At 39.3% G+C, this 63744-nt stretch overlaps 1 pseudogene; it reads right to left on the reverse strand.

Annotated features, from left to right (window-relative positions):
- Window positions 1-33527: 33527 nt before the first annotated feature.
- On the reverse strand, window positions 33528-60163 carry LOC119064051 (cytochrome P450 3A12-like; annotated as a pseudogene).
- Window positions 60164-63744: the final 3581 nt, after the last annotated feature.

Raw genomic sequence — 63744 nt, forward strand, 5'->3', positions numbered from 1 at the left:
ACTGAAGAAGCAGCCATGGTCATACAAGTGTCTTACATTGGTACCCTGAAGTGTAGTGATTTTATCCTGTGGATAATGGAAGTTGTTGGAAGGATTTGAGAAATAGACAAGTGGTACAAGATCCACGTTTTACCAGGCTATTTCAGGTGGTCTAGTAGAGGATTTCGTGGATGAGGCCAGTTATGGAAAGACAAAACCCATCAAGAGATTGCATCAACAATTGGGTTAGACAGTGAAGGCTTTGTCCCTCTTTTGCAATATATCCTGAGATGCTTATCTTTTGCTTTATCATAGCATTCCTGTTGTTTTAATGGACTTTCAAGTGGTCTTCTGCAGTTTTCCCACCATTGTCTGATTCCTCTTTCACTCACTGGTTTCATCATCTTCTACTTTCTGCTTTCTTGAAAACCTAAATTATTGATTGCCTTATGTCAGAACTCATTGCAACATCTCTTTTCTACTGATACCATGTGTTCAGTGAATACACAATTTATTAATGAATACAAGGATATGCATGCCATTTTTGGTTCACCACCAGCTTTATAGTCATTTATGGGTCACAGTTTATAGTGTTTTTAAAGTGGAAGTGTGGAGGGAAAGGTGTATCCTATGTGAGGCTAACAACCTGCCAGGTTATTTTAGGAAGCCCCTTGGAATCAAAGCAACCATGCTGCTGACACAATACATAACCATAAATTCTGGCTCCATGCCCAGGATTCATGGTTTAATTGCTTGGAAAATACTCTCCTCATACTTTTGTTTCCACATCTGTAAAGTGTGAATTAAAATAATCCCAACACTGCTTACCTCACAGGGTTGTGATGAGGGTCATCATGAGGGTCATTTAAAAGAGACATAAAAGAACTTCTTAAACTGTGCATTGTGGTAGAGATGTTAGTGATGTGTTAATGGTGAAAGAGGCACACCAACATGGAGCAGAAAGTAAGTAGCCATGAGGAGTTCCTTGTCTTTCCTTTGCTGTAAAGTCTATGGAAGTGCTGCTACTGTGGGGCAAGGGGGACTTTCTACATGGTGCAATATGTGTGGATCAAAAAGACACACTCCTGCCTCATCCCTGCTCTTCTTGATGCACTTGCTAGGGTGCCTCACCTTGTCTGTTGGGCTAGAGTGCTAGTAACAATCCTCTCAGAATGCCTGGGCTCTAGTACTAGTTGTCCCATTAATTCTTGGGCAAGTCTGAGCCTGGTTAAAGTTAAGATCTTGGACTCTAAAATTTGAATCCCAGTTCTGCTAGTAGTTGGTGATGAGACCTGTATAGTCACTTAAACTTTCTTCCCACAGTTGGCTCATCTATAAAATAGAGATCATAATAATACCTGTGTCATAGGATTTTTGGGTGGACTGAATTAGTTAATGCAGCTAAGTACTCAGAATAATAGATATTAGCTATTATTTTTCTAAGATTAGGTCTTGATATCTGTATGTGTGTGTGCATGCTGTGTGCATGTGTGTGGGGGTGTCCCTTTTTCTGCAGTCCCAGTTGTGAAACAGTCTAGAATTAACAGCTGAGGTGTTTAAAGGGCTTTGTGTTTTCACAGATGTATCCTATTTCATCTTCGCTCTCCAACTTGTCCTCAGGTACTCTTGGTTCCTCACTGAGCTAGGAGACTTAGGGACTGTAAATGACAGGGAGAATAAGAGAAGAGGAAGGAGGGCTTAGAAAATGCTAGAGGGACACAGAACCTGAGAGAAGCAGGAAGTGAAGAGGCCTTGTGCTTGGAATAAGGTCCTTTTAGGTCAATTATGGTTCATTTCCCTTACAGACAGACAAGGAATCAAGTGCAGACGCGCCCAAGGTCACACACTTTCAATGCATCAAGTTTTGTTGGCTCTGTTGCCTTCATATCATTCAAAGGAGAAGGTAGTTTAAGGAAAGAATGAAAGGTCTACCATGCCAAATACTATGACTTCATAGCATGTGTCCATATTTATAATTCAATATTTATTTGTGTGGCTAATCATTAGTGTCTACCCAGTTTCCTTTCATGAGGGCAAGGATCCTGACTCCTATATTCAGTCTTGGCACATGGACTGAACACAACAGGCATAGAACCCAATTAACATCGACTGAATCCAATCAACTTCTCCACCAACCATAGGCCCAGCCACACAAATTTAGATACTAACTGGTTACTGTAAATTGTCAAGATCAAATTTTACCCTACTGAGAAGTATGGGAGCTTGAGAGCTGAGTTAGATACATAATCTTCCTTTAATTTTTTGCACATTCAAGATTGTGACCTTTGAAATTGAAACTAATACACAAATCATTTCAAAATAATGCTGCCTCCTCATACTGTAAACAAGTCTGTCAGTGGGTGGATGTCAGGATGGGCTTCCCAGGAGAGGTGCCACTTCGGCTAATGTTATAAAAGAACAGGAATATCAGACTAATTGTACTCCTTGCATTACTGAGCTCCTGACAACCTGTCTTATTATACTGATATCTGAACCTAATTCTTCCTTAAATGTTATTTGAGATTCAACTTTGACCATTTCCTAAGGAGACCAAGAAGGCAGATAAGCCATTCTCTGTTAATGAGGACATAATGTTTCTCATGCTTCTATAATTACTTTAACTTGGTTGTACTATAATTATCTGTTAATTTGTCTCTACATCAACCTGAATGGTGTCTGGGTTTTAGTCATGTTTGTGCCCTAAGCATTTAGAGCAGAGATCTGAAAGTAGGTGACGAGTACATACAAACATAAATGAGTAAACGAGAGACATGGGTTTCATGGCTGTTCTTCTAATGCACAGTGTATTGTTCACACTTCAACGCAATTCTTTTTTTATTTTTTAATTATTTTATTGTCATTCAATTACATTTGTCTGCATTTTCCCCTCATCACTCCCCGCCCCCCTCCAGCAAACCCACCTTCCTCCCTCCCTTGTTTTCACACTCTGCCTTGGTATTGTCGATGTGTCCTTTAAAGTAGTTCTTGATAATCCTTTCCCCCATTGTCTTCTCCCCCTTCTCCTCTAGCTATTGTTAAATTGTTCTTAATTTCAAGGTCTCTGGTTATATTTTGTTTGCTTTTTTCTTGTGTTTATGTTCCAGTTAAGGGTCAAGACAACTCTTAGTATGTAAGTTTTTTCTTGTTATATGTTTCTTTCTGTGGGATGAAGGGGCACGAAGATCATGCCTTCTATTATTTTCCTTTCAGGAACAAGGCCTTTTGTATTGTTTAGGGCAAGGTTCTGGGTACATTTTGGTCCCAAGGAATGACTAGCCTACAGCCGTTGGTATATATTCCAACCTGCTGGGCCAGTCCCTAAGATGAATAGGGCCAGGGAGTGGTCACATTAGGCTTAGTTATGAAATAAAGGCAGCTAAGTGTGACTTAGAGGAAGAATAAAACATATTACTTTCCACAGGAGTTTTGTTTCCAAAAAGAATAATAAAGGCTTTGTGTTTAAGTGAGTGAATTAAGTTGGCAATAGCTAACAGATGAAACCTACTCCTGCCTTGTTTGGATGTACTCTGTGTACCTTTCTGATTTGGAGCATAGAGGGGAGATCCTCACCAACATTACTGTTAGTAGTCATGGCTAGCATTTGTCTTTGTTCCTACTGTGATGGGTTGGAGTCCTTTCTTTTGGAAAATCTATGGGGATGCTGCTGTGGGGGTCACCATGGGGAACCAGAATTTTAACCAATTGCCAATTCAGCCTTAGCTTGGCTCACTGTTTCCCATAGTGACCCTTATTAGGGAATAGCAGAAGTCAAATATTGGCTTTTAGGAGCAGCAGCAGACTTTTCAGTTTCCATTAATTTTAGCTTATTTCTAATATGTTGTTGTGATCCATAGCTTTTACAAAGCCACTTGCAGTTGCTGAGCCTCAGATTTTACACCTATAAACTGGAGATATACTAGCATGACCCTGTTTAACATTGCCAAGAGGTGGGCAGCAAAAGAGGGCAGACTAATTGGAATTGCTGGGACTTTCTATGTGGCTTTTCCTGTGAATCACCTTCTAACTTCTAATGCCTGTCCTTTGTTTGTATTCAAGCTTACAGCCCCTTCTTTGCTCTATAGGGCTCTATTACCTCAGATCTTCCAGAGGTTCTCCACATTCTGGGCAGTTATGTGTCTCTCTCCTTCCACTAAGAGGCTGCTCCTGAGGATGGGGACTGTATGACCTGTGGCACACAGACTGGTGAGGTAACTGCACATAACATTTACTCACCTGGCCCTGAATCAATTCACAGATGAATAAATGTATTCATGCATTACACTTCCCAGTGACAGCTATGGAATTTAACAGATGCCTCCTGGAGAAACCTTAATGCAAAGATGCTAAACTTTTATGGTAGAAATTTCAGGGTGCATGACAAGCCTCCAAGTAAATAGAAAAAAATGGGTGACTACTTGGGGCTTTATGCAGTTTACCAATGAGGCATCCACCTACTGAGTCCAGTTTTATGCAACACTGGAGAATTTCTGGCCAGAAGGACCTAAAGAATTGGCAACAGTTGATTATTACTTTCTGCAGAAAGGCTGATGTGTGAAAGATAGAGAAGGAAGTGCATCAACACAGCTTAAATGACTCCTGTTTCTTTGAGTTTTAAGAATAATCAAGGTTTCATTTTTTATATAATTCATGGTTGCTCATACCAAGGAGACACAGAACATGGGTCTGAGTGATGATAATGAGTTGGTGGAATTTTCAGACCCTCAGTACTTGGATCACTCCCATCAGGAATGTGGTAGAAATGTCCCAGGTGAGACTGACTGCTGTTATAGACCTCCTCCTACCAGCTTCTCGTGGCCCATTAGGAAACCCCCCACTGGTCAAAAAATAAGAAAGCCATCTTCTCTAACCTCTTTTGCCCCAGAAAAACGAAGCTCATGTCATGTTTCTGGAGTCCTGTAGGCTACGCATGTTGCCCAAAGTGATGTTTGCCATGTTAGTGGTGGCTAAGGTGTTTGGGGTTCAGTTGGCCCTCTGGGCTGCTGTTCTCCTCTTCACATTAATTGTTCTTGGGCTTTCAGTCTTTCCAGAGAGAGAGATCCATTCTTTGGTCACGAATCTGTCTAACTGCTTGTCAGGATGCTCTGAGGGGTGGGACAGGAAGCAGGATGAATTGATAAGCTTGGTGTAACCATCAACAACTCGTCCATGTCCTGCCTCACCTTCAAGAACCCCTTGTCAACAAAATTCTAATTGATTAGCCTCTGTGCGCAGCAATGACCAGGGCACAGTCAGACCCTCTTGTTAAATAAATAATCCAGAAAGAGAGAGTGGTCACCAAAGAGCCACATGGAAGGGACACAGAGGGAATCCATCAATATCACTTTTAGCAGCTCAACTCCACCAATCATTCTCAATGCCCACTATGCATAAAGTATTCTGCTAGGTACTAGGGACATAATAGTAACAAATACCCAGACTGTGCCTTTGAGAAGCTCTTATCTGGTAAGGGAACTTGGTGTAGAGACCAACAGTGGTGCTGGATGATAGAGATGATACTGAATCCAGATTCAGATGTCAGCCACCTGATGCCAGTAATTGAGAGCCGAGGAAAGTTGATTTATTCAAGAGCCAGCAGCCTGAAAATACTATGGACTAATGTCACAAAGACCATCTTAACATCTCAGTGCAGGCAAAAGTTTTTATGAGCAAGGGAGGGGAAAGCAGAACAAAGGAAACCAAAAGGAGGTTGGAGGTTGTAAGCTCTCTGTTGAGGGTGCTGTTTGTGAGTCAGCACAGTCTGCTCAATTACCATCTTAGAGCCAGTCAAGTGATGGTCCTGTTTTGGTTGTCCTGGTTTTATGGTCAAAGATGAGCAAATTTCCTGGAGCCAAAATGCTTGAAGGCTAGAATCTGCTTCCCTTCCTCCTAGAATCCTTTAAGCAAACAGCTGTTTATCTGTAGGTACATGTAAATTTACAGGCCAGCATTTACAGAAACAATATTAAAAGAATGGTGGGGTGAGTTAAAAGGACAATAATAAAATTGCTTGCAGAGAATAAAAATTGCCCAGTGGCGATGGAAGATGGTTTGATTTAGGTTGTGGGCACACAATACAATATACACATCTAGTATCATAGAAATGTACACTTGAAAACTGTATGATCCATGTCCTGGCTGGTGTAACTCAGTTGATTGAGCACCAGCCTGCAAAACAAAGGGTCACCAGTTCAATTCCCAGTTAGGGCACATACCTAGGTTTCAGGCCAGGTCTCCACAGGAGGACATGAGAGAGGCAAACACACATTGATGGTTTTCTCCCTCTCTCCCTCCCTTCCCCCTCTCTAAAAATAAATAAATAAAATCTTTAAAACAAGAAAAGTATATGATCCTATTAACCAATGTCACCCCAATAAATTTAATTAAAAAATTTTAATTTAGAGCTCTGGCCTGCGAACCAGAGAATCGTGGTTCGATTCCCAGTCAGGGCACAAGCCCGGGTTGCAGGCCGGTTCCCTGCAGGCCAGTTCCCAGCAGGGGATGTGCAAAGGGCAACCATACATTGATGTTTCTCTCCCTTTCTCCTTCCCTTCCCCTCTAAAGATAAATAAATTAAAATTTTCTTCATTTAAATTATTTTATTGTTGTTTTAATTATTTTTAATATTAAATTTTATTTAGTTACCTTTCAAGTACATTCTCTCAACCCATTTCTCCCATCCCACCCCCCTCCCTGCTCCGTTCTCCCCCTTCTCCTTCCACCCCCCCCAGTCCTCCTGTCTATGTGTTTCATACTAGTTCCTGAAAACCCCCCCTTTTTCCCCTGTCCCCTTCCCTCTCCCCTCTGGCTATTGCTGCCCACTTGTTCTCGTTTCAATGTCTCTGTTTTTATTCTGTTTGCTTTTGTTCTTTATTCTTTAGCTTCCTGTCAAAGGTGAGGTCATATGGTATTTGTCCCTTACCACCTGGCCTATTTCACTCAGCATAATGCTTTCCAGTTCCATCCATGCTGTCACAAAGGGTAGTAGCTCCTTCTTTCTCTCTGCTGCATAAAATTCCATTGTGTAAATGTACCACAATTTTTGGATCCACTCATTTGCTGATGGGCACCTAGGTTGCTTCCAACTCTTGGCTATTGTAAATTTTGCTGCTATGAACATTGAGGTACATAGGTTCTTTTGGATTGGTGTTTCAGGATTCTCGGGGTATAAACCTAGCAGCAGAATTGCTGGGTCAAAAGGCAGATCCATTTTTATTTTTCCGAGGAAATTCCATACTGTTTTCCACAGTGGCTGTACCAGTCTGCATTCCCACCAACAGTGCACTAAGGTCCCCTTTTCCCCACACCCTCTCCAACATTCTTGTTTGTTGCATTGCTATTTTAGCCATCCTGACTGGTGTAAAGTGGTATTCCATCGTGATTTTCATTTGCATCTCTCTGATAGCTAGCGATGCTGAGCATCACTTCATGTGTCTCTGGGCATTCTGTATGTCCTCCTTAGAGAAGTGTCTGTTCAAGTCCTTTTCCCATTTTTTAATTGGTGTGTTTTATATGTCTTCCTGGGGTGGAGTCATATAAGTTCTTTATATATTTTGGAGACCAAACCCTTGTCTGAGGTATCATTGGCAAATATGGTTTCCCATACAGTTGGTTGTCTTTTCATTTTAATGCTGTTTTCTTTAGCCATGCAGAAGCCTTTTAATTTTGATGAGGTCCCATTTGTTTATTCTTTCCTTTATGTTCCTTGCTCTAGGGGACATATCCGTAAAAATGTTGCTGCGTGGAATATCTGAGATTTTCCTGCCAATGTTTTCCTCTAGGACCTTACTGGTGTCACGGCTTATATTTAAGTCTTTTATCCACCTTGAATTTATTTTTGTGTATGGTATAAGTTTGTGCTCAAGTTTAATTTTTTTGCATGTAGCTGTCCAGTTCTCCCAACACCATTTGTTGAAGAGGCTATTTTTACTCCATTTTATGCTACTGCCCCCTTTGTCAAATATTAATTGACCATAGAGGCTTGGGTTGATTTCTGGGCTCTCTGTTCTGTTCCATTGGTCTGTGTGCCTGTTCTTATGCCAGTACAGGCCTGTTTTAATTACAGTGGCCTTGTAATACAGTTTGATATCAGGTATCGTGCTCTCTCCCACTTTGTTCTTCTTTCTCAAAAGTGCTGCTGCTATTAGGGCTCGTTTATGGTTCCATATAAATTTCTGAAATGTTTGTTCTATGTCTGTGAAATACGTCATTGGTACTTTAATAGGGATTGCATTGGATCTGTATATCTCTTTGGGTAGTATGGACATTTTGATGATGTTAATTCTTCCAATCCATGAACACGGTACATGCTTCCATTTGTTTGTGTCTTCCCTGATTTCTCTCTTCAGTGTTGCGTAGCTTTCTGCATACAGGTCTTTTACCTCCTTGGTTAGGTTTATCCCCAGGTATTTTATTTTTCTTTTTGCTATATCAAATGGGATTTTTTTCCCTCATTTCTGCTTCTGCTGTTTCATTGCTTGTATACAAAAATGCCTTTGATTTCTGGATATTAACTTTGTATGCCTGCTGTTTTGCCAAATTCATTAATTAGTTTGCAGCAGTTTTTTGGTAGAGTCTATAGGATTTTCCATGTACACTATCATGTCATCTGCAAACAGTGACAGTTTTGTTTCCTCCTTTCCTATTGGGATGCCTTTTATTTCCTTTTCCTGCCTGATCGCTGTGGCCAAAACTTCCAACACTATATTGAATAGAACTGGTGAAAGTGGACATCCTTGTCTTGTTCCTGATCTTAGTGGAAAAGATTTCAGTTTTTGCCCACCTTGAGTATGATGTTGGCTGCAGGTCTCTCATAAATGGCCTTTATTATGTTGAAGAATGTTCCCTCTATTCCCACTTTGCTGAGTGTTTTTTATCATAAATGGGTGTTGTACCTTATCGAAAGCTTTTTCTGCGTCTATTGATATGATCATGTGGTTTTTGTCTTTGCTTTCGTTTATGTGATGAATTACATGTACTGATTTGCGAATGTTGAACCATCCTTGCATCCCTCAGAATGAATCCCACTTGGTCATGGTGTATTATCTTTTGGATATATTGTTGGATGCAATTTGCCAATATTTTGTTGAGGATTTTAGTCTCTATGTTCATCAGCGATATTGGCCTGAAGTTTTCTTTCTTTGTTGTATCTCTATCTGGTTTTATAATTAGGATGATGCTGGCTTCATAAAAGGAGTTTGGGAGTTCTCCATCCTTTTGGATTTTTTGGAATAGTCTGTGAACAATAGGGGTTAGCTCTTCCTTAAATGCTTTGTAGAATTCTCCTGTGAATCCATCTGGTCCGGGGCTTTTGTGTGATGGGAGTTTTTTGATTACTGCTTCAATTTCTTTTGCTGCTATTGGTCTGTTCAGGCTGTTCTACTTCTTTTTCATTGAGTTTTGGGAGATTATATTTTTCTAGAAATGTGTCCATTTCCCCTAGGTTTTCAAATTTCTTGGCATACAGTTCTTCATAGTAATTTCTTACAATCCTTTCTATTTCTGTGGTAATAGTTGTAATCTCTCCTCTTTCATTTCAGATTGTGTTTATTTGTGTCCATTCCCTTCTTTTCTTGATGAGCCTACTTGAAGTCTTGTCTATTTTGTTTATTTTTTCAAAGAACCAACTCCTGGATTCATTGATCTTTAGAATTGTACTTTTAGTTCCTATGTCATTTAATTCTGCTCTGATCTTAGTTATTTCCTTCCCTCTACTTGCTGTGGGCTGTCTTTGTTGTTGTTCCTCGAGTTCTTGCAGGTGTAGGGTAAGGTTATTTGTTTGAAATGTTTCCGTTTTGTTTAGGTAGGCCTGTATTGCTATGAACTTCCCTCTCAGGACTGCCTTTGCTGTATCCCATAAGTTTTGGATTGTTGTGAGATCATTTTCATTTGTTTCCAGAAAGTTTTTGATTTCTTCCCTAATCTGATTCTTGACCCATTCATTGTTTAATAGCAATACCGTTCAGTCTCCATGATTTTGAGTGTTTTGGGTTTTTTCCTTTAGGGTTGGTTTCCAGTTTCAGTCCCTTATGGTCAGAGAAAATGCTTGGTATGATTTCAATATTCTTGAATTTGTTGAGGCTTGTTTTGTGCCCTACCATGTGGTCTATCTTTGAGAATGTTCCATGTGCATTTGAAAAGAATGTGTATTTAGCTCTTTGGGGGTGAAGAGCTCTGTATATATCAGTTAGGTCCATTTCATCAAGGGTGTTGTTTAATGCCACAATATCTTTGTTGATATTTTGTTTGGAAGATGTGTCCATTTTTGAGAGTGGGGTGTTAAAATCCCCCAGTATAATTGTGTTGCTGTCTATATCTTTCTTGAAGTCCTCTAAGATTTTCCTTATACATTTTGGTGCTCCTATGTTGGGTGCATATATATTTATGATGTGTAATATCTTCTTGGTGGATTCTTCCCTTGAGTATTATGAAGTGACCTTCTGGGTCAACTCTGCCTTATGGCTCTTTTTTTGAAGTTTATTTTGTCTGATATGAGAATTGCTACCCCAGCTTTTTTTTCCTGTCCATTTGCTTGGAAATTTGTTTCCAGCCTTTCACTTTTAGTCTGTGATGGTCTTTTGTCCTGAGTTTGGTCTCTTGTAGGCAGCATATGTGTGGGTCATGCTTTCTTATCCATGACTATTCTGTGTCTTTCGATTGGGGCATTTAATCCATTTACATTTAAGGTTATTATTGATAGGTACTTATTCATTGCCACTTTTCGTACCCGTGTTACTCTCTGTCTGTCTCTTTTCCTTCCTTTCCTTAAAGCAGACCTTTTAGCATTTCTTGCAGAGCTGGCTTGGAGGCAGCAAATTCTTTTAGACTTCTTTTGTCTTGGAAGCTCCTTATTTGGCCTTCCATCTTGACTGAGAGCCTTGCTGGATAAAGTAGCCTTGGTTGTAGGCCTCAATTTTTCATTACCTGGAATATTTCTTGCCAATCCCTTCTTGCTTGGAGTATTTCCAGTGAGAAGTCAGCGGCTAACCTTATTGGGACGCCCTTGTATGTTATTTCTTTTTTCTCCCTTGCTGCCTTTAAGATTCTCTCTTTGTCTTGGAATTTTGCCATTTTAATGATGATGTGTCTTGAAGTGGGCCTCTTTGGGTTCCTCTTGAATGGGACTCTCTGTGATTCCTGGATTTGTGTGACTTTTTCTTTTGTCAAATTAGGGAAATTTTCTCTCTTTACTCTTTCAAATATGTTTTCTATTCCTTGTTCTTCTTCTTCTCCTTCTGGTATTCCTATTATTCGGATATTATTACGTTTCATATTGTCTTGCATTTCTCTTAATCTCTCTTCATTCTTTCTGAGCCTCTTTTCCCTTTCCTGTTCTTTCTGTGAGATGCTTTCTACTTTGTCCTCCAATTCACTAATCCGATCTTCTGTTTCATCCACCCTATTTTTAATGCTTTCCACTGTGTTCTTCAATTCGGAAATTGTATTCTTCATTTCCTCTTGGCCCTTGCTAATAATTTCCATTTCCTGTTTCATGTTGATGTAGTTCACAGTGAGATCATTGTAGCTTCCCTGTAGTTTCTGGTAGCTGATTGTGAGCTCTGTGAACTGCCTGATAACCAGTGCTTTGAACTCAGTATCTGATAGTGGACTTGCCTCTATTTCATCTAACATTCTTTCTGAGGCTTCCTCCTTTCCTTTCATTTGGGGATTGTTTCTCTGTCTTCCCATTGTTTGTGAGACTCTTCTTGTTTGCCTCAGCTTCTTAGATTAATCTGTTCTGACACCCTGGGTTTATGGTATGAACTTTTGTGGTGGAATGCCTGTGAATTTCAATGGTGCAGCCTCTTTTGGTTATCCTGTTGTTCTCTGCTTCCACCTACTCAAATATGCAGCAACTTGTGGCTTCTCTCCTGCTACAATGTGCAATTTGTCTCTCTGACTCTACTATTGGGAGGCCTCTTCTATGGGTCTAGCTCTGGTCTTTTCATATTTTCAAGTTGATTGTGACTCTTGTGGGTAAAAGAAAGAAATGATAAGGAAAGAAATAAAAGGAAGAAAGAAAAAAATGGTAGGAGAATGGGAGAAAGAGCAATAAGTTTAGAAAGAAAAGAAAAAGAAAAAAAAACAGAAAATCCGGGAAAAGAGGACAAAAGTATGGAAAGATGAAACAGTAATAAAGTTTAAAAGAAATAACAGATTACTTTAAAAAAGCAAAAAGATAAAGAAAAGGAATGGAGAAGGAAGAAAGGTAAATAAAAAAAGAAAGAATAAAAATAAAATAAAGTAAAAAAACAAAAAACAAAAAATGCACAAACAAAAATAATCTCTCAAAAGCAACCTCAGAAAAGGAAATGTCACTTGTTGGCTTCAAACTAGCCGAACCGGTTTTTCTGGTTGCAGTTGGCTGAGGGTCGATTGTTGTGATTTTTTCAGCCAGCCCCTCTCAGGATCCAGACACTTGGCGCCTCTCCCCCAGCTCCCTACATTGGGGAACTAGGACTTTCTCCCAGCGCTCCCCTCCCAGGGGTTACTGCCATAGTCTGGTTTGCTGTGTTTGCAGGCACCTGCACCGGCCTAGTTGCCTGGTTCCCTCGGGATTGAGCACAGGCCTGCCCCCGTTCCGTTGGGAAGCCCCAGACCCTCTGCCCAATCCTGGGTTTGCTGCGAAGCTGGGTGTGAAGCAGACCAGGCTGCCGTGTCTACTGGATTCAGAGCCTCAGGCTGCACCTCTGAGTTCTCCTGGGCTGGCAACCACAGAGTCTTTGGTTGGGGCCCTTTGTCCTCAGCACCCTCTCTGTAAACTCTATCAAACAAGTCTCTCCTGGCCCCCCACCTTGCTTGGCCAGAAAGGGAGGGGGTTGAGGGTCTCAGCTCTTTTCCCAGGACCCCTCAGCGCCCCGGGCTTCCAGATAGTCTGAGGGGGGTAGACTGGAAGCTGGGAGCCGATCTGAGGACTGGGCGCCGACCTAGAAACTCTGTGTGCTTGTCATGGCACGCTGCATGGTGTGTATCCCTTCTGCTCCTGTGTTTGTCTGGGTCCCTTGGCCAACCTCTAGCAAAAAAAACCCCTAGGGATGTAGCAGCACCGCGCCGGGTGCTGGACCCAGAACTGTGTGCAAGCTGAAATCTCCTCTGCTCCCCTCTGGTTGGGTCTCTTGGCCGGTCCGGGCCCAAAAATCTTAGGGAGGGAGCTTTCTGGGCGCTGAACGTTGGCCTAGGTGCCCTCAGGCACTTGCCCAGATACACTGCGTGTGGAGCGACTAGTTCCCCAAATTGCACGCAGGCTGAAGTTTCTTCCACACCTCTTTGCCTGGGCCACTTGGCCTGCCCGGCAGAAAAATCCCAGGGAGGGAGCCATCGGGGCACTGAACGCTGTCCCAGGCGCCTTTAGGCACTCTCCCAGACACTGTTCCCACCAGGCGCTGAACCTCCGAGCTATGCACTGACTGAAATCACCTCTGCTCCCCTCTGGTTGGGCCACTTGGCAGGTCCCCGGCCCAAAAATCCTAGGGAGGGAGCTTTCTGGGCGCTGGACGTTGGCCTAGGCGCCCTCGGGCACTTGCCCAGACACACTGCGTGTGGATCGACTAGTTCCCCAAATTGCACACAGGCTGAAGTTTCTTCCACACCTCTTTGCCTGGGCCACTTGGCCTGCCCGGCAGAAAAATCCCAGGGAGGGAGCCGTCCGGGCGCTGAAGGCTGCCCCAGGAGCCGTTTGGCTCTGGCCACAGGGCGCTGGTTCCCCTACCCTGCACCGGCTGTTTCTCCCTGCTCCGTCCCAGAGACTACTGTACCGCTGCTGTCTCTCTACCGTCTGGTTCCTCCGTGACCGATGAGGTTTCTGGTCTCTTATTTTCATATATGCTTGGCAACTGCTGGCTTGCTGGCCTCACCTCCTCCGATCGGATAGGTTTCTGTCTCTTTTGTACTAGGAACTGGTATCTGCTCCGTCCTAGTCCACCGCCATCTTGAAACTCCTAAAATTTTTTAATTTAAATTATTTTATTGTTGTTTGATTATAGTTGTCCATATTTTCTCCCCACCCTTCCCCCCACACCCTCTCAACCCACCTCCTGCAAACCCACCTCCCTCCCTTGCTTCCATTCTCCCCCTTGCTTCCACCCTCCCCCTTGGTTTTGTTCATGTGTACTTTATAGTAGTTCTTGAAAACACTTCTTCCCATTGTCTCCTTCCCTCTCCCCTCTGGCTATTGTTAGATTGTTCTTAATTTCAATGACTCTGGTTGTATTTTGTTTGCTTTGTTCTTTGTTGATTATGTTCCAGTTAAAGGTGAGGTCATACGGTATTTGTCCCGCACCACCTGAATTATTTCACTTAGAATAATGCTTTCCAGTTCAATCCATGCTGTCACAAAGGGTGTAAGCTCCTTCTTTCTCTCTGCTGTGTAAAATTCCATTGTGTAAAAGTACCATAGTTTTTGAACCACTCACTTGCTGATGGGCACTTAGGTTGATTTCAGCACTTGGCTATTGTAAATTGTGCTGCTATGAACATTGGGATGCATAGATAGATTCTTTTGGATTGGTGTTTCAGGTCTCAGGGTATAATCCCAGCAGCAGAATTGCTGGGTCAAAAGGCGGATCCATTTTTAGTTTTCCAAGGAAATTTCATAGTGTTTTCCACAGTGGCTGCACCAGTCTACATTCCCACCAACAGTGCACTAGGTTTCTCTTTTCCCTGCATCCTCTCCAACACTTGTTTGCTGATTTGTTTATGTTGGCCATTCTGACTGTGGTATCTCAATGTGATTTTCACTTGCATCTCTCTGATGGCTAGTGATGCTGAGCATTATTTCATGTATCCCTGGGCCCTCTGTATGTACTCCTTGGAGAAGTGTCTGTTCAAGTCTTTTGCCTATTTTATAATTTTTTTTGTCTTCCTGGAGTGGAGTCATATGAGTTCTTTATATATTTTGGAGATCAAGCCCTTGTCTGAGGTGTCATTGGCAAATATGTTTTCCCATACGGTTTGCTTTCTTTTCATTTTAATGCTGTTTTCTTTAGCCATGCAGAAGCCTTTTAATTTGATGAGGTCCCATTTGTTTATTCTTTCCTTTATGTACCCTGCTTTAGGGGGCATATCTATGAAAATGTTGCTGTGAATGTCTGAGATTTTCCTGCTGATGTTTTCCTTTAGGACTTTTCTGGTGTCATGACCTATATTTAAGTCTTTTATCCACCTCAAATTTATTTTTGTGTATGGTATAAGTTGGTGATTGAGTTCAATTTTTTTGCATGTAGCTGTCCTGATCTCCCAACATCATTTGTTGAACAGGCTATTTTTGCTCCATTTTATGCTTCTTCCCCATTTGTCAAATATTAATTGACCATAGAGACTTGGGTTTATTTCTGGGTTCTCTGTTCTGTTCCATTGATCTATGTGTCTGTCCTTATGCCAGTGGCCTGTTTTGATTACAGTGGCCTTGTAATACAGTTTAATATCAGATATCATGCTCTTTCCTGCTTTGTTTTTCTTTCTCAAAATTGCTGCAGCTATTAGGGGTTGTTTATGGTTCCATATAAATTTCTGAAATGTTTGTTCTATATCTGTGAAATATGTCATGGGTATTTTAATAGTGATTGCATTGGGTCTATAAATCTCTTTGGGTAGTATGGCCATTTTGATGATGTTAATTCTTCCAATCCATTAGCATGGCACATGCTTCCATTTGTTTGTGTCTTCCTTAATTTCTCTCTTCAGTGTTGCATAGCTTTCTGAGTACAGGTCTTTTACCTCCTTGGTTAGCTTTATCCCTAGGTATTTTATTTTTCTTGTTGCTATATCAAATGGGATTTTTCCCCCTGATTTCTGTTTCTGATGTTTCATTGCTGGTGTACAAAAATGCCTTTGATTTCTTATTTTATTTTATTTTTAAAATATTTTATTTATTTATTTATCTTTAGAGGGGAAGGAGAGAGGGAGAGAAACATCAATGTATGGTTGCCTTTCATGCGCCCCCTGCTGGAAACTGGCCTGCAGGGAACCAGCCTGCAACCCAGGCATGTGCGCTGATTGGGAATCAAACCGTGTTCCTCTGGTTCGCAGGCCTGTGCTCAATCCACTGAGCTACACCAGCCAGGGCCGGATTTCTGAGTATTGACTTTGTAACGGGCTGTTTGGCCAAATTTATTTATTTATTTATTTATTTATTTATTTATTTATTTATTTATTTATTTGTTTTTTGGTGGAGTCTATAGGATTTTCTATGTACACTATCATGTCATCTGCAAACAGTGACAGTTTTGTTTCTTCCTTTCCAATTGGGATGTCTTTTATTTATTTTTCTTGTCTGATCACTGTGGCTAAGACTTCCAGCACTATGTTGAATTGGACTGGTGAAAGTGGACATCCTTGTCTTGTTCCTGATCTTAGTGGAAAAGATTTCAGTTTTTACCCACCCCTTGAGTATGATGTTGGCTGTAGGTCTCTCATATATGGCCTTTATTATGTTGAAGAATGCTCCCTCTATTCCCACTTTGCTGAGTGTTTTTTTTATCATAAATGGGTACTGTACCTTATCAAATGCTTTTTCTGAATTTATTGATATGATCATGTGATTTTTGTCTTTGCTTTCATTTATGTGATGTATTACATTTACTGATTTGTGAATATTGTACCATCCTTACATCCCTGGAATGAATCCCACTTGGTCATGGTGTATTATCTTTTAAATGTATTATTGGATGCAGTTTGCCAGTATTTTTAGGATTTTAACGTCTATGTTTATCAGCAATATTGGCCTGAAGTTTTCTTTCTTTGTTGTGTTTTTATCTGGTTTTGGGATTAGGATGATGCTGGCTTCATAAAAAGAGTTTGGGAGTCTTCCATCATTTTGGATTTTTTGGAATAGTCTGTGAAGGATAAGGATTAGCCCTTCCTTAAATGCTTTGTAGAATTCTCCTGTGAAACCATCATGTCCAGGGCTTTGTGTGTCCGGAGTTTTTTGATTACTGCTTCAATTTCATTTGTGCTATTGTTCTGTTCAGGCTATCTGCTTCTTCTTTATTGAGTTTTGGGGTATTATATTTTTCTAGAATTTTGTCCATTTCACCTAGGTTTTAAAATTTCTTGGCATACAGTTCCTTGTAGTAATTTCTTACAATCCTTTGTATGGCTGTGGTATCGGTTTTAATTTCTCCTCTTTTATTTATGATTGTGTTTATTTGGGTACTTGCTCTTTTTTCTTGATGTGTCTGCTTAAAGGCTTGTTGATTTTGTTCCTCTTTTCCTGGATTCATTTATTTTAGAATTGTGCTTTTCATCTCTATGTCATTTAATTATGCTCTGATCTTGGTTATTTCCTTCCCTCTACTTGCTCTGAGTTGCCTTTGTTGTTGTTTTTTGAGTTCTTGTAGGTATAGGGTTAGGTTGTTTATTTGAAATGTTTCCATATTGTTTAGGTAGGCCTGTATTGCCATGAACTTCTCTCTCAGGGACTGCCTTTGCTGTGTCCCATAAGTTTTGAATTGTTGTGAGTTCATTTTTGTTTGTTTCCAGAAAGTTTTTGATTTCTTCCCTAATTTCATTCTTGACCTATTCATTGTTTAATAGCATGATATTCAATCTCTATAATTTTGAGTGTTTTGGGTTTTTTCCCTTGGGGTTGCTTTCTAGTTTCAGTCCCTTGTGGTTGGAGAAAATGCTTGGTATGATGTTAATTTTCTTGAATTTGTTGAGGCTTGTTTTCTGTCCTATCATGTGGTTTATCTTTTAAAATGTTTCACATGCATTTGAAAAGAATGTGTATTTTGATTCTTTGGACTCTATATATATCAGTTAAGAGCTCTCTATATATCAGTTAAGTCTATTTCATCTAGGTCATTGTCCATTGCCACAATATCTTTGTTGATATTTTGTTTGGAAGATGTGTCCATTTTTCAGAGTGGGGTGTTAAAATCACCTACTATAATTATGTTGCCGTCAGTATCTTTCTTGAAGTCCTCCAAGATTTTCTTTATGCATTTGGTGCTCCTATGTTGGGTGAATATATATTTACTATGTTTATGTCTTCTTTGGTTCACAAGCCTACACTCAATCCACTGAGCTACACCAGCCAGGGCTTGTTTATGTCTTTTTGATGGACTCCTCCCTTGAGTATTATGAAGTGACCTTCTGGGTCTTTCTTTATGACCCCTTTTTAAGGTCTATTTTGCTCAATATGAGTATTGCTATCCTGGCTTTCTTTTTTTGTCCATTTGCTTGGAATATTTATTTTCAGCCCTTCACTTTCAGTCTGTGTTGGTCTTTTGTTCTGAGTTTGGTCTTCTGTAAGCAGCATATGTATGGGTCATGTTTTCTTATCCATTCTAGTATTCTGTGTCTTTCAGTTGGGATATTTAATTCATTTACATTTAAGGTTATTATTGATAGGTACTTATTCATTGCCACTTTTTGTACTCATGTTACTCTCTCTTTCACTGTTTTTCTTCTTATTCTTAAAGCAAACCCTTTAGCATCTTCTGCAGAGCTGGTTTGGAGGAGGCATATTCTTTGAGACTTCTTTTGTCTGAGAAGCTCCTTATTTGGCCTTCCATTTTAACTGAGAGTGTTGCTGGATAAAGTAGTCTTGGTTGCAGGCCTCTGGTTTTCATTACCTGGAATATTTCTTGCCATTCCCTTCTGGCTTGGAGCATTTCCATTGAGAAGTCAGTTGCTAGTTTTATCAGGGCTCCCTTGCATGTTACTTTCTGTCTTTAAGATTCTCTCTTTGTCTGGGAATTTTGCCATTTTAATTATGATGTGTCTTGAAGTGGGTGTCTTTGGGTTCCTCTTGATTGGGACTCTCTGTGTTTCCTGGATTTGTGTGACTTTTTCTCTCATCAAATTAGGGAAGTTTTCCATCATCACTTTTTTAAACAGGTTTTCTACCCCTTGCCCTTTTTCTTCTTCTTGAATCCCTATTATATGGATATTATTACATTTCATGTTGTTCTGCATTTCCTTTAATCTCTCTTCATTCTTGAGAATGAAGCCTCTTTTCCTTGCCTCCTTTGTTCTGGGTGTTTTTTTCTACCTTGTCCTCCAGCTTGCTGTTCCAATCCTCTGCATCATCGAGCCTGCTTTTGATTCCTTCTACTGTGTTCTTCAGTTCAGAAATTGTATTCTTCGTTTCCTCTTGGCCCTTGTTGATAGTTTCTATTTCCTGTTTCATGTTGATATAGTTTGCAATGAGTTCATTGTAGTTTCCCTGTAGTTTTTGGTAATTCACTGTGAGTTCATTGAACTTTCTGATAACTACTGCTTTGAACTCAATATCTGATAGTTGACTTGCCTCTATTTCATTTAGCATTCTTTCTGAGGCTTTCTCCTTTTCTTTCATTTGGGAATTGTTTCTCTGTCTTCCCATTGTTTGTGAGACTCTTCTTGTTAGCCTCTGCTTCCTAAATTATCTTTTCTGATTCCCTGGGTTTATGGTGTGAACTTCTATGGCAGAATACCTGTGAGATTTAGTGGTGTAGTTTCCTTGATCTCTCAAGCTCACTGGTCTTGGACTGTCGTTTAAGTTGGCTCCATGTTTGTCTTTGGGTTTCAATTGTTGTTAGGTCTTCTTTGGAGGGTCCTTTTCACCAGCTGGCTAACTGAGGGTCACTCTGTCCACCACCTCTTGTATTCTGTTGTGCAGGTGTGGGCAGGTGTGTTGAAGCTGGTTCTTCCATGTGTACAAGGTTTGGAGGATTCTCTTTTACTCTTATTCAGTTGTTTGTTCTGGGTAATTTCTCCACTATTTAGTTGTATTTCCAGATAGGTCCTGGATTGAGGCTAGTGTGCCTTCTGCTCCTTCCTTCACCTTTTTCTGTTGTTATCTGTTGGTGGTTCCTTTGTTGTTGGGTTTCCTCTTCCAGCAGGTATCCTGATGTTGACAGCTTCCACCTACTCTTTTTTGTGGGCAGTTGGAGGGGGAAGGCAAAATGGTTTAAGACAGCAAGAGAGTATTCTATGATATTTACAGCAGCAGCTGGTAGACAAGAGATAGGAGATCCTTTGGCTATATATAGTGTTAACCGTGATATTCCCCCCAACTAGCCACTTTTTAGAAAGAATGGAAAGAAGCTAAGACTCTTGTTGGGGAGGGAAGGATTGTGAGTTGGATTTAGAAGGCAGTGAGGTCTTAGGAGGTCAGATTCTGAGGTAAAGTGAGAGTAAAGAATAAAAAATAGGTGTAGTGTGTAAGAGAATAGAATTAACCACAACAATAATAGAGTTCAGGAAACTATGAAGGGGGCTAAGATGTGGGAGGGGTGTTGTGTAGTGTTTACAATAGTATGGGACAGCTGTTATTTACAATAATAATGGAGCAAGAATCATATGACAGAATCTATGTGATCTGGATAACCAGAATAGGGAGTATAGGACCTTGAGTAGTGTGCTAATCAAACACAAGTGAAGTGAAGGACAGTAAATTAGCAATACATTTTGAAAGAGAGAACAGGGGAAACCTGCCAAATGATACAATATACCCAGCCAAGCAAAGGAGACTAAACAGAAAGAAGAGGAATTCCAAAATTCTAGTAAAATAAAAGATGTAAGAATAATTGTAAAATGATAATACAAAAATGCAATATCTTACAAGTTCTCTGTAATAGCAAAGTGAAGTCTGTCTCACTGTCTCAGCTTTTGGGATGCTTCCTCTTTAGGTCCAACTCTGGTCTTTTCAGAGTTCCAGGTTTTTTGGTCTCACTTGTGGTATTTAAAAAAAGAAGAAGTGGGAGAGATAAAATTGGAGAGAAAGGAAGAAGGAATTATACAATAAAGAAGAAGAGAGAGGAAAAAGGAATTGAGAGGTAAAAAAGAATAAAAATTTAAAAATACAAAATTATGCTAAAAAAAGAAAGAAAAAAAAGCCTCTTGCTCATTTCAAACTGGCCACACCAATTTTTCTGGTCTTTCTGGCTGCAGCAGGCTGAGGAGCTTTTCTCCCTTCCCAATTCACACTCAGACAGCCTTGCACACACTCTTGCCAGAGCTAGCCTCTCCAGAGGCCTTGGGTGTAGGATCCAGGCCTTCCACAGAGCACACATCTTCGCAGGTTACAGTGGCCAGGCCACCTCCAGCCCCATGGATTAGTGCATGCATGATTCCCAGGGCTATGGGGGCATGCAGGGCTTCCTGCGCCACATCAGAGGTGCTACCTGGCTGGGTGCGGATGAGTCCAGAGTGATTGCTCCAGGAAAATTCCCCAAACAGTGTCTCTTTTTCACTTTCTCTTTTTCAGAAATTCCTCCTATTCAAGCTTGCTGCTCTGCACAGTGGCCTGACCTCTCACACAGCCCAATTCTCCAACCAGACCAGGGACTATTGGGGTCAGGGACCATCATAGCCCACCTCTCAACTCTCCCCAACTGGCATCCACAAACTCTGTGAGTTCTCACAGCCCCTGTGTGCTTGCCACTTAGCCCTTATTCCCCTCTCTGTGACTTCAAGCAACCAGGTCTCTCCTGGTGCTGCTCAAACTTTGTTTGGCTGGGAAAGAAGCAGTTGACCCAGCTGTCTCCCAAGAACCCTGTGGCAGACCTGGCAGACACCAGGCCTGGGGCTGCAGCCACCCTGGTCCCTGTGCTGGTCCCTGGGACTTTATTGTCCTGAAGCACTCTTCTTACCATCTGGTTTTTCAATGTCCGCTTCAGTTTTTGGTCTCCTATTTTCATATGTGCTGGGTGTACCACTGGCTGTTTGCTCTGTTCCTCCATAGATTGGCTAGATTTTTCTCCCGTGTATAGCAGGAAGTGGACTCTGCTCCCTCCTACCTCGCTGCCAGCTTCCCACCCTTTTTCTCTATGTCTTTTCTTATGCCAGTACCAGACTGTTTTGATTACAGTGGCTTTACAGTATAGTTTGGTACCAGGTATTGTGACCCCTCCTAGTTTGTTCTTCTTTCTCAAGATTACTGAGGCTATTTGCAGTCTACATTTGAGGTTATTATTGATAGGTATTTATTCATTGCTGTTTTTCCCTTTGCATTTGTGTTCCTCTCTCTTTCTTCATTTTCTTAAAGCAGTCCCTTTAGCATCTCTTGCAATGCTGGCTTGGTGGAGATATACTCTTTTAGCCATTTTTTTTTTGTCTGGGAAGCTCCTTATTTTGCCTTCTATTTTAAATGAGACCCTGCTGGTTAGAGCTGTCTTGGTTTCAGGATCTTGCTTTTCATTACTTGGAAGATTTCTTGGAAGAGTCCCTTCTGGCTTGGCAGAAACCCTTTTCTGTTGAGAAATCAGCTGATAGCCACATTGGAGCTCCCTTATATGTTATAGCTGTTTCTCCCTTGCTGCCTTTAAGAGTCTCTCTTTGTCTTTCAACTTTGCCCTTTTAATTATGTGTCTTGGAGTGGAGTTCTTTGGGTTCACCTTAATTGGGACCCTTTGTGCTTTCTGGACTGCATAACTTTTTCCCTCAGCAAGTTAAGAAAATTTTTTGTCATTACTTTTTCAAACAGGGTTTCTAACCTTTGCTCTTTTCCTTCTCCTTCTGGTATTCCAATGATGCAAATATTATTACATTTCATGTTGTCCTACAGCTCTGTTAAACTTTCTTCATTCTTTTTGAGTGTTTTGTTTCTGTTTTGTTGCTCTGAGTAGGTGTTTCTTTCTACCTTGTCTTCCAACACAGATTTGATCCTCTGCTTCATCTAGCTTCCTCTTGATTCCTTCTAGTGTTTTTTCTCATTTCAGATATCGTATTTTCATTTCCTACTGGCTCTTATCATAGTTTCTATGTCCTCTTTTATGCTGATGTAGTTCTCTCTAAGTTCCTTATAGCTCCCCTAGTGTTCCATGTAGTTCTCACTGAATTCCTTGAGCATCCTTATAAATATTAGTTTGAACTCTATGTTCAACTCTATATTCTTTTTTGAACTCTATATTTTGAAATGTATGATTGAGTGATTGCTTCAGTTTCATTTAGCATTCTTTTTGGGGACTCCTCCTTTCCTTTTGATTGGGGTTGTTTCTTTGTCTCCCCATTTTAGGCAACTCTTTTTGTTTATTTCTGTGTGTTAGATTGACCTGCTTTGACTGCCTGTCTTTGTGGGGTAGACTTCTGTGGTAGGAGACCACTGGGACTCAGTGGTGCAGTCTCCTTGATCTCCTGAGCTTGATTCTCTTGGGGTCATACCCTTAAGCCATTTATGTGGGCTCTTGTGCTATAAATAGATTTTGGGTTTTGTTGGACCTTTGTTTGGTGGGTTCTTTCCTCTGGATGGCTGACTAAGAGTCATGTCATCCACCATGTCTTTTATGCTGTTGTACAGGTGCTGCCAGAACAGAAAAACACAACCCAGGAAGCAAAATCCACACCTGCAAAAATACCCCCCACCCACAACCACACTATCAACAACAAATGAGTATTATTAATAAGGTAGAAAGAGATTAAGACCATTATAAGAAAGAAAAATGAATATGAGAGGACTAATGGGAAAAATGATTTTGAAAGGGTAGAGGGAGGAACAATAATAAGAGGGAAAAGAGAAATTAAGATAAAGGAAAAAAGAAAATAAATTTTACAATGTAAATTAAAAAGGGAGGGAAGAGGACAAAATGGAGTAAGAAAAGGGAAGAGTATAATATGAAGTTTTTCAAAATTAAAAAACAGATAGAGGAGAAATAGGAACAAAATTTAAAAAAAAAACAGCCCCCACTACAATATCAATGACCAATGAGCAAAGACTAATAAAGGTGGAAGGAGAATAAAAAGGGAAAAATAAGAAAAAGATTATGAGATGTCTAAAAGAAAGAAAAGTGATTCTGAGAGAACAGAGGTAGAAGAAATAATAACAGTAAAGAATAAAAACCAGGCTAAGAGAGAGAAAAATAAAATTTAAAATTTAAAAAGGGTAGGATGAATGTAAAATGGTGTAGGACAGGGAGACAATAAAATTTGGATTTGAAATACTAAAATAGTGAACATCTAGGAATAAAATTGAAGAAATACAACAGCCACCATATCAACAATAAAGAAGCAAAGATTAATAAAGGTTGAGAGAGAATAAGGATATGTAAGAAAGGGGAAAAGAATGAAATGACTAATGGCAAGAAAAATGATTTTGAGAGACTGGAGGAAGGAGAAATAGTAAGAATGTAGAGTAGAAACAAGACATACAAATGGAAAAAATAAAATTTAAAACAAAAATAAGGAGAGGGAGAAAGAAGGCAAATTGGAGTAAGAGAAGGGAGAAGTAAAATATAAGATTTGAAATAGAACTAAAATTAAAAAAATAGTGAAATAACAGGGGCAAACTTAAAGAAAAAGACAAAATATTAAAAAGCTATGCCAGGAAAAAAGTAACACAAATAATGAATAAGACTGTCTCAGTGGAATCTAGTGTTTGCCATTGTCTTCTCTCTCTGGATCTACCCGTGGTCATGTCAGATGGTATCCTATCTAGTTCTAGGTAGCCTGTTCCCAGCTACAAGCAATCCACAGTCTGTGACTAACTCCTTCAGGCCTGGCTGGTCTTCCTTGTTCTGTCCTGATAGCTTTCCATCAGCACATGGCCTAGGAGTGGTTGGTCTGATGTTTGAAAGCACTGCCAGCACCACCTCCATCTGTCTCCAAAGGAGACCTCTGGTGCTATTGGGAGGGTAGATTCCCTGGGTCAACCATGGGAGGCACTGTTCAGTCTTCAGGAACGATAATGGGAGTGTTTTCCTCCACCTCCCCACCACTTTTCTTGGTCCGCCCCAGATTATTTCCAACAATGTATATTTTCTGATGAATTATCTGTCTGTTTCCTCTGAGGGGCCAACCTGTGTAAAAGGGTCAGCTCTTTCTGGCTTGCCTCTAAAGGCAGCTCTGTGTAAGAGCAGAGGTTGGGCAGTGCCCTGAATACCCTTTGCTGTGCCTATCTCCAAACTCTCTGCTCTGCTGGTTTTAGTGGATCAGAGCCCAAAGAACCAGTGAATCTCGTAGTGCCTGACAGAAGTTCAGAAGTGGCCCTTTCAGAGCTCCTTCTTTCCCCTGTGGGTATGTGACAAGCAGTGGTCTTCTTTGGCTTGTCTCACTGATCTACAGAGCCTGCAATCCCTTGGGTGGTGGTTGGGCACACCTGCCTATGAGGGGACCTGCTTGGCTGCAACAAATCTCAGGCTCTCAGCTCCTGGCCATCCAGTCCTCAGCCTATCACTCTTGTTGGAGACTCAGACCCGAACTCCACCAGCCACACTAAGTTGGGACCCAGAGTCCCTTTGAGGTGCCACTTTTGGTTCTTCCTGCACAGCTGGACTCATTGGGAATGAACTGTATTTTCCCTCTGGTTCCTTTGTTGGCGGAACCACTGCACACACAAGCACAGGGTCTCTGCCCTGCTATGCCTCAGCTTCTCTTTAAAAAGTCTCTCTGTGCCACCCACACTGCAGCCCTGAGCCATGGGCTGGCTCTCCATGTGCTTCACCTCCGCCAAAAGCAGAAAGTCTCACAACCAGGTCTGTCCACAGCCTGCCAGTGCTTCCAAAGGTTTTAGGAGATAGAGTTTCTCTCTAGAGTTCTCCTGGTTGACGCTGCAGCTATGGACATACTGCTGTCTCTGTTATATGCAGTCCAAGTATCCCAGACTTTGTATATATTTCCAAGCCTCTCCCAATTAGAATTGGGGGGTTTCTCTATGTGGGACCAAGGCACCACTTGAGGAGGGGAAGGAGGTTCTAAATTGCATATTCTATCTGATCTCTCCTTTGCTGCAGATACCTGGCACAGGGCACTTTTTCCTCAACTTATAAAATTTCTTACCAGATGGTGCAAAGCATACTCTGTATGTACCCCCGGCTTCAAAAATTCTTATCAGCTAAGGCTCTGTTGATTGTTCAGTTCATTTGTCAGAAGATCAGCTGAAAATCCATGCTGGGGACACAAGCAAGTAGGCTCAGCTTCCACCTAGTTGGCTGTCATCCTCATTCCCTTTATGACTTGAATACAGTTTGCTTATCCACTAATCCACTGTTTTTTGTTGTTTTCACATTCTGGCTATTGTGAAAAAAGCTTCTTTGAACACGTAGGTACATGTATTTGTTTGAGAAACTGTTTTCAATCCTCTTAGGTATATACCCAGGAGTGGAATTGTTGGATTGTATGGTAATTCTATGCTTAACTTTTTGAGAACTTTTTGAGAAATTACTAAACTGCTTTTTACAGTGGCTATACCACTTTACATTTCTATCATCCATGAACAATGGATTCAATAGTTCTACATTCTCACCAGCACTGTTTTTTTGTGTGTGTGTGGGGCATCCTAGTGGTTATAAAATCATAATTTTCCTGGGATTTTAACTTTGTGCAACACATTGTGTAAGAACCTTTGAGAACATACCAGATAAAGGGGGACAGGAAGGCCCCTGAGCTTTCTATGGACTCCAGGGACATGTATGTTCTTTGTTGTCAAGACAGTCATCTTACAGGGATCCACAGAATGTCACTGACATGCAGGCACTATAGAAATTATTTAAACTCCTATATGTGATTGCCAAATTTATAAAATGAGCATTAATAATTATGTCTTTCTTCCCCAAAGGAGCCCTGACCAGAGAAGACCATGACTTGTGAAATGTAGCACCTTGAGGCCTAGATCTTTAAGTTTGGCCCATGGTGGCTATGAGTAAAAAGAATGTGTGAAACTGTTCAGGCAGATATCTAACCCTCTGCAGGGTCATCTAGATATGCTAACTCATGTGAACTCATGTGAACTCTTATGAACTCATGAACAGTTCAATTAGTGTCTGAGAGAGGACAAGAGTTATAGAGTAATCCCAAATTGTGCAATATATTTTCTTTTAGCAAGAAGAGGACATACAAGTTCAAGTTTCAGTTGAAAAAATAATATGTTGGGAGTTTGCTGAATGTGAACTGTTTGCTTTTTTCCATGTCCTTGATTGTATTTAAATGGCATGAAGTAATGGGTTAGATGAAAAACAAGACCCAAGTATATACTGCCTTCAGGATACTCATCTCAGATACAAAGACAAAGATAGGCTTAAAAAGAAGGAGAGGAAGATAATACCCCATTCTGATGGAATCCAGAGAAAAATAGGTATAGTGGTACTTACATTAGACAAAATAGGTTTTAAGACAAAAAGATAATAAGAGATAAAGATGGACATTTTATAATGATAAAGAGGACAAGTCAATCAAAAAAGACATAACGACCCTGACTGGTGTGGATCAGTGGACTGAGGACTGGCCTGTAAACTGAAAGGTCACCAGTTTGATTCCTAGTCAGGGCACATGTCTTTGCTGTGAGCCAGGTCCCCAGTTGGGGGCACGTGAGAGACAACCAATCAATGTATCTGTCACACATTGATGTTTCTCTCCCTCTCTTTCTCCCTCATTTGCCCTCTCTCTAAAAGTAAATAAACTAAAAAATGTAAAGATATAACATTTTTTAATTTTTAAAAAGATTTTATTAATTTATTTTTAGAGAGAAAGGAAGGGAAGGAGAGAGGGAGAGAAACATCAACATGTGGTTGCTTCTCACACACCCCCTACTGGGGACCTGACTCGCAACCCAGGCATGTGCTCTGGCTGGGAATTGAACTGGCAAGCTTTTGCTTTGCAGTCCAGCATTCAATCCACTAATCCATACCAACCAGGGCAAAAATAAAGACATAATATTTATCAATATACATGCATCCAACCAAGGAGCACCAAAGTATGAAAACCATTTAATGACATAGCTAAAGGGAGAAACTGAAAAAAAAAACAAAACAAAACCAAAACCAATTATAGTAGGGGACTTGAACACCCCTCTTGTAGCAATGGTGCATTATCCAGAAAGACAGTCAATAAATAATAGCCTTCAGTGACACATTGTACCAAGTGGATTTAATTGATACTTATAGAACTTCCCATCTTATAATGACAGGATATGTATTATTTTCAAGTGTATATGAAACATTCTCAAGGATAGACCATGTGCTGGGGTCCAGAACTAGACTCAATAAATTTAAGAAGACTGAAATTATACCCAGAGTATTTTCTGAGCACAATGGTATGAAGTTGTTAATTAACCACAATAAGGAAGCTAGAAAAAAGGATAAATATGTAGAGATTAAACGATATGCTACTGACCAACTACTGGGTCAAAGAGAAAATAAAAGAAAACCAAAAAATACAAAGAGACAAATGAAAATGAAATGATGACATATCAAGTTTGGGGGATGCAACAAAAATTGCTAAGAGGAAAGTTTATACCATTACAGACTTACCTATAGAGACAAGAAACATCAATTAAATAATTTAACATTACACCTTAAAGAACTAGATAAAGAAGAACATATGAAACTTAGCAATGGAATAGAGACCAAAAACAACAGAAAAAAATTAATGAAATGAAGAGCTTGTTCTTTAAAAGTAAACAAAATTGACAAACCTCCGTGGAGGAAAAAAACTAAGGAAAAACTAAGGAAAAAAGAGATAAGGCTCAAATATAGAAAATCAGGATTATAAAAGAAGTTACAATGGATACCACAGAAATATGAAGATTATGCAAAAATGTAATGAAAGGCTATACACCACTAAATTGGATAACCTAGTAGAAATAAACAAATTTTTAGAAGACTGCAACCTTTCTAGACTAAATCATGAGGAACTGGAAAAGGTTTAGGCCCATCACTAGTAAGGAAGTTGAAACAGTAATCAAAAACCTCCCAAGAAACAAAACTCCGGAGCATATGACTTCACTGGTGAATTCTACCAAACATTCAATAAAGATTTAATACCAGTACTTCTCAACCTCTTCCAAAAACCTGAAGAACAGGGAATATTTACTTCTTAACATGGTTTACAAGGAAAATATTACCACGATACCAAAACCAGGAAAGGTCATTTAGGAAAAATTGCAGGCCTCCAACTTTGATGAACATATATGCAGAAATCCTAAGGAAATACCTACAAATCAAATACAACAATAAATTTAGAAGATCATCCACCACAGTCAAGTGGGATTCATTCCAGGGATGTGAGGATGATTCAACACTCAGAAATTAATCAATGTGATATATCACAGTAACAAAATAAAACACAAATCAGACTTCCTGTCAAGAAGTAGGTAAATGGAGTAGGGGAATGTTGTGCTTGCCTCCTCTCTTAACTACAACAAAATTACAACAAAATTATAGAACAATCTCCTTGAGAACCATCTGACAGGAGTCCTATTGCTAAGGATATAAAGAAGCAGCAATGTTAAGACTGGTAGGAGGGGAGGAAACTTGAAATGGGCTGGTCCCACACCCACTTGGAGTGGTTAAGAATCAAGAGGAATATCTCTTGATTTCCTATGGAGAAAATCAAGCTGTGGAGGTTTGCCCTGGGGAATGAGAGAGTCCCAGCCCCACACCAGGCTATTCAGACCAAGGCACCAGTGCCAGAGAGGAGTCCCCAATATATCTGGCTGTGAAAATCAGCAGGGACTCCTTCCAGATGTAATGCATGGCTGCTGTAGATCCAAGCATCCTCTGAAATGTCCCTAGCACAGACTCACTCGCTCACAGATGCACACCCTAAGTGCCAGTGAAAGAGCAGTAGCTCAAAAAGCACCAGGGACATAAGGAGAAGAACTGCATTGTTTGGTTCAGGGCAAGGGCTGGAAGGGCAGCTCTCTCTGGGATAGAAGTGCTGGCAAGTGTGATTGTTTCATTGTTCAGTCCATCTCCCTCAGAGCTGACAGGCACAGGTGGAAGTGCTGGCAGGCTCCATTGTTCTTTTGAGCCCTTCCCTCCCCAGCCTGTAGACACAGGTAGGCCCCAAGTCTGAATATCCATCAACCTGGCTAACACTGCTTGCCCCATCCTGGTGATGCCGTGAGATTTCACCTCACCCAGCTCATGTACCCCCTCATTTTTGAGGTTGATCCTCACAAACATCCATCCTTGGCCCATGATTCAGACTTTCCTAAAATTTCTCAAGGGCCACAAGCCCTAAACAAGCAGCAGCTGGCCTTGGTGTGGCCTGTACTTCTTGCTAAGTGGCTGTAAGCCTGACACTGGTGTCAGAAAGCCTTAGTTCACAGCATAACCTCTCCCAGGAACATCCAAGTCCAGAATAAGCAGCTACCAACTGCAGGTCAGGTTGTAGGTCCTATCAGGTAGATCCAGGCCAGACACAGGCAGTGGCTAATGTTGGTTTTCACCAGATCCACTCCCAAGAGGCCCCAAAACTAATACACCTGGTGGCCACCTTCATATCAAACTAGAGCACGACAGAGTTACCTACACAAATGACATACCCAAAGGCTGAACTAAGCAGACTAGAGCCTCCCCCCTAAAGAGAATCCCCCTCTGTGGGGGTCAGCCCTTGCATAAGAGCTCATCTGCTCTAGTTATGGCTAGTACTCATTGCCAGTCAGCCTGAAGACAATCCCATCACTGATGTGCCAACAGCAATTAAGTCTCAACTACAACAAGAGGGGGCATACAACACACACAAGGAACACTCCTGAAGCACCCAGCTTAGGTGACCAGGGATACTGTGCCACAGGGCCCCACAGGGCCTCAACAGCATAAAGCCACCTGCCAATGCTGGGAGATGTATCAGATCCCCCTAATATGTAGAAACAAAAATAGGGAGAGAGCCACACTGAAGAGACCAACATGCCCCAAATGAAAGAACAGGACAAAATTCCAGAAAAAGAACTAAACAAGATGAGGGCATAAAATCTACAGACAGACTTCAAAACATTGATGATAAGGATGCTGGATGAACTTAGGGGAAGAATAGATGAGCTCGGTGAGAACTATACAACCAGTCAGAAATAAAGAATAAGAGTACAATAACTGAGATAAAGAATACATTAGGTGGAGGACTTCCGCCAAGATGGAGGCATAGGTGGAAACACTCTGCCTTCTCTCACAACCAAGTTTAAAAACAACAAAGTTTTAGTGACAAAAATACAGCCAAACCACAGAAAATTGAACTATACAGAAGTCTGACAAAAACAAAACTTTCAGCCAAACTGGTAAGAGGGGCGGAGCCAGCAGTAGAGTGGGGTCGGGCAGGAAAGATCCACTGAACTGACCAGGGTGGGCAACCCAGGCATGCCGGCAATGGGTGGACCCCAGGTGTGGTGTAGCAGCGGGCGGACCGAGTGAGGGAGTAAGGTGGAGGACCCACTGAGGGCTGACCACTGTCACACATTTCCAAGCAGATAAACCAGTGAAGGAGTGTGCAGTGAGACAGACTGTGCAGGCCCCAGTGGCGGGAAGATCAAATTCAAGGAGTTCATCATCACTAAGCCCTTGTTATATGAAATGTTAAAGGGACTTATCTAAGAAAAAGAAGATAAAAAAGTGAACAGTGAAAGGACATTAAACTCACAGTTATTAACAACCACACCTAAAACAAAAGCAAACTAAGAGGACAGCTAGATCAGGAGCAAACCATAGAAATGAAGATCGCATGGAGGGTTAGCAACAAGTTCCCATAAGATTGTCAACAAAAAATGTACAGGCCAAAGGGATTGGTGTGAAATACTCAAAGCAATGAAAGCTAAAACTTGTGACCAAGATTAGTCTACCTAGCAAGGATATAATTTTAAATCAAAGGACAGACAAAGAACTTACCAGACAAACAGCATTAGTTCAGCACCACCAAACTAGTATTAAAGGAACTTTTTAAAGAAGAACATAAAAATATGATTAATAAAATGGCACTAACTACACACCTATCAACAATCCCTTTAAGTATAAATGGATTAAACATTCCAGGCAAAAGACACAGGGTGGCTGAATGGAGAAGAAAACAAGACTTGTGCATCTGCTGCCTACAAGAGACTCACTACAGATCCAAAGACACACACAGACTTAAAGTAAAAAGATGAATTGCAAGATATTTCATGCAAATAGAAACAAAAAAACAGCTGGGGTATCAATAGTTGTATAAGACAAAAATAGCCTTTAAAACAAGGGTTGTTAAGTAGTTTTCTGTTTTTTCCTCCCAGCCCAGCCCACACCCCCCATGCTCCTCACCTCCCTCCCATTTCCACCCCCCTTAGTTGTTGTCCATGTGTCCTTTATACTAGTTCCTGTAAATCCTTCCCCTTTCCCCCTGAAATTCCCTCCCCTCTCCCCTCTAGTCCCTTCCCCCTTGCTCTCTATTTCAGTGTCTGTGTTTTTATTTTGCTTGCTTGTTTGTTTTGTTGTTTAGCTTCCTATTAAAGATGAGATCATATGGTATCTGTCTTTCAACACCTGGCTTATTTCACTCAGCATAATACTTTCCATTTCCAACCATGATGTTGCAAAAGGTAGTAGCTCCTTCTTTCTCTCTGCTGCATAGAATTCCACTGTGTATGTGTACCATAATTTTTTGATCCATTCATTTACTGATGTGCACCTAGGTTGCTTCCAGCTCTTGGCTATTGTAAATTGTGCTGCTATGAACATTGGGGTACATAGAAAAATATGAATCTTAATGACAATGGCCAGTACTGTTGGTTCACCATGTACCTGAAATAATTCTCGGAGTCTCATATTGGTTAACCTCTATAATTTTCACAATTACCCCATGAGGTAGGTACTATTATCATCCCAGCTTCACGGATGAAGAATCTGAGGTTTGTCAAGTTTAAATAACTAGGACACCCAGCTTGTAAATATCAGATCTGGTTAATGCATTCAGGGAAAGCTTTCTCTCTCAACTACCACACCAACTAGCAGCGGTAATCATTACGTTCCCATCAGGATAACTGTTGGAACCCTACACCTTTATATGTGTGTACTCACAGTCATGTATGCACACCCATACACATCTACCTAGCTATATAGAAAAGCACGAACTTACATAATATATTCAGTTTCAATCTCTGAGCCCAGAGGGTTCATGAGGTTTTTTTCTCTTTCTGAATCAGTGACATTCTTCTCCAATAATGAGGAGCGTGGTTTCCATTATCTACAATACATTTACTTATTTGATCAATCCTCCTCTATGTAGCCAGACCTTGTGCCACCCTTTTCCCCTCACCTACCTTAATATATCAAATTGGAATTCTGAAAAAGGCCCTATGCAACCAGTGACTGTTTAGTCACTGGCTCCCACTGATTTTTGTTCTATAGATTTCCCCCCATGGTGCACAAAAGCATCAGATAATACTATTATGAAGAGATATTTATTGAGAATATTTCTATCTCTTCTAATACAGAATGTAGAATATTTAACATAAAACATTTGATAAAATGTCAACACTCCATACCATCCAAGGAGAAAAAGAGAGGGATAAAAAGACAAGAAGGTGGGGGGAGAGGGGGGGCTGGGATGGGAGAAATAGACAAAAAACTGTACTTGAAAAAAATAACTAAATAAAATTTTTAAAAAATGTCACTACTACCTTTACCACAATAATTCTCGTTTCCATTAAAGTTTGTTGGTGAAATTGTAAAGAAATTTCTATTCTTGATTAGTGCTAAGGAAAAGTAGATGGTATTAAGTGGGGATGGATGAAGATAGTGTAATAAGAATCCAATAAGATGTGTTGCTATATCTGGCCTTTATTTACTCACCTCCCCTATAATTTCCAATACATAATATTCTATGCAGACACTGGGAAAATAAATGAATATACAGGATCCCTGGTTATTTATCAAGTGCAGTAGGTTAAGTTCATTTCTGGGTTTTATTCACAAAGTAATCAAGATCTCAGGTGCCACGGACGCAGCTCCCTTGAAGAACAAGGTGAAATTCAGGTTCCACTTACAGTCCCATCTCTCAATTCAGCCATTAGAACAATGGGTTTTTGTGGTTGAGTAATTCTTTGAGATTCTATTTTCAGAGGGATCTGCAAAAGTTAAATAGCATATGAGAACGAGTTAATGAAGCACTGTCAACAACAGAAGCAAAATAGATGAGATATGTAGAGGATGATAATGCTTTACAACTACATAAAATTACCTTAGCATAATATATCTCTGATTCTTTTTACTTATGTGGTAAGCTGTGTCGAGACTGGTCAGTAAAATCATTCATTGATACATACTTTGAAGAAAATATCAATATAGCAACTATTCTGTGCCAGGCCAGAGACAAAATTATGTTGTTTTGTGTTTGTTTTTTATTTTAAAAAACTTTAAGTAAAAACAATGAGTTCTTAAAGCCAGATTCTTTGGCATTCTGGCAAGCTATTTGGAAAATTCATATAGAGTTAATTTTGTGTGCAAAGTAATCCCGAATATGTATTACATGTTTTCATTGTATGGGTCATCCTCAACTTCTAGGGCACAGTCATCTAACCCAGTGGAAACCTTCCAGTTTTGTGAAGGGAAAAGCTCTTTGTGAAACCTCGTGCCTGTTTTCTAGTATCTCCTGGCTCTCAAGTATAATATAAATGGTGACTTTTTGAAGACCATACATTATTCTGATTTTCTCTACTTCACTTTTCTTTTTATTAAAAGCTCTTCAGTAAATAAACAGTGTTATCAACAATCAACACAAATGATCCTGAAATACTCAAAAATAAAAATTCTCTACTTAATGAATGAATGACTCAAATAATATTCTTCTATGAAGTAATAGACTAATTTTTTATCTCCATTCTCACTCAGTCACTTCTTCAGTGTTGGGGGAGCTACCAATATAGTAACCTTCTGATCTCAATTGACTGAAGGGCAAGAAAATTGTCATGAAGGGTGAGAAGCACCAGCCATTGATGACTGGGAGCTTGCAGAGACTGTCTGCCTCACCCCAGGTGTACCAGAGGCCCACTGCCCCTCAGGGCTGAGGCCCTGTTTTTACACACTTTCAGGACTGCTACACAGCTGCCCAAAGCCACAAATAAGATGCAAACCACCTTCCTTCTCCACCTCTTCTCTCATAGAGCCTACTTAAGGGAAGGAGCCGCATACATAATAAATGTATAAGTGCTAGAAATAAGCCTTATTATAGGGCCTTGCTTGATATGAGACAATAGCAGCTATTTTGTATCTTCTTCAGAAGAGAGATTCCAGTTCATTCTATTAACATAAAACCTTTTTATTTTATAATTTCAAATGGAATGTATATCCCTTCCCTGTACACAGACTAATACACATAGGAAAAGCACACTGCAAATGTTATTTGTTAAATTTTTCTTTTTTTGTTTATATTTTTTTTCTTGTCTAATTTATTTTTTTAACTGCTGTTCAAGTACATATTTCTGTCTTTTACTCCCATCCCAGCCCACCCACCCTAAATTTTTCTAATTAAATCATTTAAAATTCGTATCCAAATCTCCAGATTAACTAAAAAAAAAACAACAAAACTCTTCAAGCATTTCCTGCATGACATAAAGCACCACTGGGAATTTATGAAAGGAATACAATGAGGTGCTAGAGTTAAAGACATTCTTAGGTACAAAGAAAACACATAGAACCAAACTGAATGGGTTAATTATAAAGAATTAGGTTAGATGGTATGACTGATGATAACAACCTGCAGTAGCAATAACAGAACAGAGAACAGAATGGGCTCCAGACTTGATGGAGAAGGCTCCTAGAGGGACTTTCGGAATGAACTAGGACTTGAAGGATGAGAACAGAATGAGGAGTAGAGCAAGAATGTGATAGAGCTCTTATTAAGATATAAACAATCCCAACTTGATTGCAGAAGGGTTCTCAGAAGGAGGGTACAAGTAGCCAGATGGCCCTGGACTGTGGGAGTTCAGTACATCAGGCAGAAATGCTTTAACAAGTGATTCTCAACCTCATCTGCACATGAGAACTAAAGGAAGTGCTTTTAAACCCACACAAGATGAGTTATTTTAGAACCTGAGATGACCTAGGCATAGGATTTTTCAAAGCTCCCTGCTGATTTCATTGTTCAGCCAGGGGTTGAGGACCACTACCACAACTTAGCCTATGTTCTGGTAAAGAAGAGCAGCGTTCAAAAGTCATGACCCATTATTGTCATTGCACTTCAGGGCTGTGCACAGTGCTTCCACTCCCTTCCAGTGGACTTCAAACCAAATTTAAACTTTTCTCAAGGGACTCTGCACCATCATGTCACACTAACTGCATTAACTCTAGATGGTCTTTATAGTTGGGTATTTGTAAATCACAGACTTAGCACTCCAGAATAACAGGATCTTAAAGGTCACAGATGACTGCAGATTCTCTGGCCAACAGGATAAATTATTAAACAATGAATGAGCACAGTCATGCATATATATGCATATATATACATGTATACATATACAATACATGTATGTATATATATGTATCTAGGTTTAAGAAAAACTATCAATCAAGCATTATTTATGCAGAATGTGTGAAGAGTCTGACCTGTGTTTCTTTGCAAGGCTTGAAGGAGAAGACCTGCAGAATTCGGATGACAGCAAGCTTCATGTTCATTAGAGCAAACCTCATGCCAATGCAGTTCCGGGGTCCATTTCCAAAGGGCATGTATGCATAAGGATTTATGTTGTCCTTGTTTGACTTACTGAACCTGGTTCCACAACAGTAGATGAAAACAATTATCAAAACATGAACATCACAAGAGCTACATGTTTGAGGTTCTCACTTAGGCTCCTCAACCAGTAGTACACGGGCTACTTGTGTGGACTAGTCAGTGAGATCCTGCTCTGGTTATTTTGTTGTGAGAATTGTAAGCCACCAATCTTTTCCATTCCCTTTACCCTATAGGAGATTTTAGTCTCATTGAAGAGATGATATGAATACTGTTTAAAGGAAAATTTACCTTTTTTTCTCACTCTTTATTTTTAATCAATTAATTAATTAAATTTTAATTATTGTTCAAGTACAGTTTTCTGCCTTTTGCTCCCAGCTCAGCCCTCCCCACCTACCTCCCATTTCCCGGCCCACTTGTTTTTGTTTGTGTGTCCTTTATGCTTATTCCTGTAAACCCTTCCCCTTTTCCCCTGAAATTCCCTCCCCGCTCCCCTCTGGTCACTGTCAGCCTGTTCTCTATTTCAGTGTCTTTAGTTATGTTTTGCTTGTTTGTTCGTTTTGTTGTTTAGGTTCCTGTTAAAGGTGAGATTGTATGGTATTTGTCTTTCACCACCGGGCTTATTTCACTTAGCATAATGCTTTTCAGTTCCATCCATGCTATCATATTTGCCAATGATACCTCAGACAAAGGTTTAATCTCTAAAAATTTACCTTTAAACACTAACATCCATTCAGGGTGTTGAGGTATTCATACTCTGGAAGGTAAGTAGTAAATGAGACTAACTGAAGGAAAAGTAGGATCCTGCTCCATAAAACTCATGTTGGTCACACACTCATGCAGGAAGGAAGCAAGAATAATACTTCCCATTAGTTAAGTTGCTAGTTTTGTTTTTCTTCCTTCCCCTTCTCTGACCTATCCTCTATTGTCTCTCTCTCCTATTGAATAGCTTAATCATATGACTTACATGGTTGTATGATGCTCCTCTATTCTAGTGTAATCACTGATTTCCTTGTATATCTGTTCCACTAGGCTGTCAATTACTTGAAGATTACACCCAGCTTTATTTAAATTTGACTCCTCAATATTCAATTATATTAAGGAACTCAACAAATTGAAGAAAATTTAAATAATATCAAGCATTTTCTCAAACCACAAGAGCCTGAAACTAGAAACCAACCTCAAGAAAAAAGCTAAAAAACACTCAAATTTCATGGAGATTGAATAGCATTCTATTAAACAATGAAAGAGTTAATAATGAGATAAAGGAAGAAATCAGCATGTTTCTGGAAACAAGTAAAAATGAACACACAACAGTCTAACACTTATGGGACACAGCAAAGGCAGTCCTGAGAGGGAAGTAAATAGCAATATGGGACTACCTAAACAATATGGAAACATTTCAAACAAACAACCTAACACTACATCTACAAGAACTGCAGGAACAACAGCAAACCAAGCCCAGAGCAAGTAGAAGGGAGGAAATCACCAAGATCAGAGCAGAATTACAAAACATAGACACTAAAACAACAACCCAAAAGATCAATAAATCCAGAAGCTGGTTCTTTGAAAAGATAGACAAATCAACAAGCCTTTAAGCAGACTCATCAAGAAAAAAAAGAGAGAGGACACAAATAAACAAAACCAGAAATGAAAGATGGAAGATAGCACAGAGATAAAAAGGATTGTAAGAAATTATTACAAACAATTATATGTCAAGAAATTTGAATACCAAGGTAAAATGGACAAATTTCTAGAAAAATATAATCTCTCAAAACTGAATGAAGAAGAAACAGAAAGCTTGAACAGACCAATAACAGCTGATGAAATTGAAGCAGTAATCAAAAAACTCCCAGCACACAAAAGCCTTGTACTGGCCAGTTTTATGGGACAATTTTACAAAACTTTTAAGGAAGAGCTAACTCCGATTTTTCTCAGATTATTCCAAGAAATCCAAGAAGAGGGAAGACACTTAAACTGTTTTTACAAAGCCAGCATCATCCTAATTCCAAAACCAGATAAAGACACAACAAAAAAAAGAAAACCACAGGCCAATATCATCGATGAACATTGAGGATTTAGATGCTTAAATCCTCAACAAAATATTGACAAACTATATCCAGTAGTACATTAAAAAGACCATACACCATGATCAAGTGGGATTCATCCCAGGGATGCAAGAATGGTACAATATTCACAAATTAAGAAACATAATACGGTCTTCAGGCCAAGATGGAGGCATGGGTAGATACACTGTGCCTCCTCGCACAACCAAAATAAGAACAACAAAAATTTAGAAACAAAAAAATTAACCAGTACTGACAGAAAGTTGAACTGTATGGAAGTCCGACAACCAAGGAGATAAAGTAGACACATTCATCCAGACCAGTAGAAGGGGCAGAATCCAGTGGCTGAGTGGAGAGGGGTCTCAGCACAAAAAGCTGTGGCTGGAGGACCCAGGAACCCAATGGCAGCTGGTGGACCCAGTGAGGTGGCAAATTGTGGAGGGGCATGGCACACAACATAGCTGGCAAAATGGGTGGTCCCACATTCTCACACAGATAAACCAGGCAAAACTGGGGAATGAGATAAACCCCACAACCCAGGGATCCAGTGCCGGAAATTAAAGCCTCAAGACACCAATTGAGAACACCCCCTGGACCCACAGAAGAGTGTGTTAGAGAGACCTTCAGGGATTCAGGACATACACAAACCCACCCATACAGAAATCAGCACAAGAAGGACCCAGTGTGCTTGGGGAAAGCAGAAGAAGTGACTGAAATCCAGCAGAGAGCTGAGCAAGCACCATTGTTCTCTCTCGGACCTCTCCCCCACATACAGCATCACAACCCAGCAACTGGGTTGCCCCCTGGAATGCCTAAGGCTCCACCCCCACTACATAACAGGCATGTCAAGGCAAAAAAAAAAAAGGCCCAAATGAAAGAACAGATCAAAGCTCCAGAAAAAATACAACTAAGTGACCAAAAGATAGCAAACCTACCAGGTGCACACTTCAAAGCACTGGTGATCAGGATGCCCAAAGAACTGGTTAAATTTGGTTGCAAATTAGATAAAAAATGAAGGCTACAATAAGTGAAGTGAAGGAAAATGCACAGGGAACCAACAGTGATGGAAAGGAAACTGGGACTCAAGTCAATGGAGTGGACCAGAAGGAAGAAATAAACAACCAAACAGAAAAGAGTGAAGAAACAAGAATTCAAATAAATGAGGAGAGGCTTAGGAACCTCCAGGACATCTTTAAACATTCCAATATCCAAATTATAGGGGTACCAGAAGGGGAAGAAGAACAGCCACAAGTGGAAAACTTATTTGAATGCATAATGAAGAAGAACTTCTTCAATCTGGCAAAGGAAATAGACTCCCAGGAAATCTAGGAAGCTCAGAGAGTCCCCAAAAAAATTGAACCCAAGGAGGAACACACCAAGACACATCATAATTACATTACCCAAGATAAAATGAAGGACAGCATCCTGGAAGCAGCAAGAGATAAGGAGGCAATCACTTACAAAGGAGTTCCTATCAGACTGTCAGCTGACTTCTCAAAAGAGACCTTACAGGCATGAAGGGGCTGGGAAGAAGTATTCCAAGTCATGAAATCCAAAGACCTACATCCAAGATTGCTCTATCAGCAAAGCTTTCATTTAGAACGGAAGGGCAGATAAAGTGCTTCTCAGATAAGGTCAAGTTGAAGGAGTTCATCATCACCAAGCCCCTATTATATGAAATGTTAATGGGACTTATCTAAGAAAAAGAAGATAAAAAATATGTACAGTAAAATGACAGCAAACTCACAATTATTAACAATCATACCTAAAACAAAAACAAACTAAGCAAACAAGTAGAACAGGAAACAGAACCACAGAAATGGAGACATAGAGGGTTATCAACAGGGGAGTGGGCAGCGAGAGAGAAGAAAAAGGTATAGGGAATAAGTAGCATAGATGGTAGGTACAAAATAGACAGGGGGATGGTAAGAATAGTATAGGAAATGTAGAAGCTAAAGAACTTTTATGTATGATGCATGAACATGAACTAAAGGGGTGAGGGAATGTGGGTGGGAGAGGGAGTATGGGGTGGTGGGGAGTGAAGACAACTGTAATAGCATAAACAATAAAATATATTTTAAAAAAAGAAACATAATACATCACACAAACAAAATGAAAGACAAAACTCACATGATCATATCAATAGATGAGGAAAAAGCATTTGATAATAAGGCACAGCACCTGTTTGTGATTAAAAAAGACTCTGTAAAGTGGGAGTAAAAGGAGCATACTTCAACATGATAAAGGCCATATATGAGAAATTACACCTAATATCATATTCAACAGGGAAAAACTAAAAGCTTTCCCACTAAAATCAGGAACAAGACAAGGATGTCTGCTTTCACCACTTCAGTTCAACATAGTATTGGAAGTCCTAGCCACAGCAATCAGACAAGAAAGAGAAACAAAAGGCATCCAAATTGAAAAGGAGGAAGTAAAACTGTCACTGATTGTAGATGATATGATACTGTACATAGAAAACCCTATGCACTCCACCTAAAAACTACTCAACCTATTAAGCAAATTTGGCAAAACAGCAGGGTTCAAAGTCAATATTCAGAAATCAAAGACATTTTTGTACACCAACAGTGAAATACCAGAAACAGAAATCAGGGGGGAAAAAAATCCCATTTGCCATAGAAACAACAACAACAACAAAAAGGTACTAAGGAATAAAACTAACAAAGGAGGTAAAAAACCTGTACTTAGAAAACTAATCAACACTTTGAATAAAGAAACTAAGAAAGACACAAATAAATGGAAGCATATACTGTGTTCATGGATTGCAAGAATCAACATTATCAAAATGTCCATACTACCCAAAGCAATTATAGATTCAAGGCAGTCTCTCTTAAAATACCAATGACATATTTCATAGATATAGAACAAACATTTAAAAATTTATATGGAATCATAAACAACCTCAAATAGGCACAGCAACTTTGAGAAAAAAAGAACAAAGTAGGAGGGATCACAAACCTAATATCAAACTATATTATAAGGCCACTGTAATCAAAATAGTATGGCACTGGAATAAGAACAGAAATGCAGATCAATAGAACAGAATAGAGCCCAGAAATAAACCCAGGTCTTTATAGTCAATTAGTATTTGACAAAAGGGGAGGAAGCATAAAATGCTTGAAGAGTAAAAATAACTTCTTCAAGAAATGGTGTTAGGAGATCTCTACAGCTACATGGTAAAAAAATAAAATTTCACCACCAAATTCCACCATAAACAAAAATAAACTCAAAGATGGATAAAAGACTTAAATATAAGTCATAACACCATAAAAGTCATAGAGGAGAACATATGCAGGAAAATGTCAGCTATTTCATACAGCAAGATTTTCACCTATATGTCACCTAGAGCAAGGGACATAAATGAAAGAATAAACAAATGAGAACTCATCAAAATAAAAAGCTTTTGTATGACTAAAGAAAACATTAGCAAAATAAAAAGGGAATCAAGTATATGGGAACATATATTTGCTAATAATACCTCTGACAAAAATTTGATCTCCAAAATACATAAAGAATTCCACTCCAGGAAGACAAATAATCCAATTTAAAAATGGGCAAAGAACCTGAAAAGACACTTCTCCAATTATGACATATATAAGGCCCAGAGACATATGAAAGGATACTCAGCATCACCAGCTGCTGAGACATACAAATTAAAATTACAATGAGACACCACTTCTCACTGGTCAGAATGGCCATCATAAACAAATCAACAAATGACAAGTGTTGGTGAGGTTGTGGAGAAAAGGGAATCCTAGTGCACTTTTGGTGGGAATGCAGACTGGTGCAGCCACTGTGGAAAACAGAATTTCCTTAAAAAAAAAACAACAACTTAAAAATGGAACTGCCTTTTGACCACGCAATTCCACTGCTGAGATTATACCCTAAGAATCCTGAAACACGCCTTAGCTGGTGTAGCTCAGTGGATTGAGCCCAGGCCTCTGAAGCAAAGGGTCGCCGATTCAATTCCCAGTCAGGGTACATGCCTGGGTTACAGGCCAGGTCTCCAGTAGGGGACATATGAGAGGCAACACCACATTAATGTTTCTCTTCCACTCTTTCTCCTTCCCTCCCCCTCTCTGTAAAAATAAATAAATAAAATATTTTTAAAAAAGAATCCTGAAGCACCAATGAAAAACCCTCTGCACCCCACTGTTTATAGCAGCACAATTTACAATAGCCAAGTGCTGGAAGCAACCTAAGTGGCCATCAGTGAATGGGTGGACCAAATAACTGTGGTACATTTACACAATGGAATATTATGCAGCAGAAAGAAAGAAGGAGCTCCTACCCTTCGAAACATGGATAGACCTGGAGGGCATTGTGCTGAGTGAAATAAGCCAGGCGGTAAAAGATAAACATCATATGATCTCACTTATAAATGAAACCAATCAACAAAACAAACAAGCAAGCAAAATATAACCAAAGATATTGAAATAAAGAACAAACAGCAACCAGAGGGGGAGGGCGGTGTGGGATAACGGGGGAAAGTAGGGTAATCGTCATCAAGGAACATGTATAAAGGATCCATGGACAAAGCCAATAGGGGAGGGGAGGGTTGAGGGTGGGAGTTGGGGGTTGGTGGCATGGGGGAGTGTGGTGGAGGAAAAATGGAGACAATTGTACTTGAGCAAAATTAAAAAATCAAAAAAGAAAAGCAAAGTAAAAATGTGTACATATAAATGATTGTATGACCATAAGTTTGTCATCTGTACTAACAGACATCAATATATGTCCCAAGCAGCCCAGATCAGGAAGGTTTCCCTTTCTGAGAGGCCCAGTACCTTTCAGGTTGGAACTCCTCAGGCTCTGACCAGTACTCTGGGTCTCGGTGAAGAATAAAGCTTGGCACAATCACCACTGTCCCTTTGGGAATGAGCACCCCATTGATTTCCACATCTTTCTTACATACTCTTTCAAGTCTGCCAAGAACTGGGAATAATCTGAGAGATTCATTCAACACCATGTCAAGATACTCCATCTGGAACATGGCATCATAAGTGGGAGGTGCCTGGGAAGAAAAAAGAGATTTTGATAAATTGAGGTTTGAGATTAACTTTCAACTCAGTCTATGTAGTTCTATAGAAATGTTAGGAGCTCCAAAGGATACCTTGTATTGGTAAAGGGCTTTAGGATTTATAGACATTTTAATATCTATCATGTCCTTTTACTTGCTTAATAGTCCATTGAGATGTGTGGAGTAGTTATGTCTATGGGAGACTTTGGGACAATACTCTGAACAGGACCTGAAATCCCTCTTACTCTTAACTGAAATATGCCAACGTCACTGTACCCTTTCAAAAAGAGAGGTCACACTTCTGTACCAAGGAAAGAGAATATGTAAAAGAGCAAAATTCCTATCTGACATTAAGGTTTTTCGTTGAAAAATTATGCTTGCACAGGCATGGACAATGAGGGTGGGGATTGACTGTGGGAGTGCCAGGGTGAGGACAGAGGAGAGAAATGGGGAAAAAGGCAGGAGAGCTATAATGAAACAACAATAAAAAATAAAAATAATAAAACTTAAAAATTCTGCTTGCTAACTCTTTAGATGATATATATGATGGAACTGGAGAGCATTATGCTAAGTGAAATAAGCCAGGTGGTGAAAGACAAATACCATATGACATCACCTACAAGTGGAATCTAATCAACAAACAAACAAGCAAGCAAAATATAACCAAAGACATTGAAATCAAGAACCAACTGACAGTAACCAGAAGGGAGAGGGGAGGGGAAAAGGGGGAAAAGGTTGAAGGGTTTACAGGAACAACTAAAAAGGACACATGGAAAAAACCAAGGGGGGGGGGGGAAACAGGGGGAGGGAGGGGGGGAAGCCTGGGATGGTGGGCAGGGGTTGGGGGAAAAGACAGAAAACTGAACTTGAACAGCAATAAAAATTTTAAAAATTTCATTAAAATTTGGAGAGAAACACTATATCATATAGTTATAGAAACTATAAATAATTTGGAGAAAAATGAGTTCCTTTCTAAAGCAAATATGGCAGAAGGGTGGGACTGGATGCTAGCTACCAGAGCAAACAGTTCATTCTAGTAAAAGTTATAAACAGGTGGAACCCCACTCAGCCCCATGATATCTTGCTGGAGCAGTCTCCTAGTTGTTGCTTCAGGGGTTGACTGGAAACTGTGAAGATCTCAGACAAGACTCTACAGCCCCAGAGGCTAGTCTCTTTCAACCACAAAGAATTCCAGGTTTGTCAGATATCTGAAAACAGATATTTGGTGGGCAATATTTGGTATCACTTGGTGTTATATTGAAGAGGCAATATTGTAGAGGCTAAGGTGTGGTTAGTGGCCTCTTCACCACTAACTACATGACCCATGTATGAGTTATTTCACCTCTCCATAGCTCAGTTTTCTGATATGTTACATGGAGATAATTAGAGTTGACACTTCATAGATTGTGTGGCAGAGTATTCACAGCTTGCGCAATACCCATGTAGTCTCCGCATCTCTCAGCCCACTTGAAGTCAGGGAAAACCAGCTTTGAGAATGGGCTGTGAGCTGAGGTGACATATGTCAATTCAGGGTCAAAACATATGGAAACCTACTGAGCAATTACTCTAGTTCTTTATTCTTCAAACAACATGAATGGCTTGTATCCTGGAGAGTGCAGCAACAAGAAAGTGGGGCCTTTTTAGCTTATTTTTCCTAGTAACTATGTGGAGCAGAGATTCCTACTCCCATGCTCCTCTGACAATCCATGCTGGACATATAAACATTAGAAGTTACATCTTGCTATGTAAAGCCACTGAGAATTGAGGACCAATCTGTTACTGAAACATAACCTAGCCTATCTTGAGTAATACAGAATTTTTAAAGATTAGATTCACATTAAAACAAGCCACTTGGAGACATGTATATCAAGATGCAAATTTAGCTATTAGTACTGTTTTTGTTGTTGTATTATCACTATTTAAAAGCAGAACACAGTGCTTTAGCTAGTCTCTTTCTCTTAGCGACCTTTCCATGTTATTGCTATCAAAAGAATCCCAATATGGGCTTTCCTAAAGAAGAAATATACTTTCTAAATCTTTACCTTATAGCTGAAAGACCTGTGGCTCAGAAAGGTCATATAACCTGTCCAAATTAGTCTGGACACAAACCCTTGTCTTCTATTTCCTACCCTATGCTCTTTCCTGTATACCAGGCTTCTCCAAGTCTGCAATGTTTACCAAGGGTGGTTGTGCCAATTCTCCACCCTTTCCTGTGTCCATGCCCTTAGCCCCCCAATGCTGGCAGCCGTGGCCTGCTTTGTGCTACCCTGTTTTGTGGTACCCTCCCACTATAATGCTGGCATTGGCCATGTGGCCTGCTTTGAAGCAATGGAATGTGGCTAAGTGTGATGCAAGCAGAGTTCTGGAAGGTACCCATATGACTGGGCTTCTTGCTCTTTCCCTTGACCATTACTTGAGAACACACCCAGGTTAGTTATCTGGAGTATGGGAGACATGTGGAGGATGTATAGAGCAGCACCACCCAGCCAGATCAACTGAGGGCTAGATCAAAGAAAATCCAATCAGTATCAACACAGCTAACTATTCAGACACCTGAGCAATATATGTTTATCTTTAATTGCCACTGAGGTTTTTTGATTCTCACTTGACATTTATTGTGGTAACAGATAACTGATATGCCAGAAAAAAAGCTTTTTTCAAAGATCTTATTTTCTATAAATAGCATACATTACCCATATTTCTTTATTTTTTGCTTCTTTATATCCTTCCTAATTAGCACAGGTAAAAGAACTGATGCTTATGCTCTTTGCAAAAATTTTCCTAGGAAGTGGTGAGGAGAAACTCTTGCAAGGTTTCACTTTCTCCCTCCCTCTCCAGGTATCACCCACTCACCTTATTGGGAAATGTGGCATCAATCTCCTCCTGCAGTTTCTGCTGCACATCAGGGTGAGTGGCCAATAAATACATAAGGAAGGAGAGAGAAGTGCTAGTGGTCTCATAGCCAGCAAAAATAAAGATAATAGACTGGGCAATGAGCTCCAGATCAGACAGAGCTAAAAGGAGAAGAAAGACATTTTAGGTAAATGTACATTCTCACAACTTAGATGATGATAAATCCATATGAAACTCCAAATTGCTGGTAGAAAAAAATGGATATTAGTTCAGATCAAATTGGAAGGGGTTTACACTCTCATATTTATTTTATGGATCTAGAAAAAGAAAAAAAGTCAATCTAGTTTTTGGAATGTCTGCATTATTCTTGGCCATCTGCTCTTAGTCATGTCAGTCTTGCCACTAATACAGCTGGGCAGTTCCAGAGATAGAATTTTTCTGTAACATATGCAGTACATTACTGAAAAATCCTAAAAGTAGCTCAGCTACAAGTAATATAGGGTAGCATTCTCCCCTGGGGAAAAAATTGAGATTGTTTACAATACTAAGGCTTATGTGGAGAAAAATTAAAGGATCTTTTTTCTTTGTTTGTTTCACAGAGCTTGATTTTATTTTACTTTTAATATAGTTGCATTTTAAAAGCTTCAATAAATTCAATTATTTATATATTTAAATTTATTTAATTATTGTTCAAGTACAGTTTTCTGTCTTTTACTCCCAACCCAGCCCAGCCCCCAGTTCTCCCCACCTCCCTCCCATTTCTACCCCCCTTAGTTTTTGTCCATGTATCCTTTACACTTGCTCCTGTAAATCCTTCCCCTTTTCCCCTGAAATTCCCTCCCCTCTTCCCTCTGGTCACTGTCCCCCTGTTCTCTATTTCAGTGCCTTTGGTAATATTTTGCTTCCTTGTTTGTGTTGTTTAGGATCCTGTTAAAGGTGAGATCATATGGTATTTGTCTTTCCCTGCCTGGCTTATCTCACTCAGCATAATGCTTTCCAGTTCCATCTGTGCTGTTGCTAAGGGTAGGAGCCCCTTCTTTTTTTCTGCTGCATAGAATTTCATTGTATAAATGTACCACAATTTTTTGGTCCATTCATTTACCGACGTGCACCTAAGTTGCTTCCAACTCTTGGCTATTGTAAATTGTGCTGCTATGAACATTGGGGTGCATAGGTTCTTCTGGATTGGTATTTTAGGGCTCTTGGGATATAATCCCAGCAGTGGAATTGCTGGGTCAAAAGGCAGATCCATTTTTAGTTTTCTGAGAAAATTCCACACTGTTTTCCATAGTGGTTGTACCAGTCTGCAACCCCACCAACAGTGAACTGGGGTCCCCTTTTCCCCACAACCTCTCCAACACTTGTTGTTTGTTGCTTTGTTTATGATGGCCATTCTGACTGGTGTAAAGTGGTATCTCACTGTGGTTTTAATTTGCATCTCTCTGATAGCTAACGATATTGAGCATCTTTTCATGTATCTCTGGATCCTCTATATATCCTCCTTGGGGAAGTATCTGTTCAAGTCCTTTGGCCACTTTTTAATTGGGTTGCTTGTCTTCTTAGAGTGGAGTCATGTAAATTCTTTGTATATTTTGGAGATTAAACCCTTGTCTGAGGTATCATTGGCAAATATATTTTCCCATACAGTTGGTTCTCTTTTTATCTTAATACTGTTTTCTTTAGCCATGCGGAAGCTTTTTATTTTGATGAGATGCCATTTGTTTATTCTTTCCTTTTATGTCCCTTGCTCTAGGGGACATATCAGTAAAAATGCTGCTGCATGAAATATCTGAGATTTTCCTGCCAGTGTTCTCCTCTAGGACTTTAATGGTTTCATAGCTTATATTTAAGTCTTTTATCCACCTTGAATTTATTTTGATGTATGGCGTAAGTTGGTACTCAAGTTTCATTTTTTTGCACGTAGCCCTCCAGTTCTCCCAACACCATTTGTTGAAGAGGCTATCTTTACTCCATTTTATGTTACTGCCCCCCTTTGTTGAATATTAATTGACTGTAAAGAGTTGGGTTTATTTCTGGGCTCTCTGTTCTGTTCCATTGGTCTATGTGCCTGTTTTTATGCCAGTACCAGGCTGTTTTGATTACAGTGGCCTTGTAATACAGTTTGATATCAGGTATTGTGATCCCTCCTACTTTGTTCTTCTTTCTCAAAAGAGCAGCTACTACTCAGGGTCATTTATGGTTCCATATAAATTTTTGAATTTTTGGCTTCTCTGAAATTTGAACATTTCACCTAAAATGTCATGTGGTGTGCTTGAGTGTTATGGTACAGAATTACACGCTTATGATTTTGTAATAAAGGATTTTGTAATAAAAAGGGGTGTTATTTGTGCTGGATGCTGTATATGAGATCATATTGATATAAACAAAACACAAATAAATAAATAAGATAAAATGAAAAGCTCCCCCCTTACAGTGGAACATAAACTCATAAAAGTAGAAGAAATGATGAAATTAGAAAGTCATCATTTTGCAACAATCACAGTAATAATAATTCCATCAAAAACAATCTATGAATGATAAAGCTAGTAAGTGAAGGTTTGAAGAGGAACAGAATATTTTTTTAGTTCTAAAGGCATCCCCACAAGTTACTTGTTAATTACAAATAAAAAACAAAACTTTACAGCAGCTTAAGCTGGTGAACACAATTTTAGTCAGGCATTAAATCAATGGAATATAATTTAGAGTCCAAGTAAAGGCACCCGCAATGTGCAAGGTGTGCAATGTGCTTCCTAATGCGATGAAGTCTTTTCTTTACCCTCTTTGTGAATATTGTATGTCTTCTGGCTAGTAGCATCCTTCCTACCCTCTTTTAATTTTATTTTATTGTTGTTCAAGTACAGTTTTCTGCCCTCTCCCCACACCTTTCCCCCTACCCCAGCCATCTCCACCTCGATCCCCTGATTTCACCACTCCTTGGTTTTGTCTGTGTGTCCTTTATTGTTGTTCCTGAAAACCCTTCATCCTCCCCTGCCATTATCCCCTCCCATCTCCCCTGTGGTTACTGTCTGCTTGTTCTTAATTCCAATGTCTCCGGCTATACTTTATTTGCTTGTTTGCTTTGTTCATTAGGTTCCACTTAAAGTTGAGATGATATGATATTTGTTTTTCACCGCCTGGCTTATTTCACTTAGTATAATGCTCTCCAGTTATATCCATGCTATTGCAAATGGTAGGAGCTCCTTCTTTCTGCTGCATAGTATTCCATTACGTAAACGCACAAATTTTTCACATGTTTTATTGATTATGCTATTATAGTTGACCTATTTTCCCCCTTTATTCCCCTCCACCCTGCACACCCCCTCCCACCCACATTCCTCCCTTTTAATTCATGCCCATGGGTCATACATATAAGTTTTTTGGCTTCTACATTTCCTATACTATTCTTAACCTCCCCCCTGTCTGTTTTCTACCTACCATTTATGCTACTTATTCTCTGTACATTTTCCCCCTCTTTCTCTACCAAATCCCCCACTGATAACCCTCCATGTGATCTCCATTTCTGTGATTCTATTCCTGTTGTAGTTGTCTGCTTAGTTTGTTTTTGTTTTCATTTTAGGTTCAGTTGCTAATAACTGTGAGTTTGTTGCTGTTTTACTGTTCATAGTTTTGATCTTCTTTTTCTTAGATAAATGTCTTTAACATTTCATATAATAAGGGCTTGGTGATGATGAAATCCTTTAACTTGACCTTATCTGGGAAGCACTTTATCTGCCCTTCCATTCTAAATGATAGCTTTGCTGGATGGAGTAATCTTGGTTGTAGATCCTTGCCTCTCATGACTTGGAATACTTCTTTCAAGTCCCTCCTTGCCTGAAAGGTTTCTTTTGAGAAATCAGCTGACAGTCTTATGGGCACTCCTTTGTAGGTAATTGTCCCCTTTTCTCTTGCTGCTTTTAAGATTCTCTCTTTATTTTTAATCTTGGTTAATGTAATTATGATGTTCCTGTGGGGTGTGCGCTTCCTTGGGTCCAACTTCTTTGGGACTCTCTGAGCTTCCTGGACTTCCTGGAAGTCTATTTCCATTTCTGGATTGGAGAAAGTTCCTTCATTATTTTTCAAGTAAGCTTTTAATTTCTTGCTCTTCCTCTTCTCCTTCTGGTACACCTATGATTTGAATGTTGGAATGTTTAAAGTTGTCCTGGAGGTTCCTAAGACTTCCCTCATTTCTTTTGAATTCTTTTTCTTCATTCTGCTCTGGTTGAACTTTTTGTTCTTCCTTTTATTCCAAACTGTTGACTTGAGTCCTGGTTTCCTGCCATTCACTGTTGGTTCCCTCTACATTTTTCTTCGTTTCAATTTCCATAGCCTTCACTTCTTCCTCTATTTTTTACCTGTACTCAACCATTTCTGTGAGCATCCTGATTACCAGTGTTTTGAACTGTGCATCTGATAGGTTGGCTATCTCTTTGTTGCTTAGTGGTATTTTTTCTGGAGCTTTGACTTGTTCTTTAATTTGGGCGATTTTTTTTTGTCTTGGTGCACCTGTTACTTAGTAAGGGGCAGAGCCTTAGGTGTTCACCAGGGCAGGGCAACCCATGTTGCTACATTGTGATGCTGTCTGTATGGGAGGGGTCCAAGAGGGAACACTGCCACTTGCTCTACTCTCCACTGGTTTCCAGTCACTTCCCCTGCTACCCACAATCAAATCAGGCCCTTCCGGTGCTGATTCTCAGGTGGGTTTGTGTACATCCTAGGACCCTGTGGGTCTCTCCCATGAACTATCCTGTGAGGCTGGGAGTTTCTCTTGCTGTTGCCTCAACTCCCACTGGTGTTTTCAATCAGAGGTTTGAGGCTTTATTTCTCCATGCTTGAACTCTTGGTTGTGTGGTATGTCTCACTCTCTAGTTGTTCCTCCTGGTTTATCTGCACATGAATGTGGGACCACCCATCTGCAATCTGTCACCTTGCCTGGTTCACCAGCCACCACCTTGCCCACCAGCCACAGTCTTGCCCACCGTGGTCTGCCAGCCGCTGCCTTGCCATGAGTCCTCTCCACTTGGCTGCCTGTCTCTGCCCCTCCTACCGGTCTGGTTGAATATTTCTTCTTTAACTCCTTGGTTGTCAGACTTCCATACAGTTCAATTTTCTGGTTGTTTTTGTTTTAAAATTTGTTGTTGTCCTTCTTTTGGTTGTGTGAGGAGGTGCAGTATGTCTGAAGTCCCTTTTTTCATAATTAAATTTTAGTTAATAATTTAATACTTACTAATACTTAATAATTTAATCATACATTTATTTTTTTATTGCTCAGCTCCAGTCATCCTGCCTGATTTGATGAAGTCATAATGCAAATGTCCATGCTGCTGGATGAAGCCAGAGACTAGACATTGGAAACAAGCTCCACAGAGGTCCTGATATAGGTGACCACAGGCCACTGACTGACTTCTGGGCATAAAATTCTTGTTTATGGTACCCTTTAAGATTTGAATAAAGTCACACCTTCCTGCTTCTAGAAAGTGCCTCTGGCTACCATTTATACCCAAGTATCTGCCATTCTTCAATTTGGCAGAAATTCTTATCTGCATAGAAAACTTCATGCACATTTTCAGAACATTTGAGTGTCCCCATCCCTGGCCCTCTGAACATGCCTTGTTTACCTTTATGGGAGTCTATTTCTTTGGCATTCTGCGAGTTAATCATCAGCTGCAAAAAATCCACTCGGTGCTGAAAGCAGAAGGAAAAATTACATTGACGTAGTCACTTGTGAAGTCAGAAATAAATCAAGAGTGCAGTACTGTATTTTTTTCTAATATTATGATCCCTGTATTTTTCTCAAATGTATTTTTCAATTACAGCTTATATTCAATGCTATTTTGTATTATCTTATGCATGCAACATAGTGGTGAGACAATCATATACTTTACAAGGTGTTCCCCCTGAACATTTCCAGTACCCACCTGGTCTACAGGTATTGCTATGTTATTGACTATATTCACTATGCTGTATAATAGGCCCCTTTAAGTCCAGAAGTCTTACTACTGCTGAGTTATCAATGAGCACAAACATCCAGCTACCAATCTCGGAGAGCAGGATATTCTTCTGGGAGAAATTCAGCCAAAATTCAACTGCTTTCTGGTCCTCACTCTCTCTGATTTTTGGCTTCTCTCACTTTTGAACACAGTTTCCTGGTCAAAAACTGCCTGCTCTCTCTCTCTTGTCACACCTGCTTGCTCACACACACACACTCTCTCTCTCTCACACACACACACACACACACACACACGCACACACAAATTGCTGACCTCAATTTTTTTTCTAGCCTTAATTTTTCATTAATGGCCACATAGATTAACCTCCCAACACTTGAAGAGTTTATTGGTGCTTTTTCTGTGATCAGTTTCAAATGCCCCACCATCCCAGAACTCTCCACAATGTTCAGTGAAATCCTGGGGGTAACTAACCCTATCACCATGACTTGCAGACATTCTTGTGCTGGCCTCCAGGTCCATGAAGGCAAAGCTGGGTTGGCCAGCTTGTAACCTCAAGGCCCAGAGAAGACTCCTGCCCTCTCGGTCTCTGAGCAGGCTCAGACTTAACAGAGTGTGTACACTCTGTCAGGTGCCTCATGGGGCCTTCATTGCAGAATGTGTAAAGAGGCTTGGAAGTGATGATTCTGTGCCAGTTTAAGGCCTGGGGAAATGAGAATACAAGAAAAATAATTGTAAAATAGCACTTCTTTTTTTTCATAATTTATTGAAAGGAAGTTGTATGTTTTATGTGAAAAAAATCTCAAAAATTTTCATGTGGTGACATACTAACCATTGTTATATTTCAAACATTGTCTCTCTGACTCATTTTCCTTTTTCCTTTCCCAAACTCTACCTTCTTTATTCCCTACAAAATTTTATATAACTTTCATCCTATAAACCTAGAGTTCTCTACCCATCCAAAATAAGAGAAGTGCACAAAGTATATGTATACAGCTCAATAAATTATCAAAAGGGAACACTTTCATGTAACCACCACCAGATTTTACCTTTTGTTTATCTTGGAGGCGACTTTCTTTCATTCTTTCTACAGTTTTTATGAAAAAATCAGTAACACTTTTTGGAAACAGATGAATATTTAATACTTCAAAAAATTGGGGTAAGGAATGGAAAGAGCACTGTAAGAAAAAAAGAAAGCACAATGAAAATACAAATACACCTGGAGCAATTATAATTTTCTCTTCTAATCTGAACAGTAAAAAGACACCAGGCTTCTTAGCAAGGAGCCATTCCCTCTATGACCTTTGCTCAGACTTCTAAGCCCATGGCTGAGCAAGGGCAAGTCCACATACAAGGACCATCACAGTAGCAGTGAGATCGGCAGCCCCTTTCTCATCTTTTGGGTGACTAAAGAAACAGTATTACATTCCTGAATGGCTTTGCATTTTATCTATTGAACAAGACTGTCCTTGAATAAACTAGACCAGAGTCTGAGACTTTAATTAATCTCAGTGTTCAAGAAGTAGTCAGATGCACATGCATGGACACAGTAGAACACTAGACACCAAAATGTCAACAATGATTGTATCTGAGTGTTTAATTATAGGTGAGAAACCTATAATTAAATTTTTGTTTAAATTTAATTGTTTTTTAAACTTTTTAAATATAAAACTTGTTTTTTTAATATTTTTGAAAATTTTATAAGAAATATGCATTGTATAGTAATATATTAGCCAAAACATATTTTTTAATGAATTGGTGGTTAGGATAGTAATATATGGTGTATGTCTTTTGACCACAATGGAATGGAATTAGAAATCAATAGCAGACAGAAAATTGGGAAACTCACTAATACATGGAAATTCAAAAAATAGCCTTCTAAAAATCCATGGGTTGTAGAAGAAATCAAATGGGTAACTTGGAATTACCTTGAGATTAATACAAATTGAGACATAACATACCGAAATTCATAGATGTAACAATAGTGGCACTCAGAGAGAAATTTATAGCTATAAATGCCTACACTTAAAAAAAAACAAACAAAGATCTCAAATCGATAACCACATTTCCCCCCTTAACACATTGAGAAAAAAGAGCAAACAAAACCAAAGAAAACAGTTAAAGGAAATAATACAGATGAGAGAAAAAAAACTAATAAAATAAAGAATAAAAACAACAGAGAATACTGAAATCAAAAGATGATTCTTTAAGGACATTTAGATAAATTGACCAAGAATAAAGAAAAAGAACATTTCAATTACTAGTGTGAAAAATGAAAAAAAGGGAGATTACTAGTGATATTTTTAAAAGAACTATATAGAAATATTATGAACAATTCAGATAATTTAGATGATATGGACAAATTTCTATAAATACACAAACTATAGAAACTGCCTCAGAAAAGAAATAGACAATCTGAATAAACCTATAGCATGTAATAAGATTGAATTAGTAATCAAACAACTACCCATCCAAGAAAGCTAACGTCCAGATGGCTTCAATGGTGAATTCCACCAAATGTTTAAGGAAGAATAGACACTAATTTTTACAAATTCTTCTAAAGGTAAAAAGGAAAATGAACACTTCTAAACTCATTGTACAAGGCCAGTATTACCCTGATACTAAAACCAGACAAAGATATCACAGGAAAAGAAAGCTACAGATGGGCATATCTTATGAACATAGATGCATTAATCCTTAACAAAATACTAGCAAACTCAATCCAGAAATATGAAAAGAAGTATACACCATAATCATTTGGGGTTTATCCCAGGCTAGCAAGTTGTATAATATACCATATCAATAGAATAAAAAACAAAAACCATATGATGTTCTCGGTAGATATGGAAAAAGCATTTGACAAATTCCAATACCACTTTGTAATTTTTAAAAAGCACTTAACAAAATAAGAATAGAAAGAAATTTCCCCAGCCTAATGAAGGACATCTATGAAAAACCCATAGCTAACACCATACTTAATAGTGAAAGCCTGAATGCTTCCCCTAAGTTTAGGACCCAGGCAAGGATGCCTCTCTCACCTATTCTATTTAACACTGTACTAGAGGCTCTGACCAGTGGAAACACACAAGAAAAAAAAGGGTATTGATATATGAAATGAAGGAGTAAAACTATCTCTTTCATCAGATAGTGTAATCTTGTATATAGAAATCCTTAAAAATCCACTAAAAACCTATTAGAACTAATTATAGTTTCAGTAGAAATTCAAAAAACAAGATCAATTGTATTTCTACAAACTGCAATAAACAATCTAAAAGTGAAATTAATAGTTCAATTCACAACATACAGAAAAACAGAATACTTAGAATATATACTTAAAACCAATACTTAGTACTTAAAACACTTAATTTTTTCCATTTTAATTGTTGTTCAAGTACAGTTTTCTGCCTTTTAGTAAAAAAATCTTTAATGAAACAAATGCAAAACTTGTACTCTGAAAACTGCAAAACATTGTTGAAATAAATTAAAGATCTAAGTAAATAGAAAAACATCCATGTTCTCCCAACAGGAAATTTAATATTGCCAAAAAAGGCAAAACTCCCTAAATCAATCTACAGTTTTAATGCATTTCCTATTAGAATCCTAGCTTCTACAATTCTTTGTACAAACTAACCAGATAAATTTTAAATTTTATTAAATTGAAAGGGACCCAGAATAGTTAGAACAAATCTGGGGGAAAAAAGCTTTAAGTAGCAGAACTCCAATTCCAGATTTCAAATCTTACCACAAATCTATAATAATCAGTGCAATGTGGTACTGGCATAAGGACTGGCATACAGATCAATGGAGTATAATTTAGAGTCCAGAAATAAACCCCTGTGCTTATGGTCAACTGAACTCTGAGCAGGGTTCCAAGATGATTCATTATGAAAATATCATTTTAATAAATGGTGCTGTCACAACTAGATAGCTACACACAAAAGAATGAAGTTGAACTCTTACATCATATATAAAAACAATATTAAAATGGATCAAAGAACTAAAAATAAATGCTAAAATATATACATTTATAAGAAAACCAAAGGAGTAATTATTCATGACAGTTTTGGCAGTGGATTCTTAAATATGACACCAAAGCACAGTCAATGAAAGAAAAAAATATATAATTGTACACTATCAAAATTAAAAATTTTATCTTTTAAAGGACACATATCAAGAAAGTAAAGGACACAGAATAGGAAACACTTTTCAAATCACATATCTAATAAGAAATTTTATCTATAATAAATAAAGAACTCTTATGATTTAACAACAAAAAGAAACAACCCAACTAACTATATGTGGGCAAATAATTTTAATACACATTTATCTAAAAAAGATATAAAAATGGCCCCAAAACATGTAAAAAGTTACTCAATATCCTTAGTCTTTAGGGAAATGCAAATCAAAACCACAATGAGATACCATTTTATACCCACTAGAATGGCCATAATCAAAAACAGAGAAAATGTCAACCAAGCATTGGTGAGGTTGTGGAGAAACTGGAACCTTCATACATTACTGATGGGACTATAAAATGGTATAGCTAGTGTGAAAAAGAGTTTGGCAGTTCCTTATTAAGTTATATACAGAATTACTATACCATTCAGAAATTTCATCCCTGAGTAGAATAATCAAAGCCAAGAGAAACCCAAAAGAATTGAAACAGGTACACACAAAAAAATTATTGTACATAAATGTTCACAGTAGTACTATTTACAATAGCCAAGGTAGAAACCACCCAAATATCCATCAACTAATGAATGGATAAAAAAATGAGAATGTTAGAATATACACAATCCACTAGATTGTTATTTGGCCATAATAAGAAATGAAGTACTGATACATGCTACAACATGGGAAACTTTGAAAACGTTATGCTAAGTTAAAGAAGCCAGACACAAAAGACCACAAATTATGTGATTCCATATAGATGAAATGTCCAGCACACACAAATTCGGAAAGGCGAAACTAAGATAGTGATTGCTAATAGCTAAAGGTAGCAGCAGGTGAAAATGAAAAGGTACAGGGTTTCTAAGTTGGCAAAAATGTTCTAACAAATGATGCCATGATGGTTGCACATATCTTTGAAAGTATAAAAATTATTGAGTTTATTGAGTAATTGAAATACAGTACTGTATAAGTTTAAGGTATATACAGCATACTAACTTGACATACACAGATTGTGAAATAATTACCACCATAAGTTTAGTTGATATCAATCACCTTATATAGCTAAAAAATTGTTTTCTCCCCTTGTGATGGGAACTTTTAGAATCTACACTCCTATTGATTGTATAACTGAAAATTTATACCTTTTTAACCACCTTCATCCAATTCTCCCACCCTTAACCCCTGTCTTGATAATCACAAATCAGTACTCATTCTTCTGAGTTTGGCTATATTTTTAGATCCCACATATAAGTGAGATCACACAGTATTTGTCTCTCTCTTACTTAGTCAACTTATCATAATGTTGTCAAGGTCCATTCATGCTGCAAATGGCAGCACTATAGCTGAATAGTACTCTATTGTGTGTGTTTACATATGGTATTTTTAATACATTTATCTCTTGATGGACACTGGGTTGTAAAAATGATAGAACTGCACATTTTAAATGGATGAATTATGTAGCATGTTAATTATATCTCAATAAATTTTTTAAAAAATGAAAGGAAGGGATGCTGGTAGGGTGGGAGAGGAGAGAAGAGAAGGAGGGGGTGTGGAAGGAAGGGACATAAGGAGGAGAGAGAAAGAGAAACATAGTAGCCCGCATACTTATTGAGAGAAGCAGTGGATCAAATAAATTAAATTTTAGGAGTATCTTGATATGTTCCACAAAAGGATCTTGTGGGTTGTTGAGGGAATCGATGTTCACTCCAAATGATGTGCTAGTAATCACATCCATGCTGTAGGCCCCAAAGATGCTGAGCAGAGAAACAAAGACATGGAAAATTAAAATCAGCAAATCTTTACTAGCCTTATTCAACACGTACAACAAGGAGGGAATGTAAATTCATATACTCAGGAAAGACAGGTAAAGAGCCACACAACTGTCAAAACCGTCAACTGGATCATCTGAAAAATCTATGCTCCTGACACAATCATGAGGTACTTATCAGGTGTGAGTGATGCAGCTGGTCCTGTGCTGGGGTTGTGGGGATACCAAGGCAACTTAGACCCACCTGTGAGCACAGGGAGATTAGTCAGAGGGATGGAGACCCATAATCAGACAAACTACAATAGTATGTTTTGAGTCTGGACAACAGCAGTTGTCCTGTGTTTGAGTAGGACAAAGGGTAGATAATGAGCTCTTCCTAGTGGAAGCAAAAAAAGTGACAGCGATCTAGGTCTTGCCCCATTGTGGTATGTATACTCAAAGCTGATTCCTCTTCAGCACATTACAGAAGAGCAGCACCCTGGTCTGAGTTGCCAGAAATGTCATCCCTGCTTCTCTACACTCTTGCTAAAGCTCTAGAAAGACCCACCCTCCTGAACTCCAGTGATCTGAGGTTGCCCCGAGGGCAGATTCATTTCTTTTTTTTTAATGAATAATTTGTTTGATTTTTTCCTATAGGTTTTATTTCTTTTTAGTAAGAGGGGAAGGAAGGGGGAACTAAAGGAACACATCAATGTGTGGTTGCCTGTTACACACCCCCTACTGGGGACCCATCCTGCGACCCAGGCATGTGCCCTGACTGGGAATCAAATCAGTGACATTTTGGCATGCAGGCTATCACTCAATCCACTGAGCCACATCAGCCAGGGCTCATTTATGTGAAACATAAGAACTAAGAATGCTCCTGGTTTTAAAAGTCATAATAATAAGTCACTCCAAAATCAATTTGGGGAAATCCCATATGTAAGTGATCATATGTCCCCAGGTTTCCCAGACCAGTCTCAATTTACATCTATTGTTCCTGCATAATTTTTTTTGAAAGCCTTACTTTAGACAATAAATAATATGGCCACCCTACCCCATAGTCTGTACAGGACCTTCTCTCTTTTAGATTAAAGAAAGAAGTGGTGGTAAAATTTAATGTTTAGTATTTTGCTGGTTTCCTCACCAACTCATGAAGGGTTTAAGTTGTTCCAATTTCCACATTGTAACTTCCCTGCCCCACCCACTGCCCACCAATAGGTACCAGTATCTTCCCCTGGTACTACTATTTCACAGCCTCTACACTGGACCCTTTGGTATAATCACATTTCTTCTTTCTGAACCATGTATCTTTGTCTTCCAGAATATCCACGGTGACAATCAAGCAGACACACTAATCCTGGTTCACATACACAAGAGAAGGCATTTCCCTCCTGGCTGACCTGCCTTTATGGGTGAGCCACATCTTCTTGGGTAGCCCATTGTAGTTCTAACACCACACACCTACTTCTATTTGGTCATAGAGTAACTCAGCAGTGGGAATTTTGGCTCTGTGGAAGGCAGCTGGAGGGTCTTGGGGAAGAGCTCAGAATCCTAGCATCTGGGCTCCTACTCACTCTTTCAAGTTGATGGGTTTGCCTTTCTCTGCTTCCTTCCTCAGATTCCTCACCAACACATCTCCATACTGGCCAATGATAGGGAAACATCTAGACACAAAAAAATAACACTACTTGGAGTTAAAGGTGAAGACCCAAGTCCTAGAAGGACCTGGCTTTCACAAGCATGGAGCAGTAAGAAATATTTTATAATGAATTTTATTAATGTCATTTCTAGGACATAAAGATAAAAGACCTTTTTTTTTTAGGAAGCTCAAATTCAGTAGGTTACCCTTAGAAAGAAATTATCTTATTTTCTACTTGTCTCCAGACACATTCTTTAAGTTTCAAATTAAATGCCCTCTTATACACTTACCTCCTTGAGCTTTCCACTAGTGAAGGTTGGAGACAGCAATGTTCTTATTCTCTTCCAGTTTTCATCCTCAGCCACAGTGATGGCACTTTTCATAAACCCCACTGGACCAAGAGTCTAGAATTGAAAGCAAAAGACATTTTGTCTTATATAAGTTTTGGAGGTCTTAACAATTGTTAATGGGCATCATTTATTCAACAAATATTTAGTGACTGTCTACTAGTAACAAGCCCAATGCTAGATACTCAGAATACTTATCCAATGTCTAGGATCTCATCAAGGTGCAGGAGATATCCAGTCACTTGATGTGATATCCAGCATTTATATTCCAATCTCTTTTTCAAGGCAAATGCGCCATGTGGTAGGAAACTGCTCTTGCAGAGGAATAGATAGGAGTTAATTAGATAATTAACCCAATAATTAGATATTATTGGGTTGGAAAGTTCACATGTGTTTTTTCTGTAAAATAAGACACATTTATCATTTTCACCAATAACTTTATTGATTTGGGTATTTTCACTATGTTGGCTATCTCCTGTGTGGTATAATATTGACTGTTCTCAATTAATGTCTCAATTGGATGACTATCAACTTCAACTGGTCTATCGACCATGAAGCATTGTCTGTTTAGCAAGAAATCTCCAGCATGAAAGTCTGCAAACCACTTTTGACACATTCAATCTGTCATGGCACCTCTCTCCATACACTGCACAAATCTTTTGCCTGTGTTTGAGTTGCATTTTTACTTTTCTTGAAATAATAAAGCATAATATACCAAAAAGTGTTGCATCTTTTCTTCCATCCTCAATATTAAAATGGCTACACAAAAATTCCCCAATTTTGATAAGTTTTTTTGAAAATGCATGCTGATATGACAGCTGTCACAATACAATCTAACAAAATTGTTTTGAATCAAGTTAAAGACAACTAAACACTACCAAGAGCCACCTAATGGGAAAAAAAACCTAATGAACTTCTTTGGCCAACCCGATACATTCTCCAGAGCTGTGCGGAGGGATAAAGGAATTCTTGACAGATAGCCAGGGAGCCCCTGACAAACTCAATCAGTTCTATCTTTACTTATATCTACAGCATGAACAGCTTGAAAAGGGGATGTCTAATATTGTGACTTTTTATAAAATAGAAGAAAATACTTAAAAGATAAGGAATCTTTTTCTATTCTGGAAAAACATATGATACAATACATGGAAATCCTCTTCCCATATATTTTCCCACCAGAGACAGAAGAAAAAAGAAAGGGGTAATTCTATTTCTCAGTTTGGGACTGGACTATCAAGCCAACCTGCTTGACACTTTTCTTTCGTTTTTCTAACACTGTATTTTGTTTTAAAATGGACATCTCAAATACACATTTATGATTTTTAAAAAACTCTCACCAACTAGAAAAGAAGGGAAACTTCCTCAACTTGATAAAAGCCATCTACAAAACCTCTGTGTAATATCATAATGAGAAAAGCCTGGAGTAACATCACTTGTGTGAAGTAGAAGCCTCCTGCCTTCAATGCCCAACCCCCCAAAAAAAAAACCCCCAAACAATTAGACAGCTATTTATACACACAAAAATAGATCTGGAAGAGCTCAGGAGTTTACTCTAGAAAATCAGCAACAGAATGGAGAAAAAAAACATTAGAATAACTATACAAAATGAACAGGAAGTATAAAGCTTTATTTTGCTTCATCAACGCCAGCTCATCTCTCAGGCCCACACTCAGTGACAGGAGGGGACCAAAGCCTGGAAGACTCCTTGCTGAGAAAAAAACAATAGGGTGAGTGACAATTTTCCCCACTCAATTCAGGGCCTTGAACAAAGGACCTGTTGGATTCACTATACCCACTATATAGGTATAGGTGAGAAGTCTAGACAATTAAGAACCAAGAAGAGCAGGAACTACAGCATCAGTCTTGAGTGACCAATGATTTTTTTGTCCTGCTGAAGACCCCAAAAGTTGCTGCTGAGGGAAGCCAATAGCCAGCACAGCCACTGTGAACACCCTGCCAATTTTACTGCTGATAGCCCCACATTTACAAATTCCAAGCCCAGAACAAGTGGCAGCCATCTGCACATCACTTTGTAGCTCATGTCAGGTAGCCCCGGTAGAACACAGACAGTGGTTAACCATGGCTGTACTTAACAAGATGCCCCAGAGCAAAAACACCCAGTGAACAGCTGTAGACCACATTGAAGTATCACCACCCAACTACCTAAATACTCAAGAGGCAGACTCAGCAGGAGAGTCTGCTAAAAGTTGCTCTGTGGGGTAAGCCCCAACAAATGATCCTCCAAGTGGTCAGAGGTGAGTGGGTCAGTGGTTGTAGCCATTCCTTGTAGAGGTAATCAGCATGGGTGGGTATATTCAACATGTGCCAACAACAATCAACACTTAACTACAATAGGAGGGTGTATACAGCCCACAAAGGGGGCACATCTAGAATGCCCAATCTGGTAAACAGAAAAACAGTACCTACAGAACACCTACTGCATTAACAAGCCAGGAGACATAGCAGCTCTACCTAATACATAGAAACAAACACAGGGAGGCTACCGAAATGAAGAGCCAAAGAAACATGCCCCAAATAAAAGAACAGAACAAAACTCCAGAAAAAGAACTAAACAAAATGGAGACAAGCAATCTACTAGAGACCAAGTTCAAAACCAATTATAAAGATGCTCAAATGAAATCAGTGGGACTTCAACAGCATAAAAAAAGATGTCAGAAGAAATGAAGGGTAACAATCCAAGATGGAGGAGGAGAAGGAAAGTTACACATCTGAATCATTCTGGAATTAAAACTAAATTGTACAGAAACTATCTAATAACCAACTGGAGCACAAGCTAGACAGAAGTCTTAGATAATGAAGGTCAGGAAAGAAGAAACCACTTCACCACAGCAAGACTGGTAGGGAATGGAGGTGGTGGAAAAGAGGGCTGGCTAGGTTCTTACAGGTGCAGCTGGAAGCTCTGGAGGGACACGGCCAGGGTTCCCCCCAAGAAGTGTGAGGTAAATCCTAAGCTGGGCCCCAGCCTATAGCAACAGAGCTGAAAGAAACTCCAGATAACATCCAGTTGTGTTATAGGGGTTTCAACTGCCAAGAAGAGACAGCGAGAAAAAGGAGAGCTCCTTAAAGTGCCACCACAAAATTTCTATTTGCAGACATTTACCCTGGGCTCAAAGAGGGAGGGCAGAGGACTAGAGACTCTGAGAGAGTCTTGGGGCCAGTGGCTCTGGGGAGAGAAACACAAAGAACAGCTACCAGGACCCCTGCGTTGAGTCATTCCCCACACTGTAGAAGCCATCCTTCAGGCAGAGCACTCCCTCTTCACAGTCTTCGTGGATCACTGTGGAAAGAATAGCCTCACTGAGGAATTACTCTGTCTCACCCTGAGATGCTTAAGTCCAGCTGCAGATTACAGCTTGATTATATCATTTAATTAATTAAATAGCTGATTAGTGGCTAAGGCAAAAAATACAAAGCAGCAGCTAAAATAGGAAGACAACAACAAAAAAGACCAAATAAGAGAATATAGAAGAACTAGATGAAATGGAAGCAAGCAATTTATCAGATAGAGAGTAGTAAACTCATCAATGAAAAAGATAAAATACATAGAAACAATAAAAAGAACCAGTCGAAAATAAAGAATGCATATCTGAAATAAATAATACACTAGAAGGG

Source organism: Artibeus jamaicensis, unplaced genomic scaffold (genome assembly GCF_021234435.1).
Source record: "Artibeus jamaicensis isolate MK-2021 breed Jamaican fruit bat unplaced genomic scaffold, CSHL_Jam_final contig_772, whole genome shotgun sequence".
NCBI lineage: Eukaryota > Metazoa > Chordata > Mammalia > Chiroptera > Phyllostomidae > Artibeus > Artibeus jamaicensis.